Source organism: Cajanus cajan, chromosome 10 (genome assembly GCF_000230855.2).
Source record: "Cajanus cajan strain Asha chromosome 10, NIPB_CcT2T_4, whole genome shotgun sequence".
Taxonomy (NCBI): Eukaryota; Viridiplantae; Streptophyta; class Magnoliopsida; order Fabales; family Fabaceae; genus Cajanus; species Cajanus cajan.
The window spans coordinates 47,785,979-47,858,067 of record NC_138526.1 but is presented as its reverse complement, the minus strand read 5'-3'; the positions used below and the strand labels follow the sequence as shown (position 1 = coordinate 47,858,067).

The following is a 72,089-nucleotide window of genomic DNA, read 5'->3' as shown; positions in this document are numbered from 1 at the left end:
CCGAAGGCCGATCATGTTTATTGGTCAAAAACTATAAATTAAATACGATCAAATATCTATCAATAAAAAAAGGGAGAGTCTTATATAACTAGACCATACAATGCTCCTCTATTTTTTGTAGTTATGTCTGAGTTAACCATTTATATATTGTTAGTGTAAAGTTTTTTTTATACTGATAATTAATTATATTTTTTAATTGTGTCATGTCACTGTAAATACATTTACTTTTAACAGTGACATGACACAATTAAGAAATATAATTAGTTGTCAGTGTAAAAAAACTTTACTATAATAATATATAGGTGATTAATTCTTTTTTAATTATATATTATGCTGTTTTATAAAAGAATTGATTTATTCTAAAGAAGTATTTAGTTTGTTGTTTCTGTGGTTGGTAATGCAGACTACCAAGAAGAAGTGAAATAGTTAATAATTAAGAGTATGCTTCTATATAAATTTAGAAAGATTTTAAATAACTTTTTTATTAAAAAAATACTCTTGATTTTTAGTTGGAAAACTCTAAAAAAAAAATCCTTTAAGCTGTATTAAAAAGACTGTAAAATTAACAGAGACATTTTACACTCAAAATTTAGTGTTTTAATTGCTGAGTTTTGTGAGGGCACCTGCTTCGGGCTTCAATTATATGCCTTAGCCGCAAACCCCCATCCTCATCATCTCCTAACGCTTTTTTTAAAAAAAAAAAGAAAAAAAAAGAAAAATAAGAATATATTTATATCTATTTAAATTATATGAAAAAAAAAGCTCAAGTCATCAAAAGATGTATTCTTTTTTATTTCTTTACAAAATCATTTTATTTTAAACTAACAAAAAGAAAAGTAATCATTTTATTAATGTAAAATATCAATCAATTTTATTAATGAGTAATTTTAATTTAAAAAACTTTATCTTTCATTTTGAATGAGTCTCTCTTTCTTTTTTTTTTTTTTTTTTTACCTAGAGGATTTGAATTTGAGATTTTATTTAAAAGGTTCAAGTATAATTTTATTCAAACTAACAATCTGAAAATAAATATTTAATTTTTTAAATATAAAACAACTACGCTAAAAACACAATTAAAACAGAAATAAAAAGCTTATAATCAACACTGCAAATAACAATCAAATATGGGGAAATTTGATATTTGCCAATAACATAATATAAAAGTGTTTATTGTAACGACCCGCCATGGTCTCTACACTTAGTGGAATCGCACTACTACTAGTGAACTAAGGAAAATATTAAATTGGATAACTCATACACACAGGTATAGATAAGAATAAAAATAACCAAATTCTTTAAATACAAAATAAAATGCCATATATGTACAGTTATCCCAAAATTAATATTTCCTAGTGCCGGTCAAACAGACAAAAATCGCTACCCAAAATGGTAACCCTAACACGAGGATCAAACTCCCCGTCTCGCAGCGGTCACCTCGACTCCAAGCTAGCCCTGATCTGCTCCCATACCAAGTATGATCATCGCAGTTCCACCACATGGAAACAGAAGGGTAAGCTAGAATTCACAAATGAATCATAATAATCTATACTACACAATCGTATTCATAGAGTCACACCATACACTCTATCCAATACTACTCATGCATAAAATACAATCCACCAATCATGAAGTCAAACACCACACTTCATCATATTAATAATCATGCAATAAATGCATCTCATGACAGATATCAATGCATATCAATCATCTAATGCGTCGTCACGCATACACCTAGGAGATCTCCATAACAATAGAGCTGTATAAGTGACATTCCATCCTACTGAAACCACCCCAACCGTTTTCACGCCCAAAGCGCCCGCTCGGTCACAGCTAAACAGGATATAATCCTCCCTCGGGTTTACTCGGATGATGTCACTTACACACTTGGAAGTCCAGATCCACCGTCAGGTATAACACAGCTGGGTACGGGCTTACCACGACCTTGGCATGCATTAACCAAGTCAATAGTGGAGTTCGCCCACCGACTATCCGCAAGGATCCACGCACCTTCCCGAGTACTTGGTTAAGGGAATAACCCTCGACCTCATACTCCGCTCCAACACTAGCTAAGGACTTAGAGGAGACTCACCCAACCTAGTGGCCTATCTGAGCACCACTCTCCCAAATCCAGTGGCCTCCCAGAGCACCACTCTCATATATCAGTGGCCTATCCAAGCACCACTCTCAAGAGACTCTATGTGAGCTCTTCCAGTTCGAAAACATTTTTCCTCTCCTCAAGTCCTAGGCTAGACTCATGCCATAAGGCATCACATGCAATAATGCATCATACATCATAATGGTTTGCCCACCATCATGATCAACAATCATACACATGTCATAAGACGTCACATGCAATAATGCATCATACATCATATATGGTCTACCCACCATTATGATCAACAGTCATACTCATATGAACATATACGCATGTCATATCATATTCAAACATTCATACGTATCATCACAAAGCATACATATGAATCACACCTCACCATACATCATATATCATACATACATGATCTAAAACTTCAACTTTAAACATGCATAAGCATCAATTCATTCATAAACTTATTCACGCTCGGCGTAGCCTGAGCTCGCCCAGCCTAATCCCAGCCTGAGAGTCTCAAGACTCATCCACGCCTAGCGCATTCAACCTGCGCCCGGCCTAAATTCCAGTAACAGAGTTCACAAACTCTCATCCACACCAACAAATCCAGCCACATGCAAACACAAAATACAATGCATAGGCTCCATACAACTTAAATAAACCTAGAATCAACATGCACCCATCTGATGCATCAAATTCACCAGAAACCCCATTTTTTTTCCAAGACTTTGAACAATTAACGAATTCTCTGATCCAGCCATGGATCCTCAACTTTCATGCATCAATTGAGTTTCTAAACTCACATGCAACTTAAATAACAAATATTCTAGCTTCCCTTACCTGAAGATTGGCTCAGATAGCCAAAGAATGAACAAAAGTATAATTTCCCCTCGAGGCTCAACTCGGAACTTCAGTCCTCCCAAAACAAGCTTTCTAATCTGAATTTCAAGAAAAGTCAGAAGGAGTTAGTGATCTAAAGGAGAAAAGGAGTCAAACAGAGAAATTTGGGAGAGAAAGGAGCTCACTGACCCAGAGACCTTCTCTCTAAAACTTCTCTCTAAAAACTCCAAAACTCCTGAAGGCCCCCAACCTCCTATTTATAGACTTTCGGATTGGCCCAGAACGGCCCGTACCGAATTCGGAACGGCCCGTTCCGAACTCCCAAATCACGCACAAAATTAACGCCCAGAACGGCCGGTTCTGAAATCAGAACGGCCCGTTCCGGGACTCATCCGGAACGGCCCGTTCTCCCTCCAGAACGTCCCGTTCTCCCTCCAGAACGGCCCGTTGTCCCTCCCAGAACGGCCCGTTCTCAACTACAATATGTAGTTCAATTCAGTAGCTTGGAACGGCCCGTTCCAGTTTGGGAACGGCCCGTTCTGGGCTACTGAATCAGCCTCTTCTTTTTTTATTTTAACAATGTTACATTTATATCTTTTTCTCTTGTTAGTGTCAACATGCTTGAAATCGAGTATGTATATTCTGTGAACATGTTTGAATATTTTTTTTTTCTGCAAACACTTTTAGAAGGATATAAGAAGAAAAAAAATTATAAGCCAAAATTAAGATATATATATATATATATATATATTATAAAGCTTTTATAAAATAATTTATACATAAATTGATTTTAATTTTTTAAACCCTTTTAAAAAAAAAATGAAGACATATTCAAAATTAAAAAGAATGGGGAATTTGCTTTCTTTTATTGGTAAGTTGATAGTGACAGGGCCTTATCTTCTCCTCTTTGCACGGCACAAATAGAAATCAATCAATCAAACAATTATTATTATAGTATATATAAGTAACAGTCCAAACAGAAACAATGTGATTCTAAAACCAATAATTGGGTTACGTAAAGGGAATAAACTATTGAAGCCAAATAAGGAAGTACCCTACCTGCATATTAAAGTGGAAATTGAGAATAAAATAAGAGGAATAATTTGAATTAAAATAATGCGAAAATGGAAAAGTTTGACGAAACGACGTGATAAGATATTGAAAAATGGCTTTTCATGAATGGAGAAGAAGCCTCCACGTCTCCCTGTACTTAAACCTCGTACATCTTGCCGACAACGTACACATCCTTAACCAAAATTTAACCTAACGCTATTTTTCTTTTAATTATTCATTTCTGCTACATTATTTCTTTATTTTAACCCTACTATGAACCACCATACCACTATTCCTCCACGTTAAACACTTCCCATTTACAACGTTAATTATTTATTATTCGCCTAATCACTTTCATCTCTTCTCATTTCTCAACTTACTATAGAGATACAACTGTACTATTTTGACCACATAATAGAAAATCTCTCCACTTAAATGTATAACTCTAATAAATAAAAAATCATACTTTTTATATACACAGTTTAATTTTACTTTTATAAGTATTTTTTTTAAAATTATATATATATTTTTTTATTTTTCCTGTGTATTACATAATTGTCTGTATTTTAAATAATTATTTATTATTATATAATTTTTATTATTTATTATTTTGAAATATAATTTATAAAGATAGAAAGTATCTTTTATATGCTAATATATTATTATATTATTATCTTACAAGTCAATTTTGTGAAGTTAAATTAAATTTTAATTTATTTTCTTAATAAGAAAAGTGTTGGTAAAAAAAATTCATACATTTTTTTATATCTTATAAATAAATTTTGTTAAGATTAAGTTAGACTCTAATTCAAAATTGTTGATAACAAACTCTTTCTTACACTCTTCTTAATATATTTTATTTTATTAGTTAAAATTTATTACAAATCACAAAATTATGCACAAGAATCATTAAGTAGAATGTGTAATCCACCAAATTTTCTATTTTTCATAAATTTCTACTAATTAAAATAAATGTGTTGTTCAAAAGAACGTTAGAAAATAGGCTACTTTTCTCTTTTTAAGATTTTAATCTCCTTTTTCTTATTAGTCAAAATTATAATAATAATAATAATTAAATTTAAACTCAACACTTTATATGTATATTATTCCACCTCTCTATCATTAAAGGGCTCTAGTAATTTTTTTAATCTCCTATTTTGTGATGCTCTTTGTTAATTTGTTAGGAAAATATAACATGATTAAGTAATTTTACGGATCATTATACCAGTTCAACCTCCTTATACGACTACACCATCCAAATTCACTTATTACATGGATATCGATCTTTAAAGACAGTAGTTTCTCATGCTCAATTCTTAAAATCACATAACTACCATTATCAATCATGAAATCCTTTTAAACATATGTAAAAGACTTTTGCTGTGTTGTGCAACAGATTTTCTAGATAAATGCGTAACAAATCACCACGAATAATTGCTTAAAACATTGTTTTTTTTCTTCCTAAATATTTCATGACAACCTCAAACAATAATATATGCATATTTCTATATTAATTATCATTACTTTCTCAAGTTTTAATTTGAGAGTTGAATTCTCTATATATATGTCTCCTCTAACACATGTTGAAGATTCACCATTGATGCTTCTTGAACGAAACTTCCGCACAAATCACTTATAGTGGTTTGTTCAAAACATTAAATATGAAATAAAATTCATACATTGTCCACTAATATAACGTGATTAGGAAAATGCATTTGACAATAATTATTACTTAAAGCTTTTATATAATAAAGATTTTAAACATTTTTAATTTAAGAAAACTTATTGTTTTATTTAATAAAGATTAAAAGAAAATATAAAAAAATTAAAAGCACATTCTTAATTTTTTTTTAAATATATAACAATTAATATATGTTATGGAGAAGTTAAGTTCATAGGCATTTCACAGCTAAAGTGTCCAGCTGCTTGTATCGGCTATAAGATCGAAAAGGGTTGGTTTAGTCCTTACAAAGTTGAGATGAAATCAAATTTAAGTTGTATTTTAATAAATAATTTAATTACATATTTACTGATAAATTCTTATGAAATAAATTAAAAATCATTTAAATATATATAATAAAGTTATTGAAATAAATTAAAAAAAAATCATTAAAAAAACATAAGTTGCTTTTATTTGATTAAATAAACTATTCTTTCAAACATCTCTTAAATTAAGAGAGGGACATCAAAAACACACTTCTTCTAACACACTCTTTTTTATTAGTTAAGTTTCATTAATTTTTGTGATATTCAATAAATTTTAATCTATCTTAAAAAATGAGTATAAATAAATGTATTTCACCTCATTAGTATTTCTTAAGTGAAAATTAACTTTTCACGATAGTCAAAATCTTTCAATAATTTACTTTTACATTATATGAATACTTTTGTTTTTGGTTCAAATATGTGTTTTGCATATTTAGGATGTTTAACTCTCTTTCAGCATATCTATCTATGAGAAGAATAAAGTGGTACTTATAATATATATGTTAAACTTAAATATATTTTAAGTCTATGTAAACTGTAAATAATGTTTTGTCTTGTTTTAGTTTTTCCAATTTTGTTTCTTATCGTTTTTAGATCCTTCACAATTTTTTAGATTTTTTTTCTTTTAGCCTTTACCCTTTACTTAGTCTTTGTTGACGTATATATGGCTAATAAAATAAATAATATTAGTTAAGATAATTAAGGCAATACATAATTTTAAATTAAATTTATAATTAGTTTATTTTTAAGTGTTGATATATTTAAGTAATGTATTTATTATAGGGATATTTATGGGGCGGAAGACAAATAGTAGCTCCTGTCATATACTCTATTTGGCATATATATATATATATATATATATATATATATATATATATATAAAAGATAAATACATATATTTTATTTCTATAATTTATTTTTAAACCTTTAATATATTATCAATAAATTATTTTCATTGCTCTAATACATTGTTCTTTGTAATACTATATGTTTTAGGTATCTGGTTTAATTATATGTGAAATATGATTAAATTATTGTATTGTAATTCTTATTATTGTTTTAGAGTTATGGGAGCCAAGGGATTCTTTAGAGTTAAGTTGTCTTTGAGATAATCTTGTACAAAGTTAAGTTGGTTCAATTTAAGAAAGAGTATACAAGATTTTTCTTAATAATAAAAATAAAAAAAACGCTAACAACTAAAAATGACTAATAAGTTAATGGTTCGGATGGTATGGACTACTTGATTCTATTAAGTTAGATTCAAAGTTTAAGTTTTGTGCATAAAAAAAAGTTGTTGGTAAAAGAGATTTCACTAAAAGTGGTCAGTCATATTTTTTTGACAAAAATTAGTTGTCAACGAAACTAATAGAAATTCCAGATCAATATTATGGTTTAAAAAATATAAAAATGTCAAATTTTTTTATAAAGTTTAAAGCAAAATAGTCATAATTTTTTAATTAATTATATTATTGGTATAAACTATTCACCAATTAAAAAAAACATATTTAAAAAAATTAAACATGTAAAAATATTTAAGTAATGATAAAAGAATGAAAAAAATAATATGTAGTAGCTTATAAATGTCACTGATGTAAAAAAAAAAACTTATAAATGTTATTCATAATAACTAATTAAGTATATAATTTTTGGTTGGAAAGAATGGGGATAATCCTAATTCAATTTTAAACTCTATTATAATATTAAAGAAATTTAGAAAAGAGATGAAAAATTTTAAAATATTTTCATTATAATATCTATGATATTTTTATTTATGTTATTAAATTTAAAATTATTAATATATAAAGTGAATTGATTTCTAAATTATTCTCATTCCCTTATGAATCAAATAAAGAAATTTATTTTCTTTTTCTCTTCATTCTCTCAACTAAATAAAATATCTAATTTCTTCCCTCCCTTCTCCTTTCCTCCTTTTTTTATTTATTAAAATCTCGTCATTTTTCTCCCTTAAATCAGACACCTTATAAAAGTTTTAGTGAAGTCTAAAATGTTTAACTTTTACTAATAATTGGTACTCGTGTAAAAGACTTTTTTATTAATAAAAAATATAATAACAATAACAAAATATAAAATTAAAAATTTGTATATATTATTATAATTTTTTAATATTAAGTTGATTTTAATAGTTCAATTATATTATAATTAAGTTATTATAAATATACATTTATTTTATCCTCAACTTCATATTTATTTGTTTATTTTATTTCTTATTTACTTTTTAACACGTCATTTCTTATATATGTCCAGTTCAATCCAACCAATTTGCATCATTTTAATATATTTGTTGGGAATCGCTTGTTAAGCTCGAGCCAAACAGAGGCATCAAATCAAATCAAACAGTGATAACACAGAGTTCATCGGAACAGAGCGCCACTTGGTTAATAAAATAATCAAATAAAAAAGGTTAATCGTCGCAATTTTTGACCATTTTGTAATACTAGTTTCGAATCCCCCACCCAACTCATAGGATATATATATATATATATATATATATATATATATATTTATAAGAAATGTGATAATAATACAAATTATAGAAAATACGAATAAATATATTGTGTATATAAACAAATGATAAAAATTTAAAGAACTTGTAAAATATTTATTTTTAAGTAACTTTAAACGCTCACTAAAATAAATTTAATTATTTTGGCATTATTTCTCCTTAATCAAGAAACATCTTCATTCATGTTATTGTGTATGGTCTTAAGAATTTTCTTTTTAAAAAACATATGCTCATAGGAAACATCAAACAGAAAATTGCAACATTTGTCTAGGAGCGTGGTATTATCCAATTAGTTGCTCATGTATCAATCAACCAATTCTTTTTTTCTTTTTTTGAACTTTTCTCTCGTCTCTCAACAAAAATTACTAATTACTGTAATGACTCACATCCATAAATTAGGGATTGCACTTGAAAAAAAATTATCCCAAATCTTTGATAACTTTCTTTTTCGTCAAGAAAGAACACAACAAACTAACAAGAACATCAAATTAAAAATTCAAAAGCGCATTACGTTATAAAGATTGAAAATGAATTAAAAAAATTAAAAAAACAAAAGATGTGTGAAATTAAGGAGCCATTAAAAGTTGAAAGCCTATGTGAAATTGAGTTAACTCTATAATGAATTCAATTATATTAGACAAAAATTCGCGTCATAACACAATGTGATGCTAAATCAACATTAATGTTAATTTTTGCATCCTCTCTTAATCCAACACAACACTCCAAAGTTGGAAGTTAAGTAGTTGTATCTATGTTTTTAGTCAATGCTAGTTAGCCTTAGCTAAAAATTGAATGCTAATTTAAAAGTCAAACAAATAAACATTGATGCTACATTTAACAATAATGTTATAAAAGTTAAATCATTGACTTTATCAACAAAATAATTAGTTTACTATAAGTGCTATCACTTAAACCATTAAAATAATTTAAATCCTCCATCAAAAATTGAATCCCTTCTCATGGTTTTCATTTTAAAACTATCTCTTTTAAAGGTAAAAGTAGTGCAGATTACCAATTAAGTCGATCATGGTCCAAAAAAATGAAAAAAAGTAGAGATAAATTAATCTCTATGATAATTTTAATTTTATTGTTCAATAAACTAAAATCCCCTCAAATGATCGCTAAAACATTTAGTGCAAGAGCTATTTAGTCTTTATAGGTAGTTGTACCACAATAAAGAAAACATATTTTAAAATGAATTTGTGTGATCAAATACGAAAATAAACCATGACAACAAAAAATATGATAACTCTTTATGTTTCACATGACTATTCCTCGTGAAATGCTTCCTTTGTGGAGTATGATGTTCCTTTTGATAGTAAATTTGAAAAATAATCTAAACACTATAATCAATTTTCGTTTCCCTTGTCATTGACATTGATGTCTAGAAAAAGGAGCTTCCATAACAAATTAATTCCAACAAACCTTCATATTCTTCAAAGTTATAATTACTTCAACAATGAAAAATAAATGTTTTAAATTAATTACAATTTTTAATGTGAAAAATTAACATGTTTCAAATTTGATGTTATTCTTAATAAATGTTGTAACATTGTGATTTTGTGAATTATTATTGATTTTATTAATTTATAGTTTGTTGTGATTTATTGATTAATCGTTGAGAAACTCTTAATAAATTATATATGAGATTTTTTTTTAAATTTGAGTTTCATAAATTTATTTTTTTAGAAAATTTTGAGAAAGGTCAAAGAGGGAAACTTTGAAACCCAAGGATAATTGTTTTCTCTACTAACCCTACATATTTCTCTCTTTTCCTTCCCTGATTACAAATCATGTGTTGTGTAGGTGATTTAAAGCTCAATTGAGAATCATAAACCTTTGAGGGTTGGTGTGAAATTCTTCAGAAGGTCTCAACTTTTTTCTTCAAAAGGTCTCCATGATAAGTTTCATATTTCTAACTACCAAAGTATATTCTTGATATGTTTCACACTTAAAGTTAAATTTGGTAAAATTGTGAGAATATTTATCAACTATGAATATAAAATATGTTAAAAAAACAATCAAGTTATTCTCATTATATGTAAGCATATGATATTTGTCATTGTCCAATCAAAATACCGTTACATTGTAATGAATTCAACTAAAAAAAGTTAGGCTCAATTTTGGACGTCTAAAATGATATTCAAAATGTCTTATATTTTTTTTTGAAAAATGCTTTACAATAAAAAAAATAAAATGAACATGAAGTAAAATATCTATTTTATTAAAAAGAAAAAAATGATGTTATAAAAACATTATACAAATTTATTGCATGAATAAGTAATCCCTAATTCTTGTAAAAAAAGAGAGGAAGAAAGTAATCCCTGATTAGTATTACTAAGTATTCAAGTTGAGAATGTAACTCTGGTTGACAAATACAATCTTTGAATAGAATATCTATTAATGGAATTTTTATTTTTATTTTATTTTTCACAAAGTGAAACTGCAAGGGTCAAGTATGCCCCATCAATATTTTATGATATGATAGAATATTGTAAGGGGTCTTGTCTAATCCTGGAACAAAATAATTGCTGAAAGCTGCATTGGGCCCCACTATAGTTTCCTGAACTTTCCTATGGAAATATGGCCAAACAAAGGAGCACCTAACAACAGCTACTTGGTACTTGCCCTTTGGAAGTGCCAATAAAAGAAAATGGTAAAGAGTAAGACAAGGTGACAAAAAAAAGAGAAGAGAATATGAGGCAAATAACAATGTTTTGTTAGTCGCACAATTAGTATTTAGTACTTCTTCTTAGGGTAATCCTCCAACCTTAGAAACTTTTGGAAAACATTGTTTTCTAATTCGGGTAACTCGACTATTATAGTATTTTGAGCTAACCCCACCAATCGGATTTGACATTTTGAACCGGTTATATCCGGTTTTGGGAAGGAAAAAATCCTGCTCTTTTGAGTTTGTCTCCCAACCAATTCTCAAGCAACACGTGTCCTTCTTTCCTTCACACGTTTCTCACCACCATAGCATAGACCCATCCCTCCACTGTTTTGGGTCAAAATTGTGTGAAATCGTTGAACACTAGCCCAAGATCGTGAACAATAACTCAACAAAGTGCATGCTTGGTTAAAAGGTAAAAAGCCTAATTAAAGATCACATTTTTTACATACTATAAGTGTTGCATGTTTTAAATTCACAACAGGGAAGCTTATGATGCCGTCAAATTTGAAATTACTTTTAACATTTTGAATTTGACAATTAGACAAGACTTATTTAGATTCTATTGATATTATTTATATTGAAATATCTTATTAAATAAATATTTGTTAATCGTTGTAGTTTTATTCTTGTTTAATTTCATGATTTATGTTGAAGTATATTGTAAGAGTTTAACGGACAGTATCCAAAGTCAATATTAGAATGACTTTAAGTCCCTGTACATAGTTTTATCTAATTTCATCTTTAACATTTTTTTTCTTCTGTTTTTCTAGCCTTATCTTCTAGTTTTTTTTTTATATAATCATTAATTTAGTTAATTTAATGTTTACGATAAATTAAATGAATAATACTAATTAATATGATTAAAATGAATAATACTAATTAAGATAATTAAGGTGATAAAAAATTAAATAAATATAATTAGATTAATAATATTGTCAAGACCGACCTAATTACGATTAAGTTTTTCATAAAAATACTTAGATTTAATATTTAAATACATTTGAATTATTAGGATCGATTAAGTGCTTAGGATTGGGTAAATATGATGTAGTATTTGCTAATGATAAAGAAAAATATTTGAACGTATCTATATATAAAAAAAATAATCTCTATAATATAAGAGAAAACAAAAGAAATCACTAATAACATGCGTGGTTAATTAGTAAATTCTTGAATCGTTTGGGGGCAAAAGTGGATATTTGTGATAAATACAATTCCTTTATTTATTAAGTCAAATGTGGACAACTGAGTGACATTAAAAATATGTGCACTTGTCCATTTGCTACGAGTTGCGTCTTGGACGTACAAACGTTTGTTTGTTTGTTTGTTTTGTTTTGTTTTGTTTTTTTTTTAAGTAAAAAAAAAGGTTAGATTAAGATTAGGACGTATAAACGTTTAACATAATATTACAAGGAATTTCTGAATAAAAAATTTATTTTAATATCTCTACAATAAAAATTGACATATATCGAACTTCGAAGGACAAAATTTTAATTTTGTTAAAATAACATAAAAATAAATATAATTTCAGTATACTTTTAAATATTTTGATAATATTCTTTACTTTATATTAAAATTTTACTTAAATAATCTATAACATTAATAAAAGATTAAAAAAAATCTTATTTTGGTGTCTATATTTTCTTTTAATTTTTTAAAACAATTAATTTAATTATTCCAATATTCTGAAGCTAATAATGATGATTATAGAATAATATAAAAATAGTAAAAGAAGCATATCTAAATTTGATATCCTTACTGGTTTTGGAACGGTGTGGTCCCTCTTATCAGACAAGAAACCTCGGCTTGCCCCTTCTTCTCTGGACTGCGCCGGTTAAAAGATGCATCGCGCCTCATTATTGGCCTCCGCTACGATACAAAGTTACAAACACTTGTTATACTTGTTTTTCATCAAATTATACTTGTTTTAATAAAATAATTAATTTTATATATATTAAAAAAATAATTAATTATATAAAATTTTAATCATTTTATAACATTTTTTTAAAATTATACTTTTTTTTTTTATATATAAATATCAAATAAAATAACGCAACTGTTTTTTCATCGTTTTCATTTTAATTTATTTGCAAAAGTTTGAAGTTTGTTGAAAGCAAAAGTTATTTATTTTAATAATTTAAAATATTTACATTAATCTTTAGAATTAATTTTAAAAGTACTTATTAGATGAAATGTATGAAAATATAATAAATATTTTGATTTTGAATCAGAAATATCACTTTTAGATAAATTTGAGTATAACGACTGGTGTTAAACATTATGTCTCATGTATTAATGACGTCTATTTCCAACATAGTGATTAGTGATTGGTTACACACATACTATAATATACACGTGTTGTGCTACGTATACATGTAGTTATTAGCATCGTGGGTTCGTGTCTATACACTATACAGTAATAGAAATGTATATATATGCCTTGTCCTTCAGCTGTAGCTTAGGTGGTGTCCTCCATTAATGTAATTCAGACAAAATCAACTCAGATTTCCGAAGGTGGTATTTGTTCACCAAATCGCACCCCTTAGTGGGTTTGTTACATCGTATGTTTTAATAATAAAATACTTCTCCAATAGTGATTTAAGAAATTTCAATTCAAAATTTAAATAAAATATCAATAAAAATTTGGGGGGAGTCAATGCGATAAACTTTCAAGATTGAGAGTTCACAAAATAGAATAAAATTCCCATTTAGTTCTCTTTAAAGGTAAGTAACCTTTATGCTACCTTCATTCATTTATAGGATACGAATTCGAAGATATTTTTAATTAAATTAACTCATGCTTTGGTTATGTTTATGTTTAATTAAATTTATTACATTTTTTTTAATTAATTAGTTCTTCCAATGATTAAATATGCTTTTATATGGTTTAAAATACAAGTCTTTTCCCTATAGTTACTCACCTTTCAATTTTCTTATATCATAATTAAAATTATGAAAAAGGAAAGTCTATTGCTTCACATAATAAAATCAATAAAAAATACATATAATTGAAGATAACAATAATTCAATTAAAATAGCAAAAATTAATTAGGGATATACCCAATCCTAAATAGCTAATCACATACATATGGTAAAACTCTATGAATAAATAAAGTGAAAAATCAAATTGGTCAATAATTGACTAAATTGATAGTAATGGAGAGAATAACTTTCCATCCTTCGTCATTCTGGATGAGTGATGAATAGGAATATTTTTTGTCTCCATGTATAATTAAGACATTTTTAACTAATTCTTATCATTTAAAAAGGTTGGTTAGTTATTTTTTTTTCATTATTAAAAAAAGAACTATTTCCCGTTAAATGAATACGAGACTAGTCTCCCTTGAAAGTTTGTCAGAAACTAAATAAGTAAATATTCTCTTTAATTTAATTTTTATACATTTATAAGTATTAAACAAACACTAACCACTTTATTAAATGACGTGAGTTCATTATTATTTGCCCCAATCTAAATTGATTAAAAAAATTAGTTAGTTTAATTGATTATATTAAAATTATTAATAATTTAAATCATTTTTTTTAAAATTATTCTTAATAATTTTAAAATTAATCATCTATGTTCAATTAATTGCTTCTCATCTTCTTTATTTATATAAAAAGAGAAAGGGAGATTACCTCATTGATTTATATCATTTGTTATATTCATACCTATAAACTTCTGATTAGGATATTGTGGAAAAAATAACTAATGTAATAGATAATTAAAAAAATATCTTATAAAAATAACTAAATAAAAAAAAAAAAAGAATGAAAGAAATACTTAACCATCAACCAAAACTCCTGTTTAAAAAGTATGGGCTAAAAAGGTACCTCATGATTAAAATATTGTTTTGTCTCATGTAAAATGGGAAAAACAAATGTAGAAACAAGCACGTGAAACTACAATAGGGCTTTTTATGCCAAGATTCCAAATGTCAGTGTGAATTCTTTTTTATATTTTGAAGACTTACTAAAAATTGTGGATAGACTTTAAAATCTTAGAATCTGCTCAGTTTTGTTATTTCTTAAATAGTTTCATATTGATTATATGTATTTTTCAAACGTGGTATTATTAACAGAATTTTAATGACTATTAATGAATAAGGACTCAATTTTTTCCCCTATCGTTTACACAATTTCCTAAAATTAATATTTAAAAATTAATTTATAAGTGATTTGTGTTAATCAAATATTACCTCGATACCAATAAAAAAAACAAGGATTCAATTAATTATTTAAAATATGAATTTATGTTCAAAGCTTTTAAATTACGGAAATATATTAAAAAAACTTAATGATTTATAAGAACCCACAGTGTAATTTAATCTTAAATTAATTATAAGACATGACTAAATAGTTACAGTTAATTCAATAAATTTAATAGTTATTAGTTTATTAAAACGACATATGAGATCACGAATGGTAAATTTTTATCGATTAACCGTTCTTATTTTTGTTTGGCTAAAAATGGATATACTTCTTCATTTTTATTTTTTTTTAAAAGAGCAAATTCTCCAACAACAATCAATTAAAATTACAAAGGTAAAACAATAGAAGTTATATTAGCATGAACAAGTAAAAGAAAGAAAGAAAAAATATTATTAAAAATGTACAAGTTCTCCAAAAGTATGGATGATGAGTAGCACAATCTTTTCTCGGAAGGTTAATAGCGTTCAGAGAATCAGTCTGAACAACAAAATCAAGTAGCCTATGTTCCAAGCAAGAGCCACTCCGTTATAAATAATCCATAATTCTGCATGTAGCTAGCTAGCATTGAACAGCACCCAAAGTTAGCTTAAAAAGAGAACAAGATATAGCGGTTCTGTGATGACAGAAAACGCCACCAGCAGCTGAGTTCTGAGAGGATAAATTTAGTACAACATGAGAGCATGAATCCACCAGATGTGGGCAAGGGCGGCTTCGACATACACTCCAAGACGCAATTCAATAGCAGTATGGGAAACAAATCACATTATTATGGGAAACAATCACATTACCAAATGCAAACTCCTTCCTACAAAACCACAATATATCTAATGTACATGTTACTTCAAAAATGAGAGCCCATGCACCCACAACCATCCACACCAATCAATTATCCTTCAAATTTTCACTTGTCCCATAGTAAAAATCTTGGCCAAAAAGCTAATTCTGCTTGACACCAGGTACTAATACACTTGTTCATTGACTTCATCATCACGTTTTTTAAAATCTTTATTTTTTATTAGCAAATCTCTTTAGTGACAAGAACCGAAGTGACAAGGTGTTGGGCCATTGATCAATCGATGTCAATCACATAATAGTTAGGATCATCACGGAAGGAGTTTATTCTTAGTCTTATCTGACATATCGGATTATTTATATAAATTTAAACTTGACCAAAAATATATTAAATAAAAATAGGATAACTTAATGTTTTACTTTAATATACCAATATTAATATATATAATTAAATTATAAAATTTAAATTAAAACATGTTTTATGATATATATATATATTTTAAAATAAAAAATATTCTTTTAAATATAATATAATGTAATATAAAGTATTATTTATTAAAAAATTATATTATTAATTGATAATTATTTTAAATTTTATACATTTTACAATAATAAAAAATAAATTAAAACAATTCAAAATATAATTCTACTCATATAAAAAATTATATCGTTTCTAATTTTAAGATTCAAATTATTTAAATTAAAATAAAAAATTGTATCAAATTCCTAAATGAGTTAAAATTTGTTCACTTTAATAACAATCCATACTATAAGAGAAATAAATATCTATTTTAAAGATTGCCAAAATAATAATAATAAATAAATAATTTGAAGTCTATTAATAATGTTTTGCACATTTAAATTTATGCATAAATACTTCATAAAATAGATTAAATTGTTTTGAACTTTTAATCAATTGGTAAGACTTAGATTTGGATCGGTGACTGTTCTAATTTAATCTCCAAACTACTTAGACACATAACCCGCGAAGAACTATTTGAACTTGTAAAAAAAGGTGATTAATGAGTGTTTTTAAAATAGACCTTGTTTAAAATTAAAAAAATAACAATTTTAATTTTTTTAAGAAGTAAACAAGATTCATTTAAAAAAATAATAGAAAAAGTGTTTTTTTTTAAATAGACAAACACATTAAAAAAAAAAAATATTACTTATAGCGTTAACAAAGTAATTTTTAAAAAACAAAATTTAAACAAACGAACCCTAAATGAATAAGTAGGATTAAAAAAAGTGAACCAATAAATAATTAGTTTAAAAAAAAACTACGTAACTGTTTTAGAGCAAAATTAGTTAAAAAAAATAAATAATTATTCGAAAGAAACTAGACATTTTAAGTGCGGTCTACCATGTAGATGAATAAAAAAAAGTGCATTCTAGACAATTCAAACGCATGCTAAGGAGGTATTCTCAAGAATACCAATATTTCTCATCTTTCAGTCCCTTTTAAGGTTAAGAAAATACAAGCTCCATGATGCATATTGCAACCTTTGACTCAACGTTTTCGGCATATTCCAGTGCTAAATGTTGGGATTCAAACTTGGAAAAATTAATTAGGTGCATGATTTAGCTACTCTTTCCAATTTTTTTTTTATTGATGTTCAAAGTTATACATAAAAATTTAAAAAATATTAATATTTTAATATTTTAAAATATTTATTACTTATTTTTTTAATATTTTTTAATAATTAGAGGAAAAATAAGTACAATAAAAATGAATAAATACATTATCTAATAAATACACATTAGTTATCATGAATAAAAATAGAAAAAATTAATAAAACATTAATTTTTAAAAAATGATAATAAAAAAGATTAAAAAAAAAGGTAGTGTGAAAACGACTATAATAAAAATTGGAAGAAGTACAATGTTGTGCACTACCCTAAGCATTTTAAACGCCAGGACTATATATATCAGATGTCATATTTTATACCAGATGAAAATGAGCAATTTTTAGAAGTTGCTCAACTTTATATAGGCTAATGAGGGAATGTAAAAGAGTGGTTTGCCTAGTGTGCAATTTTACAAGAGAAATCAAGACAAAAGATTTATTATCTTTCTACCGTGGTTACATGGTTTACTTATAGGATTTCTTTATTATTATTATTTTTTATCATAGAGATCCATTTTTGATTTTATAGATTATAAATATGAGTTATAATTTTTTCTTAATTTTTCAATGATGAAAAATAGGATAATTATAGCTTAATATAACATAAAAGATGTTATATATTAAGCTATAACTATAGCTTAATATATAACATTTTTTAACTCTCTATTATCAGGCCAACTGTAATCTAAACATATATTTAGATGTACAATAATATTTTACATATATTTTTTCTATACATGCATTAGATCATATATATTTTAAAAAATTTATCCAGTGAAATGAAAACTTGTAAAAAAAATAAAATAAATTTGACAATAACTCATATACCTTACTGAACTAATTAAGATAGACTAAGTGGTATTATATTAATTGAATTAATTAGTTATTAGACTTAGTTAAATAATAATTTGTGCATTAAAATGTTTAATTATCTAAAGTCAACTACACTTTTTCTATAATATTTTAAAATAAGATTAAATAAATAAAATTTTAGGTAAATAATATAACTATTTTTCCAATTAATTAATATTTAACAATTAATACATTTAAGCACTAGAAAAGAAGTTACTTTCTCTCACTCCACACATTAAAGACTGCATTAATTGTTTAATAGAGGTGGAAAAAATAAGCATTATTTATTACTTCAATCAAAACTATTAGATAAAACAAATGAATGATAATTAATTGACTACATTAAATTTATTTTACAAAATAATTATAAAAAAATATTTTTTTATTAGAATTAAATATAAGAACGATATCAAATGTATCATCCTTATCTAAATTTTTTCTTCATAAGAAAAATTCTATGAATTAGTATCAAAAAGTTTTATAAAATATGACAATCAAAGCAGAATTCGGTCAAATAAACTTTTATGTTTGATAAGATAAAAGTTAAAGTCAATGTTATCAATAATTATATAATATTTTATTATTAAAGTTCATACAAATTAAAATCGGATAATCATATGCCATAGCCATACATATACAAATTAAAGGAATATTAGAATTAAAATATTATCATATTTTATATTATCAACTATCAGAGTAGTTTTAGTGATGAGATTTAAAATAACATATATAAAATTTTAGAGTGAAACTTTATGTTGTTATTGTAATTTTGAAAATATGCTTATCAAATCTGATACTACCAAAAATACCCTTATTACCTTAATTTAACAAGAAACTCAGCCGTTAGGGTGGACGGCTGTTTCCGTCGACGAGACCACAACTCGACTGGTGTCACTGACTAATAAAAAATAAAAAAAATAAAAAATAAAAAATAAAAACAATAAATCTCCTTTTTCTTGACCGGTGACCGTACCAACCAGTCCGAAGTTGGAACCATGAGAGAGAAAATGTTTATATATTCCGTCATCTCATAATATGGGTCCGAAATTTAAGAGTCTTCCGTATCCTCTCATCTCTCTCCGGTGCCATGGAATCTGGTATTGTCCGATGTATTAATTCTCTCCGGTTCTGAAATCATTTTCGTGTAAATGAGAAATGCAACTACCAAACCTCGGGTTGCTTCCTTCTCACACTTCCTCCTGTGAGTTTCTTTCTCATCCTCCTCCTTCGCTCTCCGGCGAAAGCACAGTTACTGGTGAATCTTCAAATTCCGTTTTAATGTTTTCTTATCCTTGCTTCTATTTCGCGCAGATTCCTTGTTCGTTGAAGAAGCTCTTACTCATTCTATCACTAGTTCAAGTACTTTCTAGTCGCTGACTACACCTTCCCATATTGCTTGTTCAATCGTTTAGGTTTAGGTTACATTTCGATTGGATCGGTTGGAACCGTCTCTCGAAGAGAATCTCCGGTGACGTTGAAGCAATATTAGTTTACTATGTTTTAGTTCGAATTAACAAGGCGGATAAATAATACCTAAAAAAATTGAAAGAGAATTAGAGTTGAAAAATATTTCTAAAGATTAAGCGCGATGTTGGATCTTAACCTGAACGCCGAGTTGACTCATAACGACGGCTCGCTGGTTCTGTTGGACAAGTTTCCCGAAGCTTCTTCGGAAACTTCGAATTCCTCCGTCGTGAATGCGGAGGGTTCGAGCAACGAGGACTCGTGCTCCACACGCGCCGGCGACATGTTCACCTTCAACTTCGGAATCCTTAAGGTGGAGGGCGTGAACGACGTCGTTGCGGCGACGCAGGAGCTGTTTCCGGTGAGCGCGGAGAATTGGCAGGGGCAGAGTTCGACGTCGTCGTTTCAGGCTAAGACGAGTTTGATGGATCTCTCGGTGGATCATCAAAACGGCGAGGTGAAGGTTGTTCAGGTTCAGCAACAGCAGCCTCAGGTGAAGAAAAGTAGGAGAGGTCCACGCTCTCGGAGTTCTCAGTACAGAGGTGTTACCTTCTACAGGAGGACCGGAAGATGGGAATCGCATATCTGGTTCGTGCACTTCACATTGTTCTGTTTAGCGTCTATTGAGTAGTTGATTATTTCCCCCCTTTTGCTAGGTTTTTGTTTGAATTAATTGTAATTTGGAGTGGAATTTGAATTTGATTATTATTCATGGTTGAATTTGAGTTACATCTGACGTTTCTTGTTCTGTGTAGGGATTGCGGGAAACAAGTGTATTTAGGTATGGATTTGTATTTTTGAATAATTATTTTCTTTTATGTTATGTTTATTATTCTATGCTTCTTTGCTATTTTTAGCTTCTTTTGATTGGATTGGTGTTGGGCGTTGCAGGTGGATTTGACACTGCTCATGCCGCTGCTAGGTAAAACTTTTTGCACGTATTTTAATTGATATCTTTTGTTGTTGTTTTATTTACCAACGGAACCTGTCCTTTGTTATACGAGGGTTTGATTGGTTCTTCCTGAATTGACTTGGAATTTTCAAATTTAGGGCCTATGATCGAGCCGCTATTAAGTTCAGGGGACTTGATGCTGACATCAATTTTAATCTTGTTGATTATGAGGACGATCTAAAACAGGTTGGAAAAGGCATAAGTTTTTGATGAATTTAAATCTAGATGGAGCTTGCGATTGGTTTTTCAGCGTGTGTGTTTTTTTTTGTTTTTTTTTTATTGTTGGACAGATGAAGAATCTTTCCAAAGAGGAATTCGTGCACATACTCCGCCGCCACAGTACAGGTTTCTCAAGGGGGAGTTCGAAATACCGGGGAGTGACACTTCACAAATGTGGCCGTTGGGAAGCTCGAATGGGACAATTCCTTGGCAAAAAGTGAGGACCTACTTTTTGATGTGAACTAAAACTGTTGTAGTGTTCTGCTATGTTTGTACGGTTAGATATTGGTAGATTTCAAGTACCTACTGAATTCGGGTGTAGCTATGGGTATAACTGAAATACGAATTCAAAGCCAATTGTTTTCAGCTCGATAGTCAATGGGTCTTTACTCTTTAGGCTTTTTCCATGTTTGGAGAAACATGTTTAGGATGCCTGTTTCAAAGAAACGATTGGCAGAGGTGATTTTGTTGTTATAGAGATTGCAATGCTTTCGTGCAGGTATATATATCTTGGGCTATTCGACAGCGAAGTAGAAGCTGCAAGGTCCAAATGATACATGAATTACATTCTACCTGCACTAAATTTCTTACCCTGAATTATCAAAGCTCATTACGATTCAAACCAACATGTGTATCCCTTTTGATTTTCTGGAAATCAGGGCTTATGACAAGGCAGCTATCAAGTGCAATGGAAGAGAGGCAGTGACAAACTTTGAGCCAAGTACATATGAGAGCGAGATGAAACCTGCAGCAATTAATGAAGGCAGGTCTTCATAGCTTGATATTCTTCTGATATATTTTTTCCAATTGAGTGTGATTGTTAAAATGAATTTTGAAATGTGAAATGAGGTTTGTATTTGTCTTCAACTCAGGTGGCAGTCACGATCTTGACCTCAATCTGGGCATAGCGACCCCAGGGTACGGTCCCAAAGAAAACAGGGGGCATCTTCAGTTCCAGCCCGTCCCTTACAACACGTATCCCGGAAGAAGTTCGAGGGTATATAATTAAACTTTACTTCTTCATTTACTTTAAGCGAAGGAGGAAAGGTTTATATCACATTATAACCCTTTATTATGCAGTTTTGCTAGTTCGCAAACACTCTTTATAGGTCATAATATCTATTGATCAGATTTTTTTAATTGAAGCATAGTTCTTCTGGTCTTTGTGGGTTCACCTATAGCTTATAACCGTCTACTTACTTTCCTATGACAGTTGTTCTTTGTGAAACATGTGGTTTCTGGTATTGTTTTTTAACTACCTCACATGTATGTCTTAACAATGGTCATAATAGGGTGGGTTCTCTTTATTTGCAGATGGAGACTACTGCTAATTCGGTTATTGGTGATCCATCTTTGAAAAGGCTGCTTGTAACTGAAGAGCGTCCTTCTGTATGGAATGCCGCATATTCCAATTCATTTCCCAATCTGGTGAGTTCACTTCCTGTTACAACTGAAGTATATCGCCTTTTTTTTAATTTTTTTTATTTAATGCTTCATATAAACATTTAGGAGTATTTCCTTTTTAGTGTCAGTCATGGGACAAAGAGGAAGGTTTGAATTTTGATTTTGACATAAAATTCGAATTTGAGTTCTATGCTCGGAATCCTTTTAAGTTTTTACGTACTAAATTTTATCAACTTTTGGTGCAATATTAGTTATCGGGGAATTTGTCTGTATCATGTTGTATATATTTGATGTTCCATGTCATCTATTCTTTTTTGAAAAGATGAGTTGTTCCCAAATATGTTCAAAAAACAGTACTTGAAGCGGTGAGTCTATGAATAGGTCCTTCTAATTCATAGATATATTCATGACAATGAGCTGAATTTGGAATATGGCTAAGAATTCAATCACAGAGGCCATCACAGCATTACTGCATTAGGATAATATTTCTGCCAACTTTCCTTTTGACATTCCTCTTCAGACTTGATAGCGTCATTGGCGTATTTTCTTGTATAGGAAGATATTTATATGCCTATCTTTGAAAGGTTGTTGAAATATTTGGCAGGGAAGAGCAGAGAGAATTGGCATAGACCCTTCAAAAGGAGTCCCCAACTGGGCGTGGCAAACGCATAGTGCCACCCCAGTACCACCATTCTCTACTGCAGCATCATCAGGATTCTCAATTTCAGCTACCTATCCACCAACTGCCATCTTTCCAACAAAATCAATGAACTCAATTCCCCAGAGCCTCTATTTCTCTTCATCCAGTACACCAGGTAGCAATGCACCTCAATTCTATTATGAGGTGAAGTCCCCGCAGGCACCATCATAGCCTAAGCTAGTATAAATGGTAAATCGCAACAGGCCTTTGCGTTTAAAACTCAACTGTACAATTCTGTTACTGATTGATGTATACTTAGATACGACATTTGATTACACCTCTTGGTTAAATCATTATGCACCTTCATGTATGAAGGAAAAAAAACTATTTTAGAGTGCACCAATTCTCTACGGATTCTGTTTCCTTCAAAATTAGTAACAGGCTGTCAAAATTGGTGTATTCACCTGCTAATTTTTGTGATTATATTTGCAACCCTGAAAATGGGATGAAACCAAAATGTGTTGTATTTTTCATCGAGCATTTTCCTACTTGATTTGACTACTGTACGTAACAGCGCTCTTGTATATTTACTATGGTCTTTGGGAGTTTAAACGTAACTCCACCACTCAAGTTCTGAACAGATGAAGCAAGGGTAGACTACATTACTCGATATGTACAATTCTGAAAATGACAGTTTATTGTTGGTTTAGATAACAATTTTTAGTTTGCAAGAATATTACACTGTTCGTCTTTTAGCCATTTTACTTTTGTTCTAAAATAATTATTATTTTAGAAAATTAAATTTTTTTTTTTCCAATATCATTTATTGATATCTCACCTTAGAATTTACACGTGTATTCTATTTCATTTAATGAGGATTTTTTTTAATGGAAAATGTTACTCCCCTAATTACTTGTGTAACTAATAATTTACTTTAAAATGTTCATTATCTGAAAAGATAATTAATATAAGATGGAGATAGTAATTTCCGAAGAAAAAACATTAAAATATACTATAATTACACTTCCATTAAATTACAGTTCTTATATTTTATTTTTTTGGATATCAATTTTTTGTATTTGGTAATTACTGTTGAGAGTATAATTAGAGCTTGTTCTCTGACTAATTTGTATTTTATAGATTTTAAATTTTTTAACTAATTACGATACTAAAAGATTAGTAGTGTGTTTACTAAATACTCTTTTGAAAACACTAGAAGTTCATTTTTCTTTTTTTACTTCTTAAGAATAGCTGGTTTCGAATGTTACATCATCTGATATATTTATAATATTAAAATGATAAAAAAATCTTTATATATGAATTATTTAATCAAAAGTATACTTTTCAAAATTATGATTAAAAGTTATGAAATTCTTTTATCTTTCCCCCCTAAATTTATCCTTGATAGTTAAATATTTAATACAAATTAACTAGTATAAATAATTTCATATTTTTTTATGATTTATTATAAAATATTGTTTATTTATATAAAAACAATTAATTTTATAGATGAAAGAGAGTTGAATTGTGCGATAGGACAAGTGAAGCTGCAATTTTATTGGAACAAGGATTGGCTATATGTTGAGTGAGTGGCAGAAGTGATTGCACATAGAGTAGTATTTTATTATATTGGTGACAGAGCAGAATAACATTATTCGATTAATGAGAGCAATAAAAGTAGATAAGAGGTATGCTTTCCAATTACTGTTCATGTGCTATCTCTGTTTCATTGTACCATGGTCAGAACAGAGAATCAATCAGAACAGAGTCTATGATTGCTACGAGGGATAGGAGAGAGAGGGGGCACCAACCTCTTTTTTGTCTTCATCCTCACAATAACTACCAAGTAGCTGCTCATTTTTAGTAATTTTTACAAATAACACTGCAGAAGTTTCAATTTTAAACAACTACATTAATAATAATAGCTGCAAGCCTAGGGTCTAAAGCATAAGTAGTAGATAGTAGATACAACTACAGCGGGATTTCTTTCTTACTCCTTGCATCGAAATTATCATTGGTCACCGCCCAGTTCACTGGGACATAAGTCAAAGAGAAATTCAAGTCTTGTCAAACTGAAAGAGCAGAGAACACGGCAATCTTACTAATCCTGATCATTATCTACATCCTTTTTCTCTTTTTTAACCATATATTCTGAAGTATAATACTAAAAATGTTCAAACCTGTTCAAATTATAATAACAATAAATTATAATAATAAAAATGTTTGAAATAACATGTCTAAACCTGTTCTAATAATATTTAAATTATAAAATATTAAATTAAATTATTTTATGATATAATTATTAAAAAATATCAAATTTTTACCAACTGTTTTAGTTTGATTCTTTTGAAGGATATAACTGTTCTTCATATAATATTATTTTTGTGATTATTTTTTTATTATAAAATATTTGAGTTTTTTTTTAATAATTATAATATGTTCTTTGTTATTATAATATTATTTATAATAAATTTTAAGTTGGTCAAAAATAACAGATAATATGTAATAATTCATGCCTTCTTTCAATTTAAATTATTAGATCTTATGACATTAAATATAATAATATATCATTTTTTATGATGTATGTAAGTTTTGTTTGATGTTACATGTGTTGAATCTTTGTTGAATTTCAAGTATTGAGGCAAAATCAGGTTTTGTATATGCAAGATCTTGAAATCGTGACAAGTGCACCTTTATGGTGTCAAATATCGGGTGTCATTATAACTTGAAATTCTTTGTTTTGATCATGTGTGAGGAGAGAGACTCATCTCAGGTTGGCATGATGTTGGCGTGGTTTGAATAGTGTCAGGCATGAGAACCTTTGGAGGTCTTTGACTTGGGGATGACGAGCCTAAAGTTGAGTGGCGCCCAACATATGAATATTGTGTTGTGCTCTAAGAGCCCACTTTGTTAAAAACCCTTTTTGGGAATTTGACCTTTGAAGTGGATAGTTATGTTGAGTCTCCTCTAGCACTTAGTTAGTATTGTGTGTGAGTAAGATCGAGGCACATATGTATGAAGCGATCCAAGTATAGGGGTCAAGTCAAACTATATTGATTACAAATGATCAATCGAGTAAAGTATGAAGTTAAAAACCTAGTTCCTAACTGAATATCGGAAGGACATGATATTTGGAGGGTATTCAGGGGATTAATCTCGTACGAGACTTAATTAAGTTAGCTAATGTCATGGTAGGCCTATACCTAACTATTTTACCCAAACAATAATACTAAACTCCCTTGTTTAAGTGGCAATATCTGAGAAATCGAGTTGTAGTGTTGCGAATTTATATCTAATTTGTTGTTAATCTAGCAAGTTCAAAAAAATCACCTTGTGTTGTCAAATTGGTAGGGTCAAATCATTTAAAATGTTTACTCTATGTTGTAGGAAATCTCTTAGCTGAAATGCATGAAGACGCATATAGTTACAATATTTAGCATATGATGTGTTAATTTAATTATGTTGTTCATGCGTTGCATTGATTTGAGATGAGATGTACTAATGTTTTGAAAACTGAGTTGTTATGCTAATATGTGTTGCTTGTACTATTATGGCTTGTGTTGTCATTGTCGGAGATGAGATGATGATGTGATGTTGTAATTAAAGTTGTTGACGCTCTCATGTTGTTTATGTCATTTTTTAAACTCTAACTTACCTTTACGTATTTCCATTTGGTTTGAACTACGATAATCATACATTGTATGAGAGTAAGACATGGATAGGTATGTAGTTGTACAATGGAGGCCACTTAGTGGTGCATGAGTTGGATGTTTTTTTTGGTGATTATCTTTAGGTGGTTTTTGTATGATAGTAGTAGTTACTTGATCCAAAACTTAGTTGCATTGTTACACTTACATGATTATTATATTTATATTGCATATATTTATTTAGTTATTTCATCTTTATATGTATGCGATATAGTACATATTATAGTACCTGTGATTATATAATCCTAAGTTAGTTGTTTTTCTACTGCTTATAATTGTGCTGTTTAGTATAAGGATCGTAGTGAGTCATTACATTGTGTTCTGTTGAAAGTAGCAATGTTGAGAATGCTTAATGCATGAAGTTGAGTTATGTTGATTGACTTAAGACTAGAGGGAAAATGTTGTTTTAAAATAAAAAATATCTTATTGTGAGGATATGGTGTTGTGTTATGAGTCTAATTTTTGAAAAAACCTTATTGAGTAGTTAACTCTTGAAGTAGAGTATTAAGTCTCTTCTAGGACGTTAATTGATATAGTATAGGGGGAACCAGATCAAGTCATGTTGACTATAAGTGCCTAAACGTTGAACCATGTAACGTAGCAAGTTGTTTTAAAAAAAAAACAAACCTAATATAGGTGATTTAATAGCCCAGAACGGGCCGTTCCCAATTTGGAACGGGCCGTTCCAAGCTATTAAATTGGCCTGTAATTCGTGGTTGGAGAACGGGCCGTTCTGGTTGGAGAACGGGTCGTTCTGGATGGAGGACGGGCCGTTCTGGAAGGGAGTACGGGCCGTTCTGGATGCAGTACGGGCCGTTCTGGATGAGTCCCAGAATGGGCCGTTCTGATTTCAGAATCGGCCGTTCTGCATGAGTTTTTTTCACTTCACGAAGCAGTTCAGAACGGGCCGTTCCAGTATCGGTACAGGCCGTTCTGGCCAATCCGAAAAGTCTATAAATAGGGGTGTGGGCCGTGAGCTCATTTCTCTCGCAAATTTTTCTGTATGAATCATTTTCTCCTCTAGAACACTAATGCCTTCTGTCATTTCTTGAAATTCAGATTAGAAAGCTTGCTTTGGGTAGATTGAAGTTCTGGGTTGAGCTACGAAGGGGAATTCTACTTCTTGTCAGTTTTTGGCTATCTGAGCCAATCTTCAGGTAAGGGAAGCTAGACTGTTTGTTGTTTAGGTTGTATGTGAGTTTAGAAACTCAATTGATGCATGAATGCTGAGAATCCATAGATGGATTGAAGAAAATCTTATTTTTGAGATTTTGAGAAAAAGGAGGATTTTGATGATTTTGATGCATAGGTTGGATGAATGTGAGATTTAAGTTTATTTTGAGTTGTATGGAGCCTATGCATTGAGTTGTATGGAGCCTATGGATGTGTTGGCTTGGATGAGAGTTTTGAAACTCTCTGACTGAGATCAGGCCGGGCGCGGGTTGAGCGTGCCAGGCGTGGGAGAGCTTAGAGATCTTAGGTTGGATGTTGGACCAGACGTGATTTGGTTGCGTCAGGCGTGGATACTCTTAGGAGTCTCTGTTTTAAGGAAACCGAGCGTGAGTTGAACGCGCTGGGCGTGGATGAGTCTTAGGACTCTCAGGTTGGGATTAGGCTGGGCGAGCTCAGGCTACGCCCAGCGTGAATATGTTTATGAATGAATTGATGCTTATGCATGTTTAAAGTTTAAGTTTTAGATCATGTATGTATGATATATAATGTATGGTGAGGTGTGATTCATATGTATGCTTTGTGATGATACGTATGAATGTTTGAATATGATATGACATGTGTATATGTTCATATGAGTATGTTTATTGATCGTAATGGTAGGTAGACCATTTATGATGTATGATGCATTATTGCATGTGATGTCTTATGACATGTGTATGATTGTTGATCATGATGGTGGGCAGACCATTATGATGTATGATACATGATTGCATGTGATGCCTATGACATGAGTCTAGCCTAGGACTTGAGGAGAGGAAAAATATTTTCGAACTAGAAGAGCTCACATAAAGTCTCTTGAGAGTGGTGCTTGGATAGGCCACTGATATATGATAGTGGTGCTCAGGGAGGCCACTGGATTTGGGAGAGTGGTGCTCAGATAGGCCACTGGATTGGATGAGTCTCCTCTAAGTCCTTAGCTAGTGTTGGAGCGGGGTATGAGGTCGAGGGTTATTCCCTTAACCAAGTACTCGGGAAGGTGCGTGGATCCTTGCGGATAGTCGGTGGGCGAACTCCACTATTGACTTGATTATGCATGGCAAGATCGTGGTAAGCCCGTACCTAGCTGTGCTATACCTGACGGTGGATCTGGACTTCCAATTGTGTAAGTGACATCATCCTAGTAAACCCGAGTGAGGATTATATCCTGTTTAGCTGTGACCGAGCGGGCGCATTGGGCGTGAAAACGGTTGGGGTGGTTTCGGTAGGATGGAATGTCACTTATACAGCTCTATTGTTATGGAGATCTCCTAGGTGTATGTGTGACGACGCATTAGATGATTGATATGCATTGATATCTGTCATGAGATGCATTTATTGCATGATTATTAACATGATGAAGTGTGGTGTTTGACTTCATGATTGGTGGATTGTATTTTATGCATGAGTAGTATTGGATAGAGTGTATGGTGTGACTCTATGAACATGATTGATAGTGGGATGATGGTGTAGTATAGATTATTGTTCTATACTTGTATGATTGATTTGTGAATTCTAGCTTACCCTTCTGTTTCCATGTGGTGGAACTGTGATGATCATACTTGGTATGGGAGCAGGTCATGACTAGCTTGGAGTTGGGGTGACCGCTGCGAGACGGGGAGTTGGATCCTCGTGTTAGAGTTATCATTTTGGGTAACGATTTTGTTTGTGCTTGACCGACACTAAGGAATATTATTTTTGGGATGACTGTACATATATGAAACCAGAAACTTAGTTATTTTCATTTTTATTTGTACATGTATGTATGAGTTATCCAGCTTAATATTTCTCTTAGTTTCACTAGCAGTAGTGCGATTCCACAAAGTGTATAGACCATGGCGGGTCGTTACAAATCATATGGAGGCAAGGTTGAATCATACATATATAAAATGACAAACCAAGTAAGGTACAAGGTCAGGAGCCAAAATCCCTAACCTAGTATTGGAAGGGACACAATATTTAAGGGGTAGTTGACAAACTAATTCTATAATAGGCTTATTATGCATTCTAAGGATATAGTAGGCTCATACCCAAGTTGTCCTAACTCTGGTAGGAATACTAGACTTTCTTAATTTAAGTGACAAAATCTGATAAATTATGTTGTGTTTTGGATTTTCATCCAAATTTGTTTTTGATCTAGAAAAGCTAAAATGATAGTGTTGTTAAGTTGGTTTAGTAAGGTTAAGCCACTTAGACGGCTCACTTGTGTTGTAGGAGATCTCTTAATTGAATGCATGACGACACATATAATTGTTGTGTTGTACATATGGTATGTTGATAAGTTGTATGGTTGTGTTGTAAGTTGAGATGTTGTTGTGTTGTTTAAGTTGAAAACATTGATGAGTTTTATTGTGTGGGTTATATATTGTGTTGACATGTTGAAAGTTGTTAATTGGAGTTGTTGTGTTGATGATTCTATATGTGTGGATATGTTGATGTTCATAGTATAATGTTACTTTACTTATGTACTTCTTGTGTTGTCTTTTGTAAGCTTACCCTTGCACTTTCTTGTGGTTGAATTACAATGATCATATTTATTATGAAAGCAAGGTAGGATTAATAAGTTGGAGGATGAGCACTTGTTGAGAGCTATGCTAGAGGATGACTATGTTGATTGAGCTACTCTTATGAAACTATTTTGTAGTAGTTACTTGATTGACAATCTAAGTTTATATTATCAATCCAGATTACTCTCTCTATATATATATATATATATATATATATATATATATATATATATATATATATATATATATATTATTACATGTGTATCTAATAATTGTTTGCATGTTAACCTTAAGTATTTCTTTTTTATTATTATAGTTACTAAGTTGTAAAGTATAAAGATCTATCTAGTCGTTACAAAAATAATACAATACGGAAGGTGCATAATAATAAAATAATTCTTTGAGTCATCTTAAACACAAAAATGATAGTACACAATGAACTGATATCAATAGTATTTATCTCAATTTACATGTATTTTAATTAATGTAAAAATATGTAAATAAATCATTATTTTTCTACATTTTTTTTTGTAATTGAGTGTTTAGTTATAGCATATCAATTCAGTTTTGGTACTCTTTTCTAAAAATAAAATCCCTCATGGTCCAATGAGCAGATAGATGACAATGAACATCATATTTAAAAAATTGATTGGACTAAAGTACTTGACAATTGAATTAAAATCCATTTAGATAATTAGTCTAAATAGCTTCTGAATCTTTTAACGAGAGAATTCACTAAATTAGCGTATAAACTAATGGTTTAAATGGTCTCTTTTTCTACATTCCCAAAACTAAATCGTAAAGACGAATAATGTATGGAATTTATACATGAGTTACTATCATTTAATTACTTATTATGAACTTTTTAGTTTATAAAACATATAATATATTTATTTTACATTAGTTTATAATCTAATATTAAAAATTAAAATATATTGGATTATTATTTATTTATTTTGTTTTTCACGAATATCTTGTTGGGAAACAATACTGTCATGTAAACACACCCCTTAACGGAGATTGAAGCTATGTTAGATTCAATTAGGTGTTAGAAATTTAGTAAGGATTTATTTATAGTTGGGCTAGATAAGTGTGTTGGTTATGTTTTATCCAAACTAACAGTAACACCGACAGAAATTGAATATGGTGTTTGCTGTTTGCAAATTGCAATGCATTGTGCGAGCTAGACAAGCTCTGCGTGTCCACCTTAACGTGAAAAAACAAACATTATAAATGGGTGGCTCCAAAGAGGACAACCCGAGAAGCAATGTTTTATGATTTTTATTTCCATTTTTGATCTTTCTTTTTCTTTGGGTGGGTGTGGCTGGTACAGTTGAGATGGTTGGCCTCTTTTTTTTTCTATTTTTTTTTTTGTTGTTTTCAACTTTGTCTTTTAGTTGATGCACTTATTATCATAAAGAGTAAAAGAGATGGAATAGAAAATGAAATGATTAAAATGCATGGGCTACAACGACATGAAATGGTAAATGATGATATTATTATTTTTAATATTTCACAGTGAAATAAAACATGTTTATTTAACTAATTGTTTGGGTAATAATCATATGATAATAAGGATAACAAATGATAAACTGATTTTGTCTCATACTCCAAAATTTTAAAAGGAAAGTAAATATACATGTAAGACGAAATAAAATATAGTACAATATCACCCTTATAATTTCTATTAAGTTTTTGGTTTTTAAAAATTCATAATCATTTTAGTTTGTTTCTCATTTTTTAAAATGACTTTTTATTAAAAAAGAAATCTTACGAAATAATCTTTCTGTTATTAGTTTTCTTTCTTCTTCTTTGACCTGTAAATTTTCATGCATGATGCTTTTCTAAGTAATATTGTATCCGATCCGATCCATATCTATACTTATATATAATAACAATATAATTACATATTTGTTAGATTTTATAACTAGGATTCAATAGATCTTTAGGTATTTTTCATATTAAAATAATAGTTTTCCTACTTGTACAAGGAAGATGCTTTAAACTACTGCATTTAAAGAAAAAATGTAGACTGTGAATCTAAAGTATGGGCAATAGCAATAAATTAAAGTTGCTTCTCATGCATACATGGATGATGGATCCGATTAAGGGTCACTTTCCTAAATGTGGATATGGGTCTGAATACTCTAATATCCGGTCCAAATCTTATTTATTAATATTATCATCTTTACTTTAAATGACACAGTTTTTCTATTTTATGATTTTATCTACTATTTTAAAGGGATAAACCCTAAAACTTGTCAGATTTGGAGTAACTAACGCGAGAATTGTGACATTTAGAAATTAAAAAAATAATAATAACGAGAAACTGTAGTTAATAGGAAAACAAATAAAAAATTATCAGAGGAATAAGAAAAATATTTTTAATATTTTATTTTGGAAATAAAGATAAAAAAAACAAGAGGTTAAATGAAAAAACATGAGTTACTAACGAATAATAAATAATTGATTCTCCTATTCTCCTCCATTTCATTTGAAGATGAATCCCAACTAATAATTATGTTCACATTATCACTTAAGAAAGAATGCGTGATGAGTAGTTCAGTACAAACTATGTCAATTTCGTTTTTGGTTATCCCATTTGTACTTATTATAAATGAAAAGTACTATTTGAAAACGATGTGCCCTTTTGTTTGTCATTTCTCACTTGAAATTGAGAACCAGCTTGATACTATTATAATGTTCTTTCCTCTTCGTAATTTTCACATTTTAAATTATCTATATTTTTATTTTAAAAATTAAGAAAATTTAATTATTAATTTAAAATGTCCTTATTCATTGTCATTACAATTAATTATTTAATTAATTTATAATTACATTCTATATCTATATCTTTTAATAAGTGCATTTTTAAAAATATATACGATTTAAAATGTAGGGAATTAAGTATGTTACGGAAGCACACATAATGCTGTGCCTATCCATGCCAAATCCAATAAAGCTAATCCAACATTACTCCACAACCTTGTTATAACAACCCAACAACATGCCGCTTGCTAAATATCAATTACACACACAAAAAAAGAAGAAGAAGACATGGACATAGTAGATGAAACATTGAATGTGCAATCTAACAAAATGGACATGAAAACTCAATAGTTTCTCTTTCTCTCTTGGTGTATGCTCATAGAGGAGTATCTAAAAAAATACAGGTTTTAAATGTTTTAAAAGTTGAAATAATCAAACTAAGTTGTCGATACTTAGCTTTCTTATGAGACCTAACACTGACTTGATTAAGTTAGGTATAACATTATGATTTGGTGTGAATAAGTCACTTAAACTGCTCAACTTTAATTGTAGGAGATCTCTATTAATTGACATGCGTGACAACACATTAGATGCTAATATTTTGTTTGTGTTGTCGATTATAATAAAGTTGGCAAATTTTGAATAAGTTGTTAAGTCGTGTGTTGTACTATTGCTAATCATTACTTTTGTTGTTTTGTCATGTTATTGTATATGTTGTTTCTTTTGTAAGTTGTTAAGTCGTGTGTTGTACTATGGCAGTTGTTTTGTGTGATTCCTCCGATGGAGTCATATTTTAGAATCCTCGACTAGTTATATAGAGAGTGTTTGTAGTTGTATGTTATTTGATGTATATAGTTATGTACTGGATTGTATATGTGTATCTCTCATACATTTTACTTTATGTATGATGTTTCTTCCATTTAGATGTTGATCTTCGATAGAAAGTGCGATGATTTGTCGGGTTGTTATATACAACACTGTAGGCAAGAGATACTCAGAGCATCTACAACTTAGTATAGTACTTATTTGAGGTTTTTAAATAAATTCTACTTATTCATTACTTATTTTTTATTTAAGAACCTTGTAAAGTATTTACTCTCCACTTTAGTATTTTTTTAAAAAAAAATTATTAAATGAAACTGACAGACAATTCTACATCCTTAAATTTCATTGATCATTTATTAATTAATTCATTTGCAATTATGTTATTTATAAAAGTATTAAATTATTAATATTTTGTACTATTATCTTAATATTTCCTAATGCTAAATAAAAATAAAAATAGAAGCGTAATTAATTTTCATGAATTACTTTTTATTTAAAATGATGAAATATAACTTAAATTACATAATTTGAGCATAAAAGTTAATTTAGGGAGTTGGATTGGTAGACATTGATAATGTGACATCAAAATTAAATAAATATTCATTTCGTTTGGATCTATTGAATAGTAAATAAATAAATTCGAGGATTTGATATATGTAGTAAAAAAAAAAAAGGATGAAGTAGAACTTTGGGAACATGTATACAACAAGGAGGAAGAAATTTAATGGACAACAAATAAGAACAATTTTAGAAGAAAGGAAGTGATAAAAAAAAAGATCATATTTTTTTTATCATTCAAAAAAGAAAAAAAATAGCAAAAATAATAACTAACATTGAGCACAAATGACACCTATTGTGTTAGTAAGCAAGTGAGAAACAAGTTGTTGAGAACAATCCTCCCATAAACGAATAACAAGTGGTTTGGGATTAGATAGGCCTTTCAATTATTAGGGAGACTTGACCCAAAAGTTTCCATTAAAAGAGAATAGCTCTCGAGTCCAACTCATCTTCCTTCTTACCTCGTATAAGATGGGAAAGGGATGTACATGAAGCTTTCTTATCACCTCATCTAGAAGATAATAATGGATCTCATTCCAATCTCATTTGCCATCCTTCGTAGTTAGCAACCTTTGCAGTCATTCCTCAAAATGTATTGGATGGTTGGCTACACTAGATAAATATGAAAAACTAGGCAACCATAGATCCTTTCTAGAAGGTAACTAATTTTCCATCTCTTATTCTCTGGGTGATTTTGGTTAAAAAAAAATGTAGCCAGACTTTACAAACACTTGTCTAGAGGTTAGAGAAATGTTGCGACATAGATTTATTGGGGGTGATGTCTTCACCACACTAATATTTGGATTGAATTACTTGAACCCACAAGGATTCTCTCTTGAGTGCAAATATTCCAAATTTACTTTCATTAAAAACGTTGTATTGGTCTCAAGCATGGAATGTATGCCCAATCCACCTAACTATTTAGGTTGTGAGATAGTCTTCAAGCGAGCTACATGAATTTTTCTGGTATTCTCATCCTTTCCCCATGCAAATTGTCTAGTGCATTTTTCGATTTCGTCACCCAAGGATCTAGGAAGGTATGAAGTTTGCAAGGTATATGAAGGTGTTGGATAAGTAATTCAAATTTCAAATAAATTGGGTAAGTATAAATTCAGGAAGTTATTTTAGGAATTTCTAATATTTAAGATATTATTTAGATTTATAAAATTTTATTGATATATATTTTTAAGAATTTAAATAAAATAATTTATTTTATTTTTTGAAAAATTTTAAATGTCTAAAGATAAAATGTTTTGTTTGAATGGAAAATTTATAATAAATTGAAAAATGAAGTATTTGTGAAAGTTTTTAAAATAGTAGAATTTAAAAATGAAATTATCATGTCCAAGGGTTATAATAACAACACGAATGTAACTTTTACTAAGTATTACACCGTTCAATAACTTTATATTAAATGTGAATTGTAAATATACAACTGTTAGATTGAAAGTTCATATATCACTTTATATGTTTATATCAAATTTTGTTAAAATTGAACAATAACTTGAAGGTAATCAAAATGTTCATATTTTAGTATATTTTGAAATATATATATTACGTTAATTTTGTTTTAGAAGAATGAAGTATCAAATCATCTATAATTAATATAAAATTTTACATATATAATCTAAGAGTAAAAACTTTCAATCTAAGAGTTGAATTTGCAAAATTCACATTTAATATAAAGTTATTGAATTGTGTAATACTTAGTAAAAGTTACACCAATATTATTATATTTCTCCTCATATATATATATATATATATATATATATATATATATATATATATATATATATATATATATATAAATTACAAAGTGTGTTCATTAAAAATCTTTAAACGTGTATAATCTCATTCCATTGAAAAGAGTTTTTCCTATGAGAGGCCAAGGAATTCGAAACAAATTTTGAAAGTGTAACTTGGCCAGCCATGGACAAATTGTTTCTTTTCCAACTACTCATACGTTGCGTCACTTTGTTCAAGATGTTATGGTAGTGGAAGGGAACCCCAACATATTTTCCAAAAGCTGCACTTCGTCGAAACCCAAAACCTTTGCTTAACAACAACAATGAAGATTTCAATTTAGTTTAAACCCACAACTAGAAAAAAAAATAGATATATACAAATTATTTTTTTAATATTAATCAATTTATTTGCGATATAAATTATACTTTTTAATAATAATCAAAATAATTAGACTGTAATACCAGTAAACTTGTTTATGTTTCGCATTGAATCGTTAAACCATGATTTTTTAATATTAATTAAATAATTACCGCGCATATTAATATAAATGACCTTTAATTTGTATAATAATTAATTTGATGACTATTGAAAAAATGTGCCATAATTATGACATTTTTTAATAGTTATCAAATTAATTATTATATAAGTAATTTATATCATAATTAATTTAATTATTTTTAAAATAGTAATATGTGTCGTAATTATTTTAATTGATACTAAAAAAAACATGATTTCACGATTCAATGTAAAACATAAATGTTTCCATTGGAAAACACACTCACTAGTCAATAAAAATATTTTTTTTCATCGTGTATCTCATCCATAATGAAAATTTATTTTTATTGTATTGTAGGGTGTTAAATGTCAGAGTTATTTTTGTCAAAAATAAATTTATGAAAAAGTTGTGAGAATTTATATAGCAATTAGGGGTGCCAATACCAAATACCAATCCCTCTAGAGGTTAAGCACCGGACTCGTCTTCTAAGCGCATTCTGTAAGGAGCCCAACGAGATTGGGTTTATTCTATGCATTAAACTCGTTTGGCTCATGATATATACACCTCCTTTTTTTATAAGTACATCTCCTTTTTAAAAAAATTATAAAATATTATAATTTTTTTTTAAAAAATTTAATTTTACACTTTTAACTTTTAATTTGTTACTTTCTTCTTCTTATTCACACACTTTTTTCTCTTTCAATTTTCACATGTTACCAAAATAGGTGGGTGAAGGAAAAATAAAGGGTGCATGTAAAAATTGAAAAAAGGAGGAAATATATGTGAGAAAAAAGTACTAAATTAAATATTGTAGATGTAAAATTAAAAAATTTAAAACAAAAAATTAAGAATATCTTGAAATTTTAATTATTTTTTTTAAAAGGAGGTGTACTTATAGAAAAAACGAGGTGTATATATCATCAATCAACTCATTTTTGTATACTTTGATACAAAGCCCAAATAATCTTACTACACAAAAATAGAAGCAAATACAAAATAAAACAATGCAATAAATTGCAAGTTAATTTAAAAAATAATATTAAGCTATTTCTTGGTTGTCATTTTTTATAAGGAGATACAACTGTTTCTTACAAAGTAGCTAGGTATGATCCCTCCGGTAGCAACTCTATACTTAAGACAACTATCAATTTATCGTACATAGTTAATAAATACAAGTTTCGAACCACTTAATTTAATGAATTTTGAAATTGTTTTTGAAATTATTTTTGTTGTCATTTGATTATATGTGAATTGATTCCTCAAAATTAAAAATTTTAATCAAAATAAAAATCATAACGATAATACATCAACATCTAACGATATAATTAATTTCGAAATCAATATCATCCAATCATGTTTTAATCTTTTATTATTTTTATATTTTCATGTTATATTTTCTAAACAATATTAAAAATGATAAAAAAAATATAGGAATGAAAGTAAAAATTAACATGAATCGATCTCCTATATATTTACTTATTTAGTACATTTGTTTGTTCCCGTAAGCAGTGAATTATTTATTGACTTAATAATTTTACAAAGAAAAGGTTGAATTTAAGTGCGTTAGCTTAGTTAATCATGTTCAGGAAAAAAAATAAGCTTAGTTATTCAAGTAACTTGAATTTGAGAGGTTTGAGTTGTGATCTTGATAGTTTTTAATTTATCTTTGAGAATAAATTATTATCATTGCTACTTTCTTATTAAAAAAATAAAGAGGGATTGAATTGGACAGGATGCTTGTTAACCCTATAATTGAATGAAGTACATTTAAGTTGTGAGAATTCAGTGATACTAAAATTAATAATAAATTAATTTAATATTCATTATTATTTTCTTATCAACTTGAATTGATATGAGTGACCAAAGATTTGCATTAATTAAGTGGTTAGAGATTGAAGTATAACTCTTATAAATGCAAAAAAAAAAAAAAAAAAACAACTCAAACTGAAAGAGAATATTCACTTTGATAGCTATTAATTTTTGAGAAAAACTGTTTCAGTGTTCAACAAAATAATATACTACTTGATAATAAAAAAAAATTATGACAACTTAATGATATTAGAATTAATAATAAAAAAATTCAACATACAACTTTTTAAAGAACTACATGTCCTTAAATTTCTCATTACTCCAGATAATACATAAAGACAAAAATAAAATCAACAGGAATATGTAAGAGAAAAAATCAAATTGTCAAACAAAAATTAATTGTAATTTATTTTTCATCCTAATCATATGTTGTTGGTTTGTTTAAAGTTAATTAAATTTATTTATTTGTTTCGAATAAGTAAAATAAATATTTTTAAAATTATATTAATTTTACATATGATTCCCCTTCCTTTAACACACTCAATTTCAAAACCCTAAACCCTATACTAAAATTAATAAGAAAAATCCAGCATACAACTTTTTAAAGAGCTACATGTCCTTAAATTTCTCATTAAACCAGATAATACATAAAGGCAAAAATAAAATAATCAGGATATGTAAGAGCAAAAATCAAATTGTCAAACAATTTTTTTTTTGTAATTTATTTTTCATTCTAATCATATGTTGTTGGTTTGTTTAAAGTTAATTAAATTTATTTATTTGTTTCAAATGAGTAAAATAAATATTTTTAAAATTATATTAAATTTACATATTAAATTTTAAAAAATTGCAATGAACGTTCCAAGTTGCTAATATATATTTCTAATGCATCAACTCTTGAACCTAGTTTAATATAAAACAAACACACACATGTGTGTGTGTCCGAGCTAGGTTATCATAGTTATTATTATAATTTCTATATAAATAAAAAAAAATGAGTGTCTCCCATTATTTTGATATATATAATTTAAATAAATTTATCTATAAATATTTATAGAAAAAATATTAAGATAATTAAAATGAAATGAGATTTTTCTGCAACCAAAAATTAACTTGTATAAAAAATTTCTTATCTAAAATTTAAAAAATTAAAGTGTCTAAGATATTTTTAACTTAAGAAAGAAAGTTAATTAATTATATCTTAAGTTCTCCTACTATATTTTCATTGAAAAATTATCTGAATATTATCTCATCAACAACAAAAATAAATATTAATAACTTATTATAGATGAAAGTAAAAATCAATTATATTAAAAGTAATGATGTTTGAATACTCAAATATTTTAAATAGGGATGAGCACTGGATAGGTACAGTCAAATTCATGTAAAAAATACCCAATTTATTATTGTCTAAAATTATTAGAATAACTTAAACCACTTCCACCAAGGAAGACTACCAACATGTCGGGTTTGGATAAGTAGGTGCGGTGAGTTATTCAGATGGGTTTTTAGTGGGTATGAACTATCTTCATCATAACACAACACATCATTCATAAGAGGGAAAAACAAAGAAAGAAAGAGGAATTTGATGTCAAGCCACTGTACATCGTCTTTTCCCTTGAAAAAATCTTATATGGGTTTCTCCGTATAAATAAAATGTATCTTTGTTTATTTCTCTACCAACCAACTTTCTAGGTTAAAGAAATAAAATAACAAAGATGACACCTCGAAGACTCAAACTCTACAACCAATTTGTAATTACTTTATCATCTATGTGAACACATGTTATTTACATTTAAAAACATATTTCAATACACTTCATGAATCATAAAGATGTGCAACAATGCTTTAGTGCTTCACACTTTAGCATGATTACAGAGGTAATATAACTATTGTTTTACAATTGTATATGAATTGATTATGACATGACATGCTTACACAAATAAAAATATAAAACTTTATTTAACCTGAACACCTATTTTTTCATGCGGGTCCTCGGATTTCTGCTCACACCTAATTTCAAATATCATATCATATGAATGATAACTGGTATTTTTTTTTTTAATCTCTTTTTCTTATCAAATCATACCATATAACTATTATATCCATCACTTGTATCTTATTTATTTTTTTATTCTATTTCTTATTCTAGTGTAAATTTTTATTTATTTATGAATATAGTCCTTATAACTTTTAAAAATTGATAATTAAAAATTAATTTGTATTCATAATATATATTTTTTTATTAAATATTATTTTAATATCGATAGAAATCAATATTAAGTGTATTATGTTAATTTTTCATGTTGTAGAACAAAGTTTTTAACCACAATTAAGAAACTTAGTTACATATGATGATCAATAAACGTTTTTCATGATCACTGATATAAGCTACATATGGTACTAGTGTAAACTAAATTTTGAGTAGTGATGCATAGACATTGAGACAGTGGGAGTTTCAAATTTCTCGTTTATCAGGAGACAAAGGTACATAGATGTTGTTATAAAAGGCTATCGAGTTTTGAAAGAAAAGTGGAAGTAGTGCAAGAATGGAAGAGACGATCGGAGAAGCAGAGAAGGTGAATAGCAAGCTCTTTCTCAGTTTGTCTTGCACCCACATGCATCCACACTCAAAGCATGCTCTTATTGGATATTAATAAATTCGTTAATTGTTGAGGTTCAATGACAGAGATGTCCATTGCTGCAGCTGGAATAATAGGAAACTTGATTGTATATCTCACTCTTTAGTTCAATATTAAGAGCATCACCACTGCTCAGGTTTTAATCCCTCTCTATTTCCCATTCTTGCTGCAATCCTCGCTCACTCTTTCACTCTCGCCCTCCTTTCTGCTCCTCTTTCTTTCCTGCTAACTTCTCTCATCCTCCTATATATTATATGCAACCCTTTTGCTGCTTACTTTCTTTCTGTCTGCTACACATTCTCCCTTATTTTGTTCCAAAACATTTAGTAATACCTATAATATTCTACTGTTATTTAGTTTCCTTTTGAAGAAATTTCTCCCAAAATACATATTTTTTTTTTGGTAAAAGAATAATAGAATAAAAAAACACTCCTAATACTATCGGACAGAATACTAATAACATGTTAAAACAACACAAACTTAAACTAGATCTTTAACTACATGTGTTAATTAATTATATGTGATTTCATTTATGTATAAATTAATTTATGAATTTTAAAAAAATTTAAAAAATAACTTTTAATTAACTTATGCATTAGTTAATTATAATTTATGAAGATTTTTTTTGTTATAAATATTTTTAATTATATATATTTTCTTATTATTTAAGATATATAAATTAATTTTAATGGATACGATTTCATGCAATAAATTTGTAAGAGTAGAGAACCTGCGTCCAACGAACTCTAATTTTTGTACTTGATGTGTATTTCTTTTTCTCTTTTTCTTTTGAATCAGATCACCCTTTTAAGTCTATCTCTTTACTTTCTTTGATATTTTCAGGGTACAGTTATAATAGTCTTAACAACAACTATCAAGTCGTTGAAGCCTGATCCATGCAGCAATGGATCAAACCTATGAATCCCCCCTTCGAAATTTCAACATGCAGTTCTATATGGGGGCATAGCGCTGTGTGCAATTGGTTTTGGGGGTGCACGTTTCACAACGGCAACGTTGGGAGCAAATCAATTTAACGAGACAAAGCATCAGGAGATGTTCTTCAACTGGTTCTTTTTGACTTGGTACATTGCTTCTATTGTGTCCATGACAGGTGTTTTCTATGTCCAAGATAATGTGAGTTGGGGTTAGGGGTTTGGCATATGATTTTATCGACCTGATAACCCACAAGGAAGTGTTTTCGTGGTTTTGGCTCGTGTTCTTGTTGCATCTATCCGCAAATGGAAATCTCAGCTTTCCTCCACACCAAAGGATTACTATAATGAGAAAGTTCTAGTGCAACCTGCTTCAACTCCAGGAGAAAGATTAAGGTACTAACTACTAAGTTAAGATTATTGCAATTGTTGTTACTCTACCTTCACTGTCTTTAGTACATTAGTTTAGAATATTATAATAAGTTGTTGAGTTAAGTGGATTCGATTCGGTGTTGTGTTTTTGATAGTGTATGTTTGGATTTACATTTATGATCTATGTTTCTCACTAAATTTACATCCAAAACATCAAATTGATGGAAAAATAAGAATTATTAACTTTAAATATATTCATGTTCTATTAAATGTGACACGAAAACAAAAAAAACTCTAAGATCTTGTATTTAAATCTTATTAAAAGAAAATATATAATTAAAATGAAAGACTCTAATCAAGATAATTATAAATTTTTTGACATATATTATTCTTTGGCAAGCAGATATTTCACACTGATATCCAAGTCATCAAAGATTAGTTCAGTGTACAACTGTTTTTCCAAGTTTGCTTCATCAAATATTCATATACAAGACAAAAAGCAGCGGTGTTGATAGATTTGTACGTGTCAAAAACAGTAGGGTGTTAGAAGATTGCCCTCAATTAATCGTGTTAAACCAGATAGACTGAAAAACGAACAAACCATTTAATTATAGGGTCTATAAATTAAAGATAGACTAAAGACATCATCTAAAGTCAAAAGATATCTGAATATTTTCCACTAAAGCCAACATCATGGTGCACCATGCTTTTTTAAAATTTTAATTATTGGTAAAATCCATTTCACAGCGGAGACATATATTTGTGGTGCATCTGGTAACAGGTCATAGTTAATATTGAGTTGTACGTTAAGATAGAAGGCTAGTGGTAGTGGACTTTAGGTCATATCGTATGTGTCAATTGATGTGTGTGTATTTTTTTATTTTATTTTTTTTGCAGTGAATTGAATAAAGAAATCTTCAATAACCAATTAATTAACTATAGTGGCCCTACATGCAAATGCAGATTATTCAATCGTGCAGCTCTTATAACAGATGGAGACCTTCAATTAGATGCCTCAATTGACAAACCGTGGAGACTATGCACAGTTCAAAAACAAGTGGAAGATTTCAAATCCATTATTGGAATCTTGCCACAGTGGAGTTCAAGCGTGTTCCTATATATCCACTCCAATAGCAGTCCAAGGAAGCAAGAAAGTGCTTCAAGCATTGGTCATGGATCGTCAAATAGGACCCCATTTTAAATTCCCAGCTGGTTCCATTATAGTCATATATACCCTTAATATCCACATCCATTTTCCTTTTCTTTCTTGATAGGGTGGTGTGGCCTGCATGGCACAAGTTGAATAATGGTAATCTCCCACTACTCTCCAACGAATCGGAGTAGGCCACATGTTCAATGTGTTAGGCATGGTTGTCTCAGCTATTGTTGAATCAAAGAGGCTCAAGATGGTTCATTCCAATCCCACAATGGCTATGTCTATTCTATGGTTGTTTCCACAATTGGTGTTGGTTGGAATGGGAGAATCGTTTCATTTTCGAGCACAACTTGCATTCTACTACCAGCAACTTCCTCAGTCACTGAAGAGCACATCAACTGCTATGATTTCCATGATTATAGGGATATCCTTTTACCTTAGTACAGCATTATTAATTAATCAAGTTCGTAGGAGTACTCATTGGTTACCCGATGACATGAATCAGGGAAGGATAGATAATTTTTACTGGATGTTGGTTGTAGTGGGAGGCATCAACTTTGTATATTACTTGGTGTGTTAAACTTTGTATAACCGTTCAAAAGTGTAAGAGGAGATGGCATTGGATTGAAACAAGTTAGAGTAATGGTACCTGAATTAATACATCATATCGTATTGTTATATATAGGTTGAAAAATTATAATCATCTATCCACTATCTCTTTCATCTCATTTCTACCCCATTTTTATTCCCTTTTTTTCCCTTTTTATCATATAATTTATCATAATTTTATCTTTTTATTTTCTCACTGTCTCTTTTCTTTATACTCCGCATTTTGGAGCGAATGTTAATCACTATTCATGTACATTTCTTTCTCATTATCTCTCTAAGTGTCACTTAGAATGTAAATGTCTCCTCATCTTTTTTCATTAAATAATTATGTATACGGGTAATTTTTAGTTGGTACATAATCTCTTAGCTAAAAGTTAAATGGTTATGAACTAATAGTACTGTTAGCTAATAGCAAATAAATTTAAAATAATATATACACGATCTTAAATTTAAATTCTTAATGAATAAAAAAATAATTATTAATTAATTAATTAATTATACATATCTTCTTACATCTATTTTACATTTTTTTTTCGTGTCCTTGCCTAAAACATAAACATTGCAATAAATATATGAATGCGAAACCTTGAATGAAAGTGTACTCTTTTTAAACAGTGTGCTAGTTGTATAATCCGGCCAATTCAAAATATATTTTTGTTTTGCTGACTGTTCATAGTGTGCTAGTTGTATAATCAAGCTAACCCACAATATATTGTTATTTTTCTGACTAATCATAATTTTATTTGTATTTTATATATTTTCATGTGAATTTTTGCTGAAAATGATTTTTAATCCAACTGAATTTTTTTTAAAGAGATTGGTAGTTGATTATAATCATACATAAGTTCTTGTCTTGTTTTTAATTTAAACTTTTTGTTACACACAAAAAAAAATAGTATTGTGGTAGGTGACCTAGAGATAATGGAACAAGGGTGTCCTATATGGGAATAAATTTTCTCAAGAGAAATTTTCACTTGAATTTTCTATCATGGAAATTTTTACCATCAAAGTCTCATGTTATTGTTTTATTATTTATATTTTCTTTCTTTTAATTTTAATCAAGGATTGAGATTTTATATAGGACAAAGATGTCATATGAAATGATACAAACGTGTTATATAAACGTGATAGGGATTTTTTTGTTTGTTTTTAGAAGAGTGATTATTAGGATTAATCTGTTAGCTTTCTGTTATAATTGAATTTGTTAGAAATTAATTCAATTAGATAATTAGATATCAGTTTATTAGCTTTCTGTTATAATTAAATTTCGTTTTCAACTATTATATATAGTTGAATTTGTATTCTTTTGTTTTGTGTGTTGATCAATGAATCAAAGAGAAATTCCCAAACTGAGTTGTTTTTCCTTTATTCCTCTCTGCCAAGACTCTTTCATGGTATCAGAGCCATTTAAATCCATTTTAAAAATGGACCACCCACCATTGATGCATGCCTCATAGGTGTGAGAGGGTATATTGGGAAAAACCCAAGTCCCGCCAATCCTAGATCATTAAAAAGGGTCACCCACCATTTATCCACGTACCAAGCCTGATGGGGTGTATTGGGAAAAACTCAAGTCCCACATCGACTAGAGATTAGACAATTGAATAGTATATAAGTGGAAAGCAACCCTCACCTTACAAGCCGGTTTTGTAGGGTTGAGTTAGGCTTAATCCACTATTCTAACAGTGATATTTCCTAACACATATGCCCATCAACACTGATAAGATAAACAAATAGAATAAAGAAAATCGATAGAAATATAATTAGTGATATAAAATATGATAAAAATAATAATAATAAAGAGTGCCAAATAAGTGTTTGTAAATAATAAATCATATATCAAATTAGTCACAAACTAATTTATTTTTAGACAGAACTCAGAATTTCGTCTTCATTTTAATTTCTTTCTAATAGTGAACACAAAACAATGGTTGTCCTTGTCCCCCAACAGTTTCACACGACACTTGTATATATCATTTAACGCGGGTTGTATGGTATAGAATAAAAAAGAGACGATGATGCATGATTGACAATTTGGCATATTGTATTATGGTAGTGATCATGATATAATTATAGTGACATACTTACAAGCCGGTTTTGTAGGGTTGAGTTAGGCTTAATCCACTATTCTAACAGTGATATTTCCTAACACATATGCCCATCAACACTGATAAAATAAAGAAATAGAATAAAGAAAATCGATAGAAATATAATTAGTGATATAAAATATGATAAAAATAATAATAATAAAGAGTGCCAAATAAGTGTTTGTAAATAATAAATCATATATCAAATTAGTCACAAACTAATTTATTTTTAGACAGAACTCAGAATTTCGTCTTCATTTTAATTTCTTTCTAATAATGAACACAAAACAATGGTTGTCCTTGTCCCCTAACAGTTTCACACGACACTTGTATATATCATTTAACGCGGGTTGTATGGTATAGAATAAAAAAGAGACGATGATGCATGATTGACAATTTGGCATATTGTATTATGGTAGTGATCATGGTATAATTATAGTGACATACTCACTCAGTATATCCCAAAATCTGCTAATTTGGAAGTTCCTATGTCAAACGTGTGTAATTCGTTGGATCTTCTTTCGTCTTCGTGGTGCTTCCTTTTTCTTTTAGCCCGTGTTTGGATTGACGTTTACGGAACTCGACGTGCGTACAAAACGTGAAAATAAGAAGCTATCATAACTTGCTTCCTCGTCAAATTCGTCAAGACGTGGATTATTGGCGCGAATTCAAACACGCGGTTAGTGCCCTTGCAGACTTGTCTTCCGCACCTCTCTATTCTTTAAGCGGGAAAAAAAAATGTTACCAACCGTAAATCCTATAAAATAAAATAACGTTCCAACAGTGAAATTAAAAAAAAATTAGTGTATAAGTCAAGCCTATAAGTTTTTTGAAAATTTGAAAATTACATATTACTTTGTTACATTAATTTGAAAATGTATTAAATATATTTTAGAAAATATAATTTTATATGAAACTATAAAAATTAAATATAATTAATTAGCTCTCTTAATATATGTAAAATCATATTGTTTTACTTATATATAGGTTCATAGAGTGTCAATAATAAAATAATGTAATTAGAAATAAAAATCTCAATTAAATATAAGAAAAATCATATTGTTTTAGTTATATATAGGTTCATAGAGTGTCAATAATAAAATAATGTAATTAGAAATAAAATCTCAATTAAATAAATTATATTTTAGAGATGATACCATTAAAGAGTAAAGTTAGTAAAGTTAATTAGGATATCTTTATATTTATTCATAAGATTTTTTTCTTATATTTATATAGAGTTATTCATAATATATCAAATTAATTAATCTATACAAATTATATTATAATATTAACCATTTAGTTTTCCTAAATTCACGTTAATACCATTATTTAATTTAAGCTCTTAATTTGAGATCGCAATCTTTTCATTTCACTTCAATTCATCTTCTCTTATCTTTATCCTCTCATTGAATTAAATGGACCCATCCGCTTGAATCTAGCAAGGAATGCCCACAGGCACAGCAGGAAAAAGACGAAGATGACTGTCCCAAAATTGTCAATTTAGGAAGGGAGTGCCAGAAGTCCTTCGGTGGGACATAAAAAGCAGTATAAACGTACACTTTAACTTCTTGGTTTCTCTCATCGAAAACAAAACAAAAACATAACATTGTTCAGGTGATGTAACGAGTAGGGAGTTGGCCTTTTCTGAGTGAGAGAGACAGTACTCTCGGAAATTGTTAGTGCTTGTGCAAATTAAGATCATTCTACAACACACATGCAGAACCCTGCAACACCCAAAAAAAAATACTACTATCAAGTTCATTTGTGTCTTTTAGTTAAATAAATAAATGATAAAATATGTTATTGTCCTTCTAAAAACATATTTTAACCATAAACAAACTAGAAAGAAGGGCGTGGATGGTGGGGGGAAGGTGAATCAGAAAGAACATAGCGATGAATAATTGGATCATATCAGGATCTATACTCGAAACATTTGTGAATTATCTTTCCCCTTTCAATTTCATAAAAAAAATAAAAAAAAAATAAGACAACATATAAATTTTACCATGGTCAATCAATCAACAACCACACGACAACTTCATTCATAAAATAAAAAAAAATTATATATGAAAAACACCGGTAATATTCAATATTCAAGAATCAAGAGTAGGGTTACGCAATATGCACATCCAGCATCAAATTTACACTTGCTGTAATTACCAACACAAACGTATACTTATTTTATTCCTGTACACATGATAATATCTTAATTTAACAGCACTCTACCTAAACTTCAACTAGAACAATCCAGATTTTACACCTATGCACACTGTTTCCCTAATGATGTTTATTAGCTCAAGTTTCAAACATGTATGTATATGGTACTGCTTAGTGAAAAACAGTAAAGCTAACATCATTCAGTGCTTCTAACAAATTAGTCAGCCAAAGCAACAAAACTTGCTTCTTTTAGCTTTAACTAATGTTGCAATCTCTGGAATTTCCAGGAGAATCCTCTTCAGAAGAGGCATCACCATCTAAGAATCCTAAAAGGTAGCCCTCTGCATCTTCTTCATCACTCACAATATCTGCCCTATTATGTCTTCTTTCAATATATGCCAATGTCTGCCGCCTCTGCAGGCGAAGAACATGCATTATAACATCAGGAGTAAGAGTCACACGTGATCGATCTTCTCTGCCCTGTCTGTTTGCCTCCATTATCTGGTCACATGTATAGCAATCAGAAAAGTTGCAATCAAGAATGTAAACCAGGTTTTATAAACAAAAATAGCATATGAAGCATTAAACATCCTATGGCAAAAACAAAAGCATTAAACATATCCTTAGTAAGGGACTAAGGGTTGGTTTGGATAAACTTCTCTACAAACACTTCTAAGAGAAAAAAAAATAAGAAAAAACGAAATAAGTTTCTCTATAAGTTAAAATTAGCTTATAAGTTCATTTGTAGAAGCTTTCTTGTATAGTTCTTCCAAAAAATTATTTTATTTCTCCTTCACATTTTTTTTCTCCGAAGAAATTTATCCAAACAAACCCTAAGTAAAGAAAACCCTTGAGAAATGAAAAGAGGGTGAGGGAAAAAATAGAAACAACAAAGAAAGTACCTCTTTCACATTTAACGGTAGTGGAGGTATATTATTCCTTTGAGGAGCCCAGATTTTCACATTTTTTTCTATACCACAAGTGGCAAGAATTGGTGTATGAGGATGAGCCTCAAGTTGATTTACAACATGTTGATCACCTATCATTAATCTCACCAGCTTAGCTTCCTTCTTCTTCCAGATGAATATATGGCCACAATCTGAACCACTCAAGACATATTCATCATTTGGGCCAAAAAAATTCACTCCTTTAATTGTCTGTGCATTTCTGTGGCCTGAGTAAACTTGTGCCTCTTGAACATTCTTCAGATCCTCAGATGTAGCAGATGAAGGTGAACAACCCAAGCCCAAATTCTTTTCAAAAAGATAGATAAGCTCATCATTATAAGAAACAAGGAGTTCACTAAAGCTTGAGTAAGCCAATCCTGTGATATGGACACTATTTGAACCAATTAAGTGACGAGGGCAAAATGTGTTGACAGGTCGATCTGAATTTCTTGCTGAATCCCACTGGCATTTTCTCATGTCATAAACACGTGCATATTCATCAGATCCACCGACAGCAAAATAATATGGATTTCTGGAGTCAATCACAATGGAATTCAACCCTATTTTGCTTGGAAGATGTTTATTGTTACCTACTGATGAGGAACAACAGAAAAGTTTTGTAGCAGAACTACTTCGCAAATCAAACTGCAAAAGAAACAAAACTTATAACTGTTCGGGGATAGCATAAAGGGTAGCTTCAACGTGCAACATGCTGTAATACTTGACTAACATGTTGAATAAATCCATCTTCACCAGAACTGTAAAATATGTGAGGACTGCCAGGCTCCACAGCAAGCTTGTATACACAACCATGGTGCTTCCCCAACATTGTAGTGTCAACTCTACTGTCGTCCCTGAGAAGGCCAAGCCTTACCTGCAAAGGAAAGATCAGTTTCTAATAAGGAGACTCAAGCAGACATTTTCTTTTATTAGTAAGAAAGATTACAATGACAACAACAAAGATCGAACCAAACCATAGTTTTCATATATTTATCCCAACTCCCTATTACCAGACCAACCAAATGGTTTAAACAGACATTTTAAAAAGGCATAAGTTAGATTGAGCTTAAATCTAGAATCTGTACTCAGATTGGTGATTTCAAATACCATTCAGATGACAGACAAGAGGCATCATTTCTTGAATAAAATTAATTAACAGAAGGAGAAAACTCATAGAAACAGTTTTGAATTATTATGCTTGATTACGGTGCCATTCTATTTATGTTTGACAGCATTTAGTAACTTGCAGCATATTGGCTCCTTCAACAGGAAAAGCAGCTGTATACCGCACATGAAATACGAAGTTAAACTTCATGTTAGATTCCACTTCCACCAGATAAATTTTAATGATAAAAAAAATAGCCTGCCAGTTTCCATTCTAGTTCCAAAGATAGAAAACATGACTTTTTTTTTTTTTTTTCACATGTATCCTCTTTAGAGACGATCATATTCAACTCACAATTACGATATTAAATGCGACTATGCGAGCATCTCTCCTAGCAGAGATTTGAACTTTGGTTTAGCATGTTTTGTGAGACTAGCTCATTCTGCTAAACCCAACCCTTCCATCTGATGTTCTTAAACTAAGAAAATATATTAAGCTATAGAGCATCAAATGAATAAAATAAACAGACATAGAATACATGATCAAATGACACCTGTTTAATTGTTGCTAAAAAAGAGAGAGTACAGGGAATTCGAGCCTACTATATTGGGTCTGAACAGAATATTTGAATACACACTTTCGCGGGCCTATTTACCTGGCCATCACCAGCAGAAGTTACTATACGGCAGTCATCAGTGAATGGCATAACCTTTGTCTGGAATATGTTGTCTGTGTGGCCAGAAGGATATGCAAACAACCTAGATTTGGATGCCCAGTTCCAAAACATTACTTGTCGGTCATCAGAACCAGAGACAAGAAGGTCACCAGTGGAGTTAAATTCCACTGCATTTACGCATCCTTCATGACCATCTAACTTCCCATATAAATTCAAGCTCTTCACAAGCACCTGCTAGTGTAAATAACCCTCATAAGACAAATAATAAGTTGTCCAAGCAATTCATAACTTCGAATTTATTAGTCACAACAGATAAGATGAACTTTTATGCATTGCTTAGAATTATGGTTTGGACAAAAATAATTTCCAAAAATGCCGGGTCATGAAAGTTGTCCCTCGTTTATAAACATTAAGTTTACTATGTCACTACACAATGTCTGATCTTCAACATTTTGAGTGCAAAGTTTGCATAATTGGACGTATGTAAGAGGGTTTCATAATAGCTGGTCTAGTAGACTCAAAAACAATAATCGAGATAAACTCTGATACCATCTTAAAATTTAAATTTGTATTCAATTCAACCCAAAAGCTTAGCTCATAGCAGCTGGTCTAGTAGACTCATCAACGACAACCAAGATAAACTCTGATAGCATGATAGAATTTGAATTGGTTATCAATTCAACCCAAAAGGTAACTCATTTGCACTTGAGATCTCCAACAACATTCTAGGACACAAAACCACGCAAATCACAGTTGATTCATTCATAGCATAGGTTTTATACTTTCTATTCCTTGTATTGTATCACAGCTAAATACAAAGACGAGATTTTTTAAGTTTTAACTTCCACTGAAATTGTTTGACACTTGGCGACGATTGACGGGGGAATTTGGCAGACGGAAAAATAAAAATGAAAAGCAAATTACAGAGAGAATTTGGCAGAACCTCGGAAGCTGAAAAGCGACGCGCAAAACCGTTGGGATGAGACAAGCCAAACTCTCTCCTGAAAATATCTGTAAAGCCACGTGGAGGTCTAGTATTAGTGTTAGTAATGCTCCTATGGTTATGGAGATTCTCCATTTCGATGAAGAAGCAGTTGCAGAAGTGGATTCCTTTTATGGAACGAACGAGTGCGGAAGACGCTAACTAGCTAACTATGGTTTAAGGTTTTGCTTTTCGCAAACGACGTGTCGTTGTATGCAGACATGGGGAGATTGCGTGGACAGAGGGTGTCATTTTAGCGATGCTCCATACAATTCCCCCTTTCACTAATTACAGAGAGAATTTGGCTGAGTGCCTATGTCGAATTTTTTGGGCTGGCCCAATAAATGAAATAATGAAAAGGTTCATGATATATACACCTCCTTTTTTCTATAAGTATATCTTTTTTTTTGAAAAAAAAATAATTAAAATTTTAAAATATTTTTAATTTTTAATTTTTTAATTTTACATTTAATATTTAATTTAGTACTTTTTTTTCACATTTTCCTTTTTTTTTTTCTTCAATTTTTACATGCACCTCCTTACCTTTCCTTCACCCCACCTATTTTAGTAGCATGTGAAAACTAAAAGAGAAAAAAAAAGTGTGTGAAAAAGAAAAAGAAAGTAACAAATTGAAAATTGAAGGTGTAAAATTAGAAAATTAAAAAAAAATTATAATATTTTATAATTTTAAAAAAAATAAAAGAGGTGTACTTAAAAAATAAAGGAGGTGTATATATCATGAGCCTTTTTATAAGTGCACCTCCTTTATTTTTTAAAAAACTATAAAATATTGTCAACTTTAATTTTTAATTTGCTACTTTCTTTTTTATTCACACACTTTTTTTCTCTTTCAATTTTCACATGCTACTAAAATAGGTGGGGTGAAGGAAAGGTAAGGGAGTACATGTAAAAATTAAAATAAAATATAAAAAAAAAGGAAAGATGTGTAAAAATTTACTAAATAAAATGTTGTGGGTGTAAAATTAAAAAATTAAAAAATTAAAAATATTTTAAAATTTTAATTATTTTTTTAAAAAAGGAGGTGTACTTATAGAAAAAAGGAGGTGTATATATCATGAACCTAATGAAAAACAGGCCAAAAATAAGTGGTTGATGATATATACACCTTCTTTTTTCTTTTATAAGTACACCTCTTTTTTTTAAAAAAAATTAATTTTTAAAATATTCTTAATTTTTTGTTTTAAATTTTTTAATTTTATATTCACAACATTTAATTTAGTACTTTTTTTTCACACATCTTTTCTTTTTTTTTTTTTTTAATTTTTACATGTACCCCCTTATCTTTCCTTCACACCACTTATTTTGGTAACATGTGCAAATGAAGAGAAAAAAAAAGTGTGTGAAAAAGAAGAAGAAAGTAGCAAATTAAAAGTTGAAGGTGTAAAATTAAAAAAAATTAAAAAAATTATAATATTTTATAATTTAAAAAAAAAAAATAAAGGAGGTGTACTTAAAAAAAAAAAAAAAAAAAAAAAAAAGAGGTGTATATATGATGAGCCAAATAAGTTCGTAATGTTATTCTCAAAACCTGTTTTTCTTTTCTATTCTCACACTCTAATTTAATTCAAATTTGGAGATAATAATATAGTTATAACAATACTATTTTGAAGAAAATATGTTTTGTTGAAAATTTAAATAAAATAGAATTCAATTTACATTTGGAGATCATGGCATACTTATAATAATAATTAGTTCAATTTAATTTTAATTTTAAAATAATAATTCTTATAATGTAAAATTCTCTGTATATAAATTAGGATGATTATTTTAAATAAGTGTTTTTAGATATATTTTTTTAATTTCTTATCTCTTATAGTCTATCTTTATTTCTAAATTTTTTTCCTAAAAGAAAATATCAATAGTTTAGTATAAGCCATAACCTTATATCATAATATAAATTGTTTATTATAAATCTAAAATATAACTTAGATGTTAAATTTTTCTTATGAATTTTAATTTTAACATGATTTATTTATTTAAAATTATTTATTTACTATAAATTTTAGTTATGTAAAATAAATATTTATCCTTTGCACTATACATGCTATAGTACTAATAAAATATAATTTAATTTAAATATGAAAATAATAACATATTCAAGTAACAATTTAAATTTGAAAAAAAAATCTTAAAAAACCAATCTCACTCTAATGAGTTGTGTAAAGTTTACATGTGAGTTGATTAAAAATGAAAATAAAACTCTCTAAAGTAAGTACTTAAATTTATAATACAAAAATGAATTGTTTTCTCTAATACCTATAGGTGCCAACATGGTATTAAAGTGACTAAGAAAACTTTCTCATCCTCCCTTTCATACCCACTTCATCTTGTTTAACACATACATTGCTAGATGTTAGTGACACCAATCATATTCTTGCAACATTTGATACTACTGCAATTTGTGACTTATGGGCCAAATATAAGTTAAATCAGAAGCATGTATACTACTTCCATTCAATTTGTTTGCTTGGCCCTCTCCATTCTATTTTTGGTTGTGTCCCCTCTCTCTTGGAAAGGTTACTTTAATGGTAATTTTTCAAGTGAATCAATTACTATAAGTTAAATCATTGAGTATGTACTGGTTTTTCGTTGAGTAAACCAACATCTTTATTAAAAAGCAATTAATTATTTACATTACATATTCAAACACTCATGCCATTGACAAACCAAACATTTTAAAAACGGAGCAAAAGTTAAAAATACATTATTCAGAAGGCATTTGAAAAAACTTGTAAACACTTGTTAACTAAACAAAATGAATAACTACACAAACATCAGCATTTTATTCAACTTGCCGGATGGTGGAAGTAACAATTCGAATTGTAAGTTGCCAACTTGGCGTTACACGAGTTCCGTACAGATGGCCCTTATTCAACTTGAGATTTCTATTTTACTTCGATCAATACAAAAAATATGGGGCCCTATAATTTGTCATCTATCAATACAAGAAAATTTCAGAGAAATTGGTTATTTCCCAGCAAAACCTGCGCTACATCATGTATATATATGTATAAAAAGCCCAAGGAACCAAAATCCAATAAGCTACACTCTGATGGATCCCAGCTCTTCTTTACAAAAATTACTCTAAACAGACCTTCCCTTAGCTCTTCCGTTTCCTATTCTAAGCAAAAGAAAAATAATAAAGCAAATATTCTGTTAGAGATGGCTTCCATGACCATCGGCAGTGCGATCATGTTATAACCCCCGTAGCCACAGGAAAATGAGCAGGAATTTTTTGTTGCCATGTCGAACCTAGCAACCATAGCCGCCAAATTTGGTTCCAACACTACATTTTCTCATTTTGTGCTCCCTTCACTTGGGTAAATATCCTTTCGATATATTTGCCATGAAACCACAGATATGAATGGATCAATCGTCATCCTCAGTTAAGGAAGCAAATGAAAAAGGCTTGAACTTGTAGCCATCACCATGGTAGAATTTATTTTGAAATTCTACCCAGTGAAGCCGCAGGGCATGAAGAAAAGCACTCAGACTCTCCATCATTAGTAGTATAAAGGCAGTTGCAAAAGCAAAAACAGTTAGCCCTATCAACCGAATGACAAGATTGTCATACCTGTTTTAAATGTAACCGGTAATGACATTAGTGATTAAAGAATATGATTAAAAAAAATGTAAATACAACAATCGAATACAAATATTACAGATAGATAACTCCAAAACCTAAAATATTGAAAAGCAGAGGGTTTTTCCATGCAACTCTAAATTTCTACAAACTCCAGTGAAGTAAAAATAAAATATAGTAGATACCATGCGGAGGAGTAACGTAAAAACCAGAAGCCACCTCATCTAAACTAGCTGGTGGCTAATGCAGACCAATATTTATTAAAAATATTTTATTGGCCAGAATTTTCATGATGATTACAAATAATAAAATAAATCATGAACGTTATCTTTAAAAAATTAATATACCTCGTAAAACTATCTTATAGAGACTTATCCCAGGATTTTAAAAGGTACCAAAAAAGAAATTGTTTCTAACTACATCAGAATTGATGCCTATTCCATACTATTATATCACGAACTGGAAATAATCCATTACAAAGGAAGGAGTGCAATAAATCATACTACATTCCTTTTTTAAAAGGAAATTAATTCTTGGGTAAAAACCCAATTTGATCATAGAAAGATTCTGCGGAACATCCATTTGATACTTGAAAGATTCTGACATCAAATTGTTCCTCAAATGATTATTTTGGTCATTACATGACATTAATTTCATCCCAGTCAACATTAACTACATATATCCAAATTTATGTTCCAAAAAAATTTCAAAGCATAAACAGAGGTCTACACTTAATTCTTTGAATCTCTAAAATTATATTATTGTCAAACAAAACAAGCATGTCAAAACATTTTGTTTAAAGGCTAATTTTAGATAAACTTCTGCACAAGCACTTTTAGAAGAAATAAAATAAAATTAACTTCTTTGTACGTTAAAAGTAGTTTATGCTTAAAATAATTTTTTGTAGAAACTAATATAAGAGAGCTTTTATAAATTTGTTTATAAAAAAAGTTTATTTTATTTTTTCTTCTCCTAAAAGTATTTGTGAAAAAGTTTATCTAAATAGACTCAAAATAAGGTTAAATGTTTCTGATTCCTACAAATAAAGCAAGATTCACTTTTAGTCCCTAAAAAATAAATTGTCTCCTTTTGGTCCTTCGTTTATGAAAAAAATGATCCTGTAGTCCCTGTTTCCAAAAAAGAGACCAAAAAAAGAAAATTTTCTTCAGGGATTAAAAGCAAATATTTCTATATTTATGGGAACTGATTATAAATTTAACCCTCCAAAATATCATAGAATTGAGGCAATTTATCCTATTGTGCAAGTTCAATTTGGTTACGCTACACGACATAAATTGTAAGCGCACAGATTCGATCCCCCAAATTGCACTTTATCCCTTTTTCATTTCCTTATTCTCTCTCCCCAAGTACTTCTTACGGCCTATAACAAGCCTCCCCTTGGATCCAAAAAATTAGGTTAGGCAATTTGGTCAATAAACTAACATGTCAACAGCATCCAATGCCAGTCTTGGCCTTCATGTTTTAAACATCAAAACATTATTTTAAAACAGCATAGAAGTGAGCAATTTTATCAATAAGCCCAGATGTTAACAGTATCGAACACATGCCTTGGCTTTCCTCTTTATGTTCACATAATTAAAATATCACATTTCTTCAATACCAGATCTAGAATCTTGTCAGACAAAAGTTTAAGTGCACTCTTGAGGGATTAAGAACACCATCCATTAGCATTGTGTAATGTTGTGGATCACAAATTAATATATGTCCACAAAAATCTTGAAGGGAATCCACTTCTACTCACTTTCAAGTTTCAACTACAATTTATTTTCTTCTACTAAGGAAAGCAGATTCGTTTATCAAATATTCCAATAATGCTAAATGATACAGAAAAATCTCAATAAAAAGGTTGAAAGAAAATAAATTGTGTTATAAATCAAACTTACCCCCAAGCAAGAAGCAGGACTTTCTCATAGAAAACAGTAGAAAGTTCTGAGTGAGCCAAACTGCAAATGGTAAGAAAAATCAGCCAAGGAACAATAATACATAATACAGGAATTCATGACGATGAAGGAGAATCATGACTGAGCAAACCTTAATGCCCAAAGGCGAAGATATGATGCTGTATTAGAAACTGAACCTAGAACAAATTCAATGGCGTGGATCATTTGGTGAACAAAGACCTCACTGAAATTGAATTCTTCATGATGGTGTTCTCTGGCAGAATCAGGCTCAGCCTCAAGATCCACCTCAGAGGTATTCAGTATACCATAACTACGACCTTGAAATCTCTGTACAATGTCAACAGTGTAAAAGATTAATAATCTTGACAAACTCTTTTGCATCAACTCCTTAATTACTAACTGCAATGAAAGTGTGGAACAAAGACAAATATATCCAGAAAAGCTGTGCACATAACTGACGGAAGTTGGAAGTAGTTTAGCACATAAGCATATGTTAGAAGGTTGCCATAATTGAGGTCACTCCTAACCCACCTTATATATGGCCTCTCTGAAGACAGCCTTAATTGCAACCTCAAGGTTGGTATTTAGTCTCACATTGACCAGAAACATGGCACACATAGAGCTTATAAAACTTGGGTAGTTCTCACCTAACAAGGTGATTTGTGGAGTTGAGTTAGACCTTAAGCCCAAATTCTAAGAGCATATTTATTCCAAAGAAAACCAATCTTATAATGGTTTTCAAGGAAACCCAATTATATAATTCACCAAAATTAAGAAAAGTAGTTAATCTAGTTGATAACAATGAATTTTTCCAAATTTTATATTTTTTTCCAAAACTATCCTATATTATTTCTCTGTAATTACTACAACCTCTTATTCACCCCTTTTAATTAGGAGTATTTTGGTCTAAAAATAATTAACACGTGAAACAATATGAATTGAGTCTTGTATAAAAGAAAAAACAATAGTTATAAAGTGGGTTTTATAATTAGAAATGGAGGTAGTAAGCTTTCATGCAAGAAAACCATACACAAAGCGACAGGTAAAAGTGGCACCTCAGTATGTAGCTTCTTTAGTATAAAAGGTTTTGGAAAAAGCATCCATGGAACTGCAATTACAGCCCAAAGCAATAGCACAATCTGCACATCAAAAGCAGTAATTCAGAATGATGAAAAAAACAGGGAAAATAACAATTTAATAAGCAACAATGAATAAAAGAACCAGATGCATACTTGAAGTGGTCTTTGGCCCCAGAACAACTGATTCTCGCCAAGATTGTCTGTGGGGCTTAAAAACATGTATATCATTACATGATAAAGGTCTGCTTGAGAGCCAGTACACCACTTAACAATAATGAGAAGGGAAAGATACCCAAATAGACTATTAAGGAAAATCATCTGTGGCACAAACTGGTATCTGATAGCAACATAAAGAGCAAGTTAAAACAACTATCAAAAGGATAGCATAATAATAATTGCACAGGCCAGGCAGAAGAGTGAGACACCTTATATCCAGTGAGCTTCCAAAGAAACGAGCATTAAAATAACTTAATATAATTCCTAAGTTCATATGCGCCACACCAAACAGAATGGACATCTTCATCTTCATAGAGTTCAGGAAAGGCAATTCTGAACGACTTCCACGCCAACTAGGATCCACACCAAATGGGTATGGATCTTGGTATTTGACTAAGCCAATAGTATGTGCATCCCTGATAAAGGGTAAAGAATGATGAAACATCACACAGCACCAATGTTAAAACCTTGTTGCTTACCAAAAACACAAGAACTTGCAAAATAAGTTCCACGCTGTATATTCTCAGCCAATATACAAATACCCAGTATTCGAACAATTTGAAGGAGGAAAAGAATATAAAACAGATAAGGCAAAACAAAATAGTGCAACTGTGCAAGAGACTACTACCAAACTATTCCCTATGACATAAATATGAAGATAAATAACTACGAGTGAAAAGGGAATCCTTACTGATAAGTAATTCCTATCGGTGAACTCAGTAATTTGTATTACTTGGTGAACAGAAAGGATGTACAAGGCAAAACTAAGATCCAAGGCTCCCCCAAGTCAGATAACTATGGACTCCCAATTACAAGCAATTTCTCACCTACCGCTCACATTATTCACCCCCTTCACATATAACAATACTCTCTATCCCGTAACTAACTCCCCTCCAACCTATTTCCTGCCTATGGTGAATCTAAGATAGGTTCTGGGTATTTGTGCCTACATGTATAGACCTTAAGGGGCTTCTCTCAATGGGCTGGTTCCCATCAATTACTCGATAGTCCTAGGTTATGTCAATGTGTTGATGAGAAAATTTTCTAGTCATCAAAACCAGCAAACTCACATAGGATAGCTGGACATTTAAAGCCAGTAAATTCTATGCAATTGTATTGTCCAGATATAACTTTGAAACTGTTATTCTCTTCTTAAATATGATATCTAGCAGCTGTAACTTTATAACTGTTATTCTCTCTTTAATTTGGATATGCAGCTGTAGGATAAGTGTATATACAGCAGTTTAGTAAATTATTGGGCAGAAAATCAGCTTGTATTAAATAATAGGCTTAAATGTTTTTAATCTCGGTAAATAAGTGAGTTTCGATTTTGGTCCCCATAAAAATTTTTATAAAAAATTTTCCTTGTTTTATATTCTTCTAAGATTTGTAAACATTGTTTTTTAGTTCTTGTAAAATTAACAAATTTTGGTTTCAATCCCTATAAAAAATATATATATATACACACAAACATGTATTTTTTCTAAAATCTAAAGTCACTGTTTTTGGTTTCTAACAATCATTTTAAGGCAGATAATTAAAATTTCTTTTGAGGATCTCTAAAATTTTTTAGATGTGTCATGCATTGACATGGTATCACTAACTGTTGTAAGTAACACTTGAAATGGTCACTTAACCTTTTTAATAAGTAAACAAATAGTTAAAAATGATCACATAATAGTAGGAATTAAAAACAATAGTTCTAAATTTAAGAGGGATGAATAACAGTATATATATGAGAATTCTCTGATGACATGCATTTCACTTACCCACAAATTCATCATCAACACAAATTTTTATGTGAATGATCACATATAAATGAGCCGGGAAAAACAATACAAATATGTGAAAAAATTGGCAGGAAAAATCATTTACATGGATGAAAAAACTTGGCAAGAAAAAATATGCAAATAAGCACGAAAAGTGGGAGGGGGAGAAGCTGCGCATTTGGGAAGGGGGGATGAGATAGAAAATAAATTGTGGAAAGAATCATCAATTATATATGTGTGTGTGTGTGTGTGTATATATATATATATATATATATATATATATATATATATATATATATATATATATATATATATATATATATATATATATATGCGGAGCAAATCTCAATTGTATAAATAAATGGTTAAGATTAAACTAATTAAAACCATCTTGATCATCTACGTATGGTTGTATGGTCAAAATTTACTCCTTAAACCTCTTATGCTCTTGCTACATATGCCCCCGTAGATAGATAGATAGATAAAAGTTCTAAAATTATTGAAAAATGTTGATTGTACAAGGCAAATCAAATAATTAAATGGGGAAACAGAAACATGTGGCATCAATAAGTAAGGCATCATATATCTAGATATTAAGACAAAAAAAAAGTTAAATAACACCAAAAATATAGACACCAAGAGACAAATAGAACACCTGCATGTAGTATCGCGACATTTGTAAGCCGATGCACCAAATATGTGAAAAGGAACAGAAAAGAATTCATTGTAGATTAAGCCACAATAGATTGAAAATATTGCCATTAAAAGAAGCACATAGCGCCCACCAAATAGCATCTCCATAAAGCTTCCAAGTTTCTGGCAGAAATTAAATAAATTGGTTAGGTATTAATTGCAATGCCAAGGGCAGAATAAAAGTAATGGATATTGAGTCTCTGTTTGCACTTGTATGGACTACTTTTAGAGTTATTTCAATAAAACATTTCAATTTGCAATATATTTAGGGACAAAGAAATAATACATAGCACCCAGAAAAACAAATTCCATCTTAAAGCTAAATCATACCGATAGAACCTGGTATTCACACTCAAATTACAGGGTAATGATAGAGCAGTTCTCCATTTAGAATTTACAGTAACAGGAACAAGATCATTAACAAATAGAAATGGAAAAATAGAGATGAACTCAGAAACAAGAATGCTACTCTGCCCCTAGAATAAATCCTCCAAGAATTCTTCCACACATTTGATACCAATTCTACCTTGCACTCCCTCCCACATATCCCTGCCACTCCCCACGCTTTCCAAACTTCCTTTCACCACTGATTTTCTGCAGCCTGTCCATTCTGTTAGTCTCCTCTCTAACAAACTCCACCACCCCAATTCCCATCTTACCTTTATTATCTCTGCTCCTCTTCTTTCTTTGGTACACCCAAACTGGAGGCCCAACAATGGGGATTTGATCACAATACTAAACACTGAATGCTTAGAAACTTTGTTGACATTATTCTTTGAACACCAACCATGATTGCCCTACTTAAAGTTAGAAGGAATAGGAACATTCAAGGACGATATATCTAAAAAAATTGTTCATCCAAGATGAATCACAATATATCACATGCCGGTTATATATATTTGGCCTAATATCCTTCTATCATCATCAACAACAACATTTTGGGTACATTTACATTATTACTTTATTGTAATATAGTTAAAATGAATTTACCTGTGTGCTGAGCTTGTTTTCACGTGCTATAAGAACCAATGCACCTAGTAGCAGGCAAATCCCATGACCCCAGTCCCCAAACATCACAGCAAATAGGAAAGGGAATATAATAGTTGTGTAAACTGCAGGATTTGCTTCTTGGTACCTTGCAACACTGCCGAGTAAATGGGATAATAAGGAATCAAATCAGTTGTCATGGATTTATTAATTAGCCAGTAAAAAAGCTAGATAATTTGTATCCACCTGATACATCCATGATTTGACTTCAAACAATATAAACATATAGTAATATCACAAGATTTAACTGCTAAGGAATTATTGAAACCCCTTGGACAGAAATTCAAATCAACAAACAAGTTTAAGCTGTCAAAAGAGAAAAGGGTGGGAAAGAGTAAAGTATTGATGAGGTTAATACTTGAAATTTTTCCCTCGTAATCCCCAATATACAAAGCTTTTTTATTTTTCTTCATTTGTCTGATCATTCAAATACCCCAACCATTAGACAATTCCAATTGTTGACTTCATGGGGAGACAAGAAACATAATGTTAAATATTTTATTAAGAACTAACAAATATTTTTATTTCATTTAAAGTTTGTCTATTCAAGAAATAAGCTCTACATATTAGAGGTAGAAGAACATACACTAATCAGACAGAGGTATAGTTGTACAGCATATCATGCAATTTTCTAACTTCTGGGAAAAACAATGCACCATAAAACACTCCAAAAAATAACTTCTAGACATTACATAATTCATGTTGCTGCTACTAAACACGGTTAATATTAATTAGGCTCACCCATATGCATCAACAATTTCTTGATATGGACTTGTGAAAGTGTTGGTCCTAAAATATGTTGGTGGTGATTCCACTGCATCCATTGGATGGAAGATTATGCCAACTTGAGAATTGCTATCAAAAGTTGCGCGTTGTAGTGCCTCCTGCATCTGGAAAATCATTAAATGCAAGCTGTTTATTAGATAATGTATATTGAAGATGTTTTTACAATTCCTCCAAAAAATTGGGAAATAAAAAAAATACCTGTGCTTTTGCAAACAGAGGGCACCAGCCCTCTCCAACAAGACATTTTTTTGTGACATCAAAATTTAACATATTCAGGGTATCATACACAGCCTTCTCTCTTCTTACCTAGGACAAGGAGATGAGGATGAGATCTATTGGTTCAAAATATTTATCCATTACTTTAATGCGTTGATCAGATATTAGGATATTGGTTTGCAGTTAAAATATAGAGAAAATAAATACCTCAGACAATATGACATGCAGAGGCAAACACTTACCATGTTCATCCATTTTGCTAGATGGTCTGCTACAGAAGTTAGAGCCTTGTTCCGGTGCCTAATCCCAGCTTCCAAAGTTGCCTCTAAATCTGTAAGACGAGATGAAACCTGTACCCAAAAAAGAACTTTCCAACCATTAGCCACATATTTCCAACTTTCCATATTTGTAGTCACTAAAGGTGAAATATAAATCAACATCGAGAACATAAAGCACAATGTACAGTTGAATTCAATTGAATGTAAAAGCTACTTTTATCGCATACATACTACCTGATAATCCTGAATGGTATTACTAGAAAAGACTCCCTAAAAATTTATGGCAAAACATACCAAAAAGACTAAAGAGCATCTAAACAAAACCTCTTGGATTGCAAAACAAGATCCCTGAATAATTAGGTGTAAGTATGATGTGCTAATAAGGATGTAATCCAAGAGCAATAAGTGAAGTTCCCAAGTATTTAGCTTAAACGACAAAAAAAGTATTCTCGCTGAAACTATAGCAATAAAAAATCCCAATTTTATCTTGAGTACACTTTGCCCATATGTCACAAAGAAAGAATATACATCGTGGATGAGACAGAATAATATCTTCCTACGCTAAGCACATTCACCTCTCTAGTTATTTGCCTCTGCTTACTAATATCTTCAGGAACAGGATAACAATTTGCACCAAATGCCTCACAAATTTTCAGAATCTTTGTTCTTGCCTGTTCCCCAGAGAAAAACACAACGAACACTGTTTTTTCAATCTGGAAAAGAAAACCATGGGAGTCTGAGTCATTGTGCAGACAGAGAATACATCAATAGGAATATAAACCAACTGCGAACATGATAGATTAAAATGATAAACACAGATTGAAGGGGGGAGAAAAAGAAAAGGGAAAAAAAAAACACAAAGGGCCATATATCAATCTTAGAAGTAATAAGAAGGAAAAAAACCATCTCAGATGAAACAGGATCCATGATTCGTTCATCAGCTGGTGCCTGATTGAAAAGCATATTGCCTCTCGTAGCACGAAACAACATCCTTTCAAACCTAAGAAGCTTGGATTTACAAATTATCCCACTGATAAATCTTAAACCAGACGAATTTGATGACTGGGGCCTCATTTCCTGCAATATAAACATTTAAGAGAAGTTCACTAACAGGATGAAATAAATTTAAAAAACTAGGAACAGTACTTGCACCAATTGCACTAAAAGATATAAAGGATACTACAAGGAACCTGCTCAAGCAAAGATGCTGTCTCAACATAGGCATCATTTGAATATACATTCTCTTGTAGTTCTCTTCCCTCTGAAACCACACGGCCATGACTTGAAACAAGAAAACCACATGCCTGAAATTTACCCAAAAAATCATATCACGCATACATGACAGAAAGCATAGAGGAAACGTTTTACTCACTAAAAGAATTGGAAGCATTTGTGAATTAAAAACACACAATACCGGAATATGATGGAATACAATAAAAATGAAAACAGACAAAATTATATTAAAAAAATCAATAACTAATGCTAAATTATGATAAGAAAAAACAATTATTTGCTAACTGAACTTAAACAAGTACTTTAAAATTAACCTGGAGGTCCAAGGAAAAAATACCTTTTCTAATACAATCTTGAATTCCAGGAGTTCATTATATGATTGACGAAGTTTGTCACTATTAGAGTTCATTTCAATCAGCTCATGTTCATGTTCAGCAAGTTGTATCTGGCATAAAAGAACAACAACAAAACACATATTGTCAGATTTAAGAGTGAAAATCCTCGAGCAAACTGGCAACCCGATGAATGCTTACAAGAATACCAGTTACCACCAACTTAAGTTACAGCATCATGTTACTGTTGACAGCATGCCAACATGTAATTTGAATGCCAACTCTAAGACAATAATCATATCTGAGAAAAAAAATTTTAAAACAAAAAATATAGAGAGACCTCTAAATCCTCCAAGTCGATATCTGGTTGCAATACAGTAAGAGAAGAAGACATTAGGCCAGCTTTACTGATTTGATCCTTGAAGAAGCGCAGCTTTCTTGACATTTCTGCACATCGCTTGACCTGCCAAAAAAGGGAATGCAGTTAATGTTAGTAAAAAGGAAAAACAAACAAGCATATCACAATCATGATTATAGTAAACTAACAGTATATCCAGTCCAAACATAAACTGAAAAAGACAAGAAACTCAACAAGCACAATTTCTATAAAAGATAACCCCATTGTGCAGACCCCACTAAAGGTGGGTCAATCAAGTTTCCCAATAATTATTAGTCATCACAAAGTCAATAGATACTTTGTATCAATAACATAGTTATAAAAAATAAAAGTAAGAGAGAGAGAGAGAGAGAGAGAGAGAGAGAAATAACCCCTTGCCCCCCAAGAAATGAAAATCAAACTCTTTCCCAAAGTTGAACCTACTTCTTCAGTGCTTTAAATCAAAATTTGACCATTAGGGTAACCATAATCTGATTCACATGAAGTAATCTACTTTATTTATTATGCCTTTTAATTTTATTTTAAACAAGTGAAGTTCTAACGCGGTGTTACAACTTAAAAGAACTGCCTGTATAAAGAACTCTCAAAATCCCAACTGTGGACTAATATACACAAGTTATAAAAATAAGCTACCATTTAAAAATGCCGAAATTCAAGGTATTCAGGATGCAACAGGATTTCTCATTTGTGCAATGAAGATACCTGGTTAACAAATGTTCTCTGGAAGGGGCTTTTATCAGCATTTAACTGCAAACAAGAAAACAATGTCCATAAGAACTGCAATGATGATGGACAATAGAAAACTTTAACACTAGCAACATCCAATCCTTAAAATTTAGATGGCCAAAAAGCATTTCTAATATACAAGGAGGGAGAGAAACTAGTTTGAACTTTGAATATTTCCTAAGGTGAGGGACAAGTCCCTCACTCATAGCAGGTTCAAAACAACCATTGGATATATTATTAAAAGAAATGGACAGTCATGATATACAAAAGAATGATTCATTCTCAGTCATCCATTTATTTTAATAATATATATAACAATTATTTTTAACCCCACAGGTGGCCCCTCACCTTAGAATTTTCCATTTCCTAAAGGGCCTTCAAAGTTTCCACCCAAAATATTTTTATAAATATGAGCACAGCATTGTACATGATATTACAAAGATACAGCATTGAAAAGTCAAAAAATATCCACAAGTGTCCAAGAGAATAGATCAGAATTGGAAAATTAACATAATTCTTTTTTTCAAATCCAGAATATCCAGATAATGCACAGCCTAGATCCTGAACTCAAAAGAATTATAACTCTCAAGACGTAAGGCAATTCTTACATATTGTGTAGGCAGCTCACCACCAGTTTAATGAAACTACTGAGGAGGGTCCTCTTATATTCTAAAACGATGCTAATAATAAGAATTCAATACAAAAATAGTCCTATAACACAATAAGACATGAGTAATACACATGGTCAACCATAAGTGAAACCATTATGTCCTGAATTACTAGTGGAATTCACTGTTATCAATAGTATTTGCATATACATTGACAAGATCTAACTTCACAGGTAAACCAATTAAACAAGCTTCAATAGAAAACGGTGATCTAGTAGGTGGACGCAAATTGGAACCCGAACTGCATTCATCATCTCTGAACCAATTAGACAAAACATTAACCACCTTCAACAAAGATGAAGAAACACCATAGCATCAGAACCTAATCATCAAAGTATCAAACTTATCTAAGTCCTCTTATCCACATTTTACATGTTCCATAATCCAAATAAGTATATAACCAACATTAGAATCAAGAAGCCAATAATGCAACTAAATTCACACCTCCTAAGTCTAAAGCCATAATTAGATTAAAAACTTAAAGAAACGCGTCACAAAACCACACTTATACGCTAGATCAGTTAGCATGAACTGTTCAGCACAAAGGATCCAACATCCGAACCAACCACACCAACAAATCCACGCAGCAGCACTCGATTCCTACAAATCTGCATTCAGAATTGAATCATATAGTGCCGCATTTTCGTCATTCCTAGAAGCGCGCACTCGATTCAACTAGCATTCGAACAAAAATAACATACTAATACAAGCTACGCAGTAACGCATGCATGCAGAAACACGAAAAGTCCACGCTGAGCTGGAAGAACAGCGCAAAGAGCAAAGCGAAGAATAAAAGACGCGAAGGGAATAGAATATGGTCGGAATCTAGAGGAAATGAGTTCGGATCTGGAAGAGAGCTTACATCGCGGAATTGGAGAAGGCCGAGTTCGCCTAAATAGGAGATGGCGCGGTGAGCGGACTCGGCGGGGATGATGAGCTGAACGAAGGTCATCTTCTCGGATCGCATCAGATCCATCGGCGGCAAGTTGTCGATGAACTGCTCCATTTTCTCGGAAAACATCGAGAAAATGGATCTTTCTCTAGATCTGAAGCGTGTTTAATTTGGAGAAGTTTAAGACTATGCTTTCAGTTTCCCCTCCACAACTGCAATTAGAATCGGAAAATTCAGTGCCTCGCAAAGTCTGGTCGAAAAGGAAAAATAAAAGTAGGACAAATATATATATATAACCAAAAAATGAAAAGTATAAGCGGTCGTTGTTCTCAGTAAAAATTCCCCAACCTTGTCCGGTACGAATGCACACGGTGACGGTGCGGTCATAAATCATAATCTAACGGCCTGTAATTTTGGCTGTCAATGGCGTAATGCGCAAGTGCAATAGATCACTTTTATTTTATTTTAAAAATTTGTTATAATTATTACTAAAGTAATGTTTTTTATATTATTTTTATTATCGCAGGTGGAATTGAGGCACTTTAATGTCTCTATATATTTGTGCACAAAAGTGAAGGCCCTTTGTTATTTATTGTGAAAATTTAAAATAAAAATAAAAATCAATTAAAAGAAATAGTTTTACAATTACCGAAATTTCAATACTTAATTGTATGTTGTGTTAGAGAAGATTTTATTTTATGTAGAGTATTGTGTTTAACTATTTATTGATGTTGAAAAACTTTATAATTTAAAGATTTTTTATGAGTTATAATAGTTAGAGAAATTTCTCTAGATAAAAGATCAGTTTGACCCCGAAAATAAGAGTATATAAGATTTTTATTTATAATAATCTCATAGATTCAAGTATTCAAAATTTTAGAGAAGCAATTTTAGAGAAAATGATTATAGTCTGAGTTTCCATCAACTCTAGATTGTCCTCCTCTTGCTTTCTTAATTCTAAGTAAAGTATTGTTTGTTGATTCAGGTTAATGAAACCTCGAATCAGGCTTGTTCGTTCATGGGGAGTTGTTTTTCTTCTTCTTCCTTCTCTTTTTCTTCTTGGCCAAGAGATTTTCAAGGTAAGGAAAATTGGATTTATTGTGTTTTGGATGAGTTGCTAGCTAGTGAATGCTTTTTGAGTTGCACATTGTGTGAAATTTCAAAGATTTGTGGTTGTTTTGGAACATTCGAAGTGGAAAGTATGTTAGAAATTGGGATTTTGGGTTGTGAATGAAATATGTTGATTTGATGTGAATTGATTTTGCATGTCATTTTTTGAGTTGGACTTAAGTTGTTTCTGATGAGTAGAATCATTGTTTTGTGTTGCATGAGTGGTTTAGGTTGAGTTTAAGGTGAATGTAGTAGAATTCGTGACCTATGAAAGTATAGGTTGTTGGTTCCGTTGGGCATGCCTTAATGACAACAAGTGTCATTCAAACACGAGACTCATTGTTTTAATCACATCGGGCATAAGATTGATGGCGTCGAGAATGATAAGAGAGACTCGTCTAGGATTGGAATGGCGTCGATCATGGTTCAAATGGCGTTGGGTGTAAGAGCATTGAGAGGTCTTTGAATTGGTGATGCAAGCCCAAGGTTGAGTGGCACCTAGCATGGCCAAACCAAACTTTTTGTTTAAATGACATTGGACGTCAATATGGTGACATCAGGTGTAAGTTGAGTAGATACTTTTTGCCTAAAAAGAGGTTAGGCATGGCAGTTTGTCACGCCAAGCACAAGGTCTCAGGGCCTTTGCCTTATCCACGTCAAGCATGAGTTGTGTAGCGTCGAACTTGAACAAGGTAGAGAATTCCTTGCTTGGATAGCATTGAGCGTTGATTACTAAAGGAAAAACATGCTTGATTTCTTGAATTCTTGAATAAGTTGCATGGATGATGTTGTTTGCGATGATTATGTTGAATTGTTAGTTGAAAGTTGAGATGATTTGTAGGTTGTGTAATCATGTAGCTATGTTGAAATTGTTATATGCATGATGTTGTCGTGTTGTTGAGATAATGAATGTTGAAAATGTTTTAGATATTTAGGCATAATGTTGTTGAGTTATGATGACCAACTTAATACTAGATGAGAGGTTTAAAAGTTGCATATCCCATTGTGTGGATATTTTATTGTGGTGCTTCAAAAATCCAATTTTGCTAAAAACCCTTTTTGAAAAGTTGACCCTTAAAGTAGATAGTTGTGTTGAATTTCCTATATGACTTTGTCAATATCGTGTGTGGATAATGTCAAGATACACACATGTATAAAGCGACCACAATATATGAATCAAGTTAAGTTATACTAATTACAATTGATCAACCAAGTAAAGTACGAAGTTAAAATGTAGTTTCTAATCGAGTATCAAAAGGACATAGTATTTAGAGGATATTCGGTGGACTAATCTCATGGGAGGCTTAGTTAAGTTATATAATGTCGTGATAGACCTATACCTAGATGCTCTACCTTGACAATAGTAATACACTTCCTTGTTTAAGTGATGACATTTGATAAACCAAATTGTTGTGTTGTGTATACAATTTGTCGTTGATCTAGCAAACAAAAAAGATCACCCTGTGTTGCTGGTTAGGTAGGGTCAAACTACTTAAATTGTTCACCTTATGTTATAAGAGATATTCCAATTGAAGTACGTGACAACGTACCTAGATGTTGCGTTGAATATGTTGTGATATATAATATGTGTTGTATATAATGTGTTGTGATGAAAAATCTAAGTTGTTGATGTGGTGATGTTCAAGTTGATATTGTGTTATAGTAGACTAAGTTGATTATGTTGATATATGTTAGCTATGTTGTGATGTTGTATGTTGACATATGTAAAAGGTGCAGGGATGATGTGTTGGTATATTAATGTTGATGTTTTTGTGTCATTTATATGTTGTCTTTTTAAACGTTAACTCACCTTGCGTGTTTCTATGTGATTTAGATTGCGATGATTATATTTTGTATGAGAGCAAAGTAGGGATAGATATGAAGTTGTGCAATGGAGGCCACTCAATGATCTTGAAGCCATATGTGTTTTTTTAGGCTACCTTTTTAGGGGTGGTCCTTGTATAAATGGTAGGAGTTACTTGACCAACAACTTAGATTGTATAGATACTTTAACCTAAATTTATGTATCTATATTGTATACATATACTAGTGTAGTTAAATTATTTTTATATGCATTATGATACATGTTAAAGTATTAGCATATATATACACATCTAAATCATTAGATAATTTTTTTTTGTTAATAATTGTGTCACCTAGTGTAGGAATCAATAGCAACTCATTACAATATTATTATTATTATTGTTATTATTATTATTATTACAATAATTATTAAAAAATTGGTAATGTGTGACTTCGCATAAAAAATTGGAAAAAGATAATATGATAAAATAAAAAGAAATGTATAATTAATTTTAAAACAAGGAGAGATAGTTGAGTAAAAAAAAAATACACACGAGAATTAAATATCCCTTTTATTAATATTATAGATTATGGATTATAAATAATACTAAAATATGAAAGCTTAATTATTATACTTTATCAAATAAAGGTTTATTTGTTATAAGAGTAATGTAAATTTTTTT

At 30.2% G+C, this 72,089-nt stretch overlaps 3 protein-coding genes and 1 pseudogene across 6 annotated transcripts; 2 read left to right on the top strand and 2 right to left on the bottom strand.

Moving 5' to 3' along the window:
* The first annotated feature begins 19,700 nt into the window (after positions 1-19,700).
* Positions 19,701-23,877, top strand: LOC109805445 (ethylene-responsive transcription factor RAP2-7). 2 transcript variants are annotated; one of them, XM_020367512.3, is made up of 11 exons: positions 19,701-19,866; positions 19,977-20,717; positions 20,885-20,910; positions 21,021-21,051; positions 21,180-21,267; positions 21,372-21,517; positions 21,800-21,844; positions 21,960-22,063; positions 22,173-22,297; positions 22,615-22,728; positions 23,309-23,877. In XM_020367512.3, the coding sequence occupies exons 2-11, from the start codon at positions 20,254-20,256 to the stop codon at positions 23,573-23,575; spliced, it is 1,410 nt and encodes a 469-aa protein (XP_020223101.1). In that variant the 5' UTR covers positions 19,701-19,866; positions 19,977-20,253; the 3' UTR covers positions 23,576-23,877. The 2 variants fall into 2 exon arrangements, with proteins under 2 accessions (XP_020223101.1, XP_020223102.1); XM_020367513.3 differs by lacking the exon at positions 21,800-21,844.
* An 18,656-nt stretch (positions 23,878-42,533) lies between these two features.
* On the top strand, positions 42,534-44,800 carry LOC109805678 (protein NRT1/ PTR FAMILY 2.7-like; annotated as a pseudogene). Its single transcript, XR_014429968.1, has 2 exons — positions 42,534-42,940; positions 43,880-44,800. The product of XR_014429968.1 is annotated as a protein NRT1/ PTR FAMILY 2.7-like (transcript).
* A 4,005-nt stretch (positions 44,801-48,805) lies between these two features.
* LOC109806679 (Transducin/WD40 repeat-like superfamily protein) lies at positions 48,806-52,917 on the bottom strand. Its single transcript, XM_020369152.3, has 5 exons — positions 52,597-52,917; positions 51,633-51,884; positions 50,603-50,746; positions 49,828-50,517; positions 48,806-49,426 (listed from the first exon to the last, which is right to left on the bottom strand). Exons 1-5 carry the CDS (start codon positions 52,729-52,731, stop codon positions 49,181-49,183), a joined length of 1,467 nt encoding a protein of 488 aa, XP_020224741.1. The 5' UTR covers positions 52,732-52,917; the 3' UTR covers positions 48,806-49,180.
* A 2,499-nt stretch (positions 52,918-55,416) lies between these two features.
* On the bottom strand, positions 55,417-68,768 carry VHA-A1 (vacuolar proton ATPase A1). 2 transcript variants are annotated; one of them, XM_020369249.3, is made up of 18 exons: positions 68,464-68,766; positions 66,910-66,954; positions 66,151-66,273; positions 65,816-65,923; positions 65,436-65,549; positions 65,149-65,322; positions 64,821-64,958; positions 64,210-64,317; positions 63,950-64,057; positions 63,707-63,855; positions 62,909-63,062; positions 61,881-62,041; positions 59,666-59,872; positions 59,394-59,577; positions 59,217-59,300; positions 58,292-58,488; positions 58,144-58,203; positions 55,417-56,230 (listed from the first exon to the last, which is right to left on the bottom strand). In XM_020369249.3, exons 1-18 carry the CDS (start codon positions 68,620-68,622, stop codon positions 56,026-56,028), a joined length of 2,478 nt encoding a protein of 825 aa, XP_020224838.1. In that variant the 5' UTR covers positions 68,623-68,766; the 3' UTR covers positions 55,417-56,025. The 2 variants fall into 2 exon arrangements, with proteins under 2 accessions (XP_020224838.1, XP_082920725.1); XM_083064599.1 differs by lacking the exons at positions 55,417-56,230; positions 58,144-58,203; positions 58,292-58,488 and adding an exon at positions 58,620-58,808 and having other exon boundaries at positions 68,464-68,768.
* Positions 68,769-72,089: the final 3,321 nt, after the last annotated feature.

Bases quoted from the DNA above. Each gene is read 5' to 3' on its own strand.
- LOC109805445 (XM_020367512.3), top strand. From the start codon at position 20,254: ATGTTGGATCTTAACCTGAACGCCGAGTTGACTCATAACGACGGCTCG. The intron at 20,718-20,884 runs GTTCGTGCACTT...TGTTCTGTGTAG, and splicing joins AGATGGGAATCGCATATCTG to GGATTGCGGGAAACAAGTGT. The intron at 20,911-21,020 runs GTATGGATTTGT...TGGGCGTTGCAG, and splicing joins CGGGAAACAAGTGTATTTAG to GTGGATTTGACACTGCTCAT.
- LOC109806679 (XM_020369152.3), bottom strand. From the start codon at position 52,731: ATGGAGAATCTCCATAACCATAGGAGCATTACTAACACTAATACTAGA. The intron at 50,747-51,632 runs GTAAATAGGCCC...TTTCCTTTGCAG, and splicing joins CTTCTGCTGGTGATGGCCAG to GTAAGGCTTGGCCTTCTCAG. The intron at 49,427-49,827 runs GTACTTTCTTTG...ACATGTGACCAG, and splicing joins TACCGTTAAATGTGAAAGAG to ATAATGGAGGCAAACAGACA.
- VHA-A1 (XM_020369249.3), bottom strand. From the start codon at position 68,622: ATGTTTTCCGAGAAAATGGAGCAGTTCATCGACAACTTGCCGCCGATG. The intron at 64,058-64,209 runs GTAAGTGTTTGC...TCCTTGTCCTAG, and splicing joins TAGCAAAATGGATGAACATG to GTAAGAAGAGAGAAGGCTGT. The intron at 58,204-58,291 runs GTTTGCTCAGTC...TACCATTTGCAG, and splicing joins CTTCGCCTTTGGGCATTAAG to TTTGGCTCACTCAGAACTTT.